Here is a 67,879-nt window from a genome sequence, read left to right as displayed (position 1 = left end):
GTTGTCCTTGTATCAGATGTTGAGTTTGGACGGTTTTGTATAATTCCACTTTGAGTTTTGTTTTCTTCTGTGATGAATTGTACTTATTTTGTTGATCATCGGATGATCTTTTGGCCTTGTAAGCATCAAAGATGAGACTTTTATGGCTAGTTCATTTGCACGACTGTTGATTACTGTGATCAATTTTCTGGGATCGTTACCGATTCGCCGTTTTATGACTCTGCAAGAATTTTATCTCAATATGATATTTTTCTTGATGGTGCAAGTGAATTGAAAGTGTTATCTTTTGGTTGCTGAAATTCTGTTCCTTTCTTAGTTTCCTTTTTTTGGCTTTTGGAATATCCTTGGGGGAAAGAATGGAATTCTTTGTGTAACAGTTTTCTTTTGCTTGTGGTGTGCATATGATCTCTGGTTTGAGTTACTTGTTTGATTGCTTTTATTACTTTCTCACCAAGAATGCTTTATACTATTCAGTTCATTTTGGGTATCGTTCAATCAAGCTCTGTTTGATGGATGATCGGACTTTATTGTCCCGTCTTCCTCGCTTATAACAGAATTGAACTTCCTTTGCTACGGCGATCTGTTCATTTCTACTTCATCTTCTTGTTTGATATGGGAATTTCGGAAAAACACAGCATCTTTGCAGTTAGATGGCGTTTATCTGCTTGGATTTGACTTTGTTCTTTAGTTCTTATTTATTGTCTCAAATGTGCTTCAATAATGTGCTTTTTTGTTATGCCTGTAGGTTTGGAAGTTAAAGGTTGCTGATCAGCTTGTAATTTGAGGTACATACTTGGTTTCTGCTTGTTAGAGTGATCGACTTTCTGGTGAAGTAACATTGTGCTAATGAACTCGTGTTGCGGCATTTTCTTCAGTTGTTGAAATCTCTTTCTCTGCTCAGTTTGGGCACTGCATATGACAGTGGTGCCCATGGATGCCACGGCTAGTGGAACGTCGAGTGTTCAATGCCATAATATTGCTGAACAACCAATTGCTGCTCTCGTCATTCCTGATCAACCAATTGTGGCTCTTACTACTTCGCCCTTGCCTACATTTGAGCGACAGCAACGGCATTGCTATGGCAACGTCAGTCCTGGAGAATTCCCATTGTCTGCAAATCCCTCGATTGTTCTTCATGTCCTTACTGGATGCAATTTGGATCCCCAAGATCTTGCAAAGCTAGAGGCAAGTGTATCTTTTTTATTTGGATTCCAATGGTAATTATCTTTGTTGAATTGATGATGCTGCTGATTGTATTGTGAATTTTTGGGCTGGTTTTGCAGGCAACCTGTTCTTTCTTCAGGCAGCCTGCACATTTTGCCCCTGATTATGAGCTCTCTATGGCAGAGCTTGCAGCGCTTGATATGTGCCAAAAGAGAGCCATATTTAAGCCAATGACAGATGAAGAACGTCAAGACTTGAAGCAAAGATGTGGGGGCTCCTGGAAACTGGTCCTCAGATATCTGCTTGCTGGTGAAGTCTGTTCCAGGAGGGAGAAGTCACAGGCCATAGCAGGTCCTGGTCACAGCATTGCTGTAACATCAAAAGGAGTTGTCTACTCATTTGGTTCTAATAGCTCTGGACAGCTTGGACAGGGCACCACTGAGGAAGACTGGCGGCCTCGCCCAATTAGGTTGTTATTATATGTTGATTTTGTCATATGCTGCTTTAAAAGCTGGAGTCTAGATGCAGAATTTTTTAGTGTAAAGTTTCGGTGAAACTTTAATTATGTTGCAGATCCTTGGAAGGAGTTCGAATTATTCAAGCAGCTGCTGGGGCTGGCCGGACAATGTTGATTAGTGATGCTGGTCGGGTGTATGCCTTTGGAAAGGATTCCTTTGGAGATGCTGAATATGGGGCTCAAGGAAGTAGACTTGTAACTACTCCGCAACTTGTGGAATCATTGAAAGACGTCTTTGTTGTGCAGGCTGCAATTGGAAATTTCTTCACAGCTGTGTTGTCTAGAGAAGGAAGAGTTTATACTTTTTCTTGGGGGAATGAAACAAAACTTGGTCACCAAACAGAGCCAAATGACCTAGAACCTCGCCCATTACTAGGGGCACTTGAGAACATTCCTGTTGTGCAAATTGCAGCTGGATACTGCTACCTTCTTGCTTTGGCTTGCCAGCCTACTGGCATGTGAGTCCCTTTAATTTATTAGAGTAGTGAGATTAAACTTGTATCTTCATGGATGGGTTTTGGTTGAACTTTCAAGAAAAATATTCTTTCTCATTTGGTTGGTTAGCAAATTTTTCCAAATAATATTTTGCTTGCATCATAAATACATTTTCCAACCCACTTTTTTATATTCTTAATCACCTTTTTATCTGACATACATCACATCACAAATAGTGTTACAATGTTATTTCAAATAACACTCTATCCAAACAAACCCATTGTTACTTGAAAATAATTATGATATGCAGAATGACAGTTATTGGTAGGATATTGCCTGTGGTTCTGTTGCATCTTTATTTGTTGCTTTGGTGAGGTATTGTTCAAGCAACAGAATTCAATTGCATGAACTACAAACTATCTTGAGTTCTGTATTAACCACAAAATCTCATCTTCAATATTATCTCAGCTTCTAATCTCTATTTTTCTAGTCAAGTTGTCTCTCCTAATCACCTGCATTACTTCAAAATGATTTCAGAGTCTCTGTCTAGATTACCATGGTTTGCCGCTCATAGTTCCATCGCGCTCCAATATTACTTGGCAACAAATTTTTTATAGGTAAATGATTCTTATATGTTGCTCTTTTTGGTGACTCATCAGGTCAGTATACTCTGTTGGTTGTGGATTGGGCGGAAAGCTTGGACACGGTACAAGAACTGATGAAAAGTATCCAAGGTTGATTGAACAGTTTCAGAATTTGAATCTTCAACCAGTAGTCGTGGCAGCAGGAGCATGGCATGCTGCAGTTGTTGGGAAAGATGGGAGAGTTTGCACGTGGGGTTGGGGACGTTATGGTTGCTTAGGTCATGGGAACGAAGATTGTGAATCGATTCCTAAGGTGGTTGAAGCACTAAGCAATGTCAAAGCGGTTAATGTTGCTACAGGGGACTATACAACTTTTGTAGTTTCTGATGCGGGTGATGTATATTCTTTTGGCTGTGGGGAATCATCTAGTTTGGGACATAATACTGGTGCTGTTGACGGACAGGTTTGATCTTCTCTTTTCCTGTCTATTTTATCTTGGTCAAGTTGTCTTCTTTATCTTCAGAATCCAGCTGAATTGTTTAGTTCTGTTTAGTATAGAATGTTATATGTGTACCTTGCAAGATCTGTTTGCTATTATATTCATTTTCACTTTCTACAGATGTTTATGAATTTTCAATTTGATATTCTTTCGAGATAGTCCTTGTCACCCTGATCTGGTTCATTTGTTAGTAGCCATAATATCAACTTTCACAGGATAGAGGCCAGTCATGATAGGTTAGCAGATACACACACAGCATCAAAATGAATGAAATTCCCATCTTTATTTCTTCTATTTACTTTATTCAACGCCCGCGGCTTGAGGAAATCAGATAGGGTGTCAGGTTAGAACCGAGTAAGGAGCCTACAAGAAACTGAAATACACCTGAAACATGATGGTGCTAAAATTAGAAGGGTTAAGCTCAGCTGTTTGCCATTGCGAAACGCAAAGTGAAAACATCCATTCCTCAGAAGTCTCTATATTCAAGAGCGGGCTCGTTCCTTCCTACATGGACATCTTTCTTTATAAAGTGATTTGCTGATGTGCATTACTGTTGTCTTGTTTTACAGGTAAACAGGCACACTAATGTTCTAAGCCCAGAAATCGTGACGTCCCTGAAGCAGGTGAATGAGAGGGTGGTACAGATTAGCCTTACCAATTCCATATATTGGAACGCCCACACGTTTGCCCTCACAGACTCTGGTAAGCTGTATGCATTTGGAGCTGGTGATAAAGGACAGCTTGGAATCGAGCTGGTTTCCAACCAAACCGAAAGGGCAAAACCTGAGCGGGTCGATATTGATCTTAGTTAAAAGCCCATTTAATTGCATCTCCATTGGAAGCATCCGTGCTTCTAAATCTGTTTTATATCGATCGTCCCTTCTGTAAATAGACATCAAGACAATTTGTGAAGAAGCTAGGAAGTAGTGACTGCAGGATTAACCTCTCAAGAAGATTTGCTTAGGTTCATGCGCGCCTTAAGCGGTAAATAGGTGATAGATGTGTTAAATTTGAATATTAACTTAGATTTGTTTAATTTGAAGCCACAAGTGATCTGTGTTCCCAATGAAATGTTAGATCCCCATATTAATAAGGGGTGTAAATTTGCTGTTAGTGCTGGCTTAGGAGGTCTCGTTCTCGAGGCGCAAGAAATTAGAGGTCTTAATTTCAAATTTTCTGCATCTAATTTTGCTTTTTAAATTTCACGCCTCTCTCTGTTAAAGTGAGATAATGCTGATTAATGGCAGGGCAGCGCCCCTCTCCTCCTCGTACCAATGAGAACAGGCAGTAGTTGATGAACGATTGGTACGAAAGGGTGGTCTATAAATGGAATATCCGGGTTTGTTATATGATTTTCAGTAATTTCGATTGTTGAAAAAAAATGAAATATCTGACCAAATATCAAAAAATTCATAAAATTTTTTTAATTTTTTAATTATATATTGCTTTTTTGAAACTGTTGTATTAATCTTTTATTTAATTAATAGTTATTGGATCTTTAGGTAACAAAAAAAAAATTAAAACATGATATTTATGTAAGAGAAATAGTAGTTATAATAAAAAGTGGGACAGAGTGTGGCACAGAAGGTCCGTAGCAATCCTAGACCGGAGGTGGCAGTTTATTCGGTTGTCCATGTCTGACTAAAGTGTGGCCCCCCTAACTTTAGGGGTTGGTGCTAAGGGCAGTACCATGTGTCCTTTTCTTGATAGACAGGTGAGGTTTCAGGCCTTGGGCAGAGAACTGGTGGGATAGACTGAATGGCCGATCTAGATCCGTGGGCTGACCCAATGAATACTCTCGTCATGGATCCATGGGGCAAATTTGATAGTCTAACACAAAGTAGCCCAAAGCCCAACTTTCCAGCCTTGGTTGGAACGGACCGGTTCTAAAACCTTAATGAGGCAAAATCAGCATTAGGCTTTTGACTGGAATTGAATTTGCAAAGCCCGAAATTCTGAACTTGTCAAATGCTCCTTCACATCACAGGTACAGGTTGTTGATATTTAGGTACACCTGGCCGTTTAAAGAGATCCAGGCCGCTTGCTTAGTTTAATCTCCTTCCTTCCTTCCGTGTACTTTACCACGTAAGTTTCTATAGTTTAAAAAACTAAACCTCACTCACATGTGGATTAAACTGGAATGTCATTACCAGTTATCTCATTCAAACTCACGGTGACTATTAAAAAGTCAACGTAAAATTTATGAGTATTTTTTACAAATTCACCCTTTAACCAGTACTCTTTTTTTAAAAAAAAAAAATTCCTTTTTTCCTTTCTTTCCCTTATTCTTTTTCCTCTGGAAAGAGAGGAGATAATTTTTTAGTGGTCGAAAGTATTGAAAATTGCGACTGTTTTGAGTCTTAAATTAGTGACAGTAATTTTCATCCACCACTGACCAGGACACCATAAAATCAACTACACTGTCAGCTCTTGGGCAAACTGTGCACGTAATACGCATAATGGACTAGTAGGGATAAATCAAAAATGGTGTAAGATCTTACATTTAGCTTTGAGACCCTTCTTTCTACCTTCAAAGTTGTCGGCAACAATTGTTTGCAGCATAATGTGAGCATTCTGTCACACTCACACACTTGCCCCTGATTAGAGGAAGCAACTAAGAGTTCTTCCACAGTGCCACTTACATTTTGCACATAACCAATATTGTATCCATCATCTTTGTTCAATGGTTTTGACTTCTCACATTTCCCTTTGTCCGACATATCTGGAAGCCCATGCATGGTTCACCATCACGGGTCGCAGTTACATCGCGGTCTCGATTGTTTCACATTCGTCGCCGCATATCGATTAAATATCGAGTGATATGCATATTATAGCACATAATAGTTTTCAAAAATTTTGAAAGAATTACTAAAATTACAAAATATCAAAAAGGCACAATTTTAAAAAATATCTGAATCGACTCCGAATTGATTCGGATATATCGGTTAATTCGGATATATCGACCGATATTATGTATCACGGATTCGAATCAGCCAATATCGATCGGGTCAGAGTAAGTCGTCGCAGATATTACCATATCCGCGATTTGGGAATCCGTATCGTACCGATCTGTTTCGTTCCGATTACGACTCGACCGATACGTATCGATATCGGCCAATATTACGAACCATGTTGCATGGTATAAGAAGCAGGCAAAGACCATTACATTCGTGGTTTATTGATTGGCTGCTAACTCAATTGACATACAAGACTATTACCAAGTACTTTTAACGCCTCCAAAACAGTATTTAACAATATTGTTTGATTTCCCGAAAAATTATCGCATGTCAATCTAAACTAATTGTCCTCGCTAAAATGGGACTGGTGGCACTTATCAGGCACGGTAGAGCGTCATATGAATCTCATACATATGCTGGGATTTGTCAGGAGCAAGAAAATGTGCTGCTACAATAATGATAATCAAGAAGATGAGTGTGTCCACTCAGCTTCGCAGATGTGGATGAGCAAGCTGTGCTTGTAGTTGCACTTAATCATTGAGCAGCAGCATTACCATGTAAACATGCATGAATTCTCTCTCTGTATTTCAATGGCTATAAAGGATGGTATATGTGGCTGGAGTATATCCACGAACATATATATATATATATATATATATATATGCATGAATTCTCTCTGTGTTGAAATTGAACATGTTGATTTCCTTCCATATATAGTAAATGCCGAGGCTGTGGCCTAATCATTTTCCATTAAAGTAAGACTACAGGAAAAGAGTCTAGTCCACGCTCAAGCTTGCTTAGTATGTTTGCAAACGTTAATTGGAGAATGCTTTCGGAATCTAAACACGTCAAAAGTAAACGTTAATTGGAGATAATATCAAGTGCAACCTTAACAGAGATTCACAGTCAAGGTGGCGAATAAACTTAAGACTAGATGAAGCAACAGTTCAAACTCCTCCTGAATCCTCATCCCACCAAATTAGAGAAGAAACTAGGAGTATCCACACTGATCCAAGTTGCGATTTGACAAAATGAGAAAAGCCACGTTCAACCGAGGCACCTAAGCTCCCTACCGTCCTACGTGGGATAGAAACAAGATTAGAAGGAGAGGGAGGCGAACAAAACTCACATGGAAGAACGTGCGTGCCCTTCCCCAGAAAACGATGTCCACCTTCATTCCCGAAAGAGATGGATGGTACGGACTCTACGGTGTCCCCACGTGGGGTACAATTAACTACCTGACATGTGGAAGCTCTAAGAAGCCAATGACTTTCAATTGTCGCCACCACCATTATTCAGGATGGACAACGGAAATCTGCTTTCTTGAAATTCCGGCGGGCTCCATGGTTTATTGTTGGAGTATTAAAAGCTGGATTTCTTTCTTTACCCGCACAAAGGGGTGGGCAATCTAACTCAATCGAGCCTGAATATCCTGGGGGGAAGCCTTTCTTTTTTTAAGGGAATGAGCAGAAGATTAATTTATTGGATTTCGAAGAACATGAACATCCCTGCAGGGTAACTCAATATCTTGTCTTGGTATTACTCTAGTCTGGAGGACACTGACACACCCGTGCTTATCATCGGACCGAATAAAATATGTGATCCATGAGATCACAGGCACAGCAGACCCATAGGTCTCAAAGAAACTGGCCATGAAGAAAAGTAAATCCATTTTCTGAGAGCCATGATCAAAATGTTTCTGTTTCTACTTCAGAGGAAAAAATTAGAGCCAGAATTAGGTTGGAAGTTTATCATCAGATTCAAGAAGTGTCAGCATCTTCTAAAGTCTGCACTTTTTTGTCCTAATCAAATGTTCCTCTTGTGCAAGACTCGATTCATCGTTACATCCCCTTTCTAATGGTGTATGATTGAGCCTGGTTTTATTAAACGTACTACTTGGATGGATGCCTCATTTTGATGACAAAAATATTGCTGTAAAATTCCGAGTTGGCCAAAAAAAAAAAAAGGGATCCCGAGTTTCATGAAATCGTAAAAATGAATGTAATGGAGTTTCCAATAGGAAATCTCTAGCTTAAGCGTCAATGGATATTTAGTGGAAAGTGGAAACAGAGAAGGACTGGACTCCAATTATTGTTGAATTTGGATGTTCTAATTTGATCAACCACACCACCGACAGTTACTATGATGCACGCATAATTTTAAAACTGTCGGTAGAATTTGCTTGCGATGCCATTATGCATGCATGAGTATAGTATAGCGACAAATGATGATTGAATGATGACCCCTTGGTGCCTCGCGGCCTTGTCACTGTTTATATTGAGAACAAAAGCAGAGAATTAAACTACTTCGATGGCCACGCAAGGCCCAAGTACAACTGAAAGAACAAAAAAGTGCATCAAATGTGCTTGCCTTTCTTTTCTGGTCAGTACTCACTGCTCAGCAGTACTAGTCTTCCTCAGCAAACCCCACGACTAAATGTGAGAAACTTTAATATACTCCATGTGAGACTGATAAGCAAAAAAGCTTGAGGGGGCCTAGCTCTTACGTTGAGAGCAATATCAAGTCACATGCATGGACCTTAACTTTAAATTTGTGTTAGTGGGGGGAAATTTATACTACTATACTAGTACTGGCTCTATTAATAAGTGTAAAGGACTTGGTAACAGAACCACATTGTGAAGGTACAGAATTAGAAGAACTGGAGCATGTAGGCCCTCATTGTTTTCTTCAATCAATTTTATGTCCAACCCTCATACTGTATATAAACCTGAACCTTTTTCAGCTTCACACGTACCATTTTCTACCTTTCCGTTGTCTCTCCTCTACCCGGACCTCACATTTCCAGCCAGGTCGAAGAGCAGACAGCTGCAATGCCACATTCCATTCTGTTTTTCCTGCTTCTGTTATTGGCCTCAACTAACACATTGTCTTCACCAGTGCCAGACCCCGAATCAGTGGTGCAAGAAGTAAACGAGTATGTACAATTCATACTAACTAGTTCTTCATCCTTGAATTGTGGTAATATCATTCCAACATTTCGCGCTCACTACTTCGTTCCTTCACTATGAAGTAGAAGTACTAATTGCATATTGTAGCATCCATAATTGATCACAACTCACAGAGCACAAGTACCAGTCATGTCATTACTTCTTGGATGAATAATTTTTGCAGGAAAATAAATGCATCGAGAAGAAATCTGGCCTTCCTTTCTTGTGGCACTGGCAACCCTATTGATGATTGCTGGAGGTGCGACCCCAATTGGGAGAAGAACCGCCAAAGCTTAGCTGATTGCGCTATTGGATTTGGTAAGCATGCTGTTGGTGGAAGAGATGGTGAAATCTACGTGGTTACGGACAATGGAGATCATCCTGTGAATCCTAAGCCTGGAACTCTTAGATATGGTGTCATACAAGATGAACCTTTATGGATTATATTTGCTCGTGATATGGTGATCCAGCTCAAGGAAGAGCTGATAATGAACTCATTCAAGACGATTGATGGTAGAGGTGCTAACGTCCACATTGCAGGAGGGCCATGCATTACTATACAATATGTAACTAATATCATCGTTCATGGCCTAAACATCCATGATTGCAAGCAAGGTGGAAATGCGTATGTGAGAGACTCGCCTGAACATTTCGGATGGAGAACGCTCTCAGATGGCGATGGAGTTTCCATCTTTGGTGGAAGCCATGTTTGGGTGGATCATTGCTCTTTGTCCAACTGCCGTGATGGTCTAATTGATGCAATCCATGGATCTACAGCCATCACCATTTCTAACAACTACCTGACGCATCACAACAAGGTTATGCTTTTAGGCCATAGTGACACATACTTACAGGACAAGAATATGCAAGTCACTATAGCTTTCAACCATTTTGGTGAAGGGCTAGTACAGAGGATGCCTAGGTAAAAACAGTAGCCAGATGCAGAACCTCAATAATCAATTGAATTTCAAGGGGTCATCCTTCCAAGGATGATCTTTGATGTGCTCTAACTCAATATTTTGTTGCAGATGTAGACACGGATACTTCCATGTGGTGAACAATGACTACACCCATTGGGAAATGTATGCAATTGGTGGCAGTGCTGCTCCCACCATCAATAGCCAAGGCAACCGATTTCTTGCACCAAATGATATTTTCACCAAAGAGGTGATAATCCATTGCTATCCTTAACTCTTACTCTTTTTAGAATTTATTTTTCCCCCTGCTCTTCATTTGTTTCTCGCTTTTGGATCACATCATAAAAGTAGCATTAAAAGTGGGATTGACCACATTAATCAAAACACCTCTTTAAGAAGTGGGATTGACATTTAAAGCATTAAAAGTAGCATTAAATTCTTTTTACGTTTGCAACAACCAATTATAGCCTGAGTGGATGTTAATTGTTCTATTGTTGCCTGAATTGGTAAAGGTTACGAAACACGAGGTTGCACCAGAGAGTGAATGGAAGAGCTGGAACTGGAGGTCTGAAGGGGACTTGATGCTGAACGGTGCCTTCTTCACTACGTCCGGGGCGGGAGCCTCTTCTAGCTACTCGAAGGCATACAGCTTGAGCGCCAGACCATCTTCCCTGGTTGCCTCCCTCACTTCTGGAGCTGGCTCATTAATCTGCAGGAAAGGCTCACGCTGCTGATCCAACGACATTTCCAATTTCCAAAACTCAAGGATCGTTGCTGCAATTACTTCTAATCACATATCAGGCGACAATAAGTGGACGCCAAGTGTCTTTTACTTGTGATTTTGGTGGATGTAAACTAATGGTAATAATTATCACCTTGTTCATCATTTGGTCTCACAGCCTCGGCTCCGCTCCCAGATAAAGAATTCGAGGGGCTGATGAGTAGCGTATATAATTCAGTGAAGCCAATTGTATCATGTCACTAGTCCCCATTAGACGAATATTTTAAAAGTTGATAGGTTTACTTGGTCTAATCATTCTTCTTTTTCTCCTTCAAATGTCAATCGTTTGTAGACTAATCGAATTTCAGAGTATGACTGTCATCTTGTGTTCATGTAAGCTCTACAAACCTACAAAAGTTTTTAACTATCCTCAAGGTTCAACCAATTTTGCACTTTATCGCACTCGTGTTACATGATAAGGGGAAAAAACAAATATTATTAGTGAAAAATAAACTATAAAAATATATTAAAAGTCTATAGATTGGGTTTGCTTGGATTAAAGATTATTTGAATTTTTTTTTAAAAAATACTTTTTGTGATTTGATGTTTATGAAATAAAAAGATGGTAGAAAAATTTAAAAAGATCATTGAGAAATATAATTATGATGTGAGAAAAAGTTCTTTTTTTAGAAAAATTTAGTAATCCAAACAATTTTTAATAGCATCTAATCATGCTATATTAAAAAAATCGACCCAAAAACCGTGAAACCCAAATCAATCATATTTCTCTCTTTTTTAAGTATTATAAACAAAAAAAATGTATATTCCCATATAAAAAAAAATATCTAGCTATTAAAGGAAAAGTGCAACCATAGGCACGTTCACAAAGAGATATTGAAAATATTCGAGCATTTTTAGACTTTTAATATTAATTTCACATATTAATTTTTCAAGAATATTTTTTGCCATTATTGGTGAAATTAGCAAGATATTTCTCCCAATCTAAAAAAATTATTAATTAGGGGATGAAATTTAATTAGGACCATATATATACATATATTATTTTTTCATTACTATGCTAAGGATATTATTTTTTAGACATTATTTCTCCTGAGCATTATAAACTATTAGAGTTGACTACCTATTTCAATGACAAACAGACAAATTGGGAAAAAATAATGTTAGGGAATAAAGTGTAAAATAAGCTAGGTAAATTGTTGCATTTAACTATTAAGGGTATAAATATATTTTTGACATTACCATTACACAACATTAGAACCAACTAATGGTTTAGGGGATAAAGTGAGAAAAAAATAACATTAAAGGGCAATGTGCATTAATAGATATATCTTAAAGAGGAGTTTTTTTTAATTAACCCAAGTTTTAATCTAAAGTGTTACTTGTACACAAAATAGGCCTAAATACTTTAGGATAACTTTTTTCATACACTGCCAGTGGGAAGATTTTTTTTTTTCACAAATAATTTTAGATCATGCCATATAACATAAATTTAAATTTAAAATTGAAATTACGCACATGTGACATATATCTATCCAAGATTGTTCGTGTAAAAAAAATATTAGCGTTAGTACATAAAACATATTAATCTAATACTTCAGGATAGCTTCCCAAACATGGGAGGCCTACTTAATACTCAATGGAAAGGCTGCTCTTGAGTACTGTTCTGGGATTAGGTTTAATTAAACAAATTTCGTTTCCGTAAGAAAGAAAGGCTGGTCTTGAGGCCGACAAATCGATTAACCATGTTCAGTTGACAGAATTGACAACAACAATAAATTCAACCTATCCTTTGAAATGCGATATGAATGCCCAGATGTTGTTTGCAGAAGGCAGAGTTACAATAACACTTCAGCCGTGCTGCTATTAATTGCTCCTGAGTCCCCACTCGTGCTCTAGGCAAATCCAAGAAGCCATAAATCAGTGAATTAATCTACCGTCTCTCTGAACTTTTGAGGCAACAATCCTTGGATCGCATGGCAGTAAATAAAAGTTTTAAAACTGACCTTCCCTAAAAGTTAGATCCCCTGGCCCTTGGTTGTCAGAGAACCAAAAACCCTCCTCTTTTTCTTCTTTTTTGAAACCTCGGGCATGGACGGTTACCGTGCGAGTGCGCAACCCTCTAGTAACGGTTTTGCTAAATTCAACAGAATATATATAAATTCATTGGTTCAGAATGTAAATCATTTTCAATACAATGCAAATATATTACGTAGTACATTTTTTTGATTCTCATGCACAGCGTTAAAACATGATATACACCACAGGATTTGAATCTTACATTTTTTGTTTTTGCCCAACGTTGTACTAAAGCACTAAATTTCAGTCCTACGAGCAGTTCAATACGCTAATCCTAACTCCCTTTCTAAGGGTTGTCTCGAGGATGACACAACATTTCCCGGTTACCTTAAAGTAGTTATTGGGACCTGCTGCATTCCTTGCCCGAAGTTCCCCACAACTCAATAGCAGTATATTCTCTGCTATTTTTTTTTTGTCAAGCCACAGAATTTTTCAAGGTGCAACTGCGGTTGTCTGAAGCTGTGCCTCGTAAAAATGAAACACTCAATGTGGCAGCTTAAATTGATTCGCTGTTCAAACTGGCCTTGATTGCCTAAACTCTACGAAATTTGAGATAGCCAACTATTACAACTTACCACATCAGATGATAAACTCTTTTAGTGCCATTATGTCACCATATGGAAGACTAATCATCGTTTCTATTGACTTTCCTGAGATAGAATGAAGCAGCAGATAATGGCCAAGAAGATCAATATAGGGTGAAATCCCTGGGTTGTCTACACAAACATGCTAGCTATTTTTTGGCGCTACAGACCCGCTAGTCCCACATACATTCCAAGTTTTTTTTTTCTTTTTTTTGAGGAGACATTCCAAGGATCTAAGTGCAAGATGCATAGGTTCTGCGACTTCAGATTACAAGGGGCATCATGTAACCAGTCACAGAAAACAATAGGCACCATTTTAGTTTACAAACAAAAACCGTGTTGGATATTCTCAGCTAAGTATTGGTGTCAATACTAGTCTAACGATCATGAAGAGAATCATGCATCTTCCGAAGGATTACAAATCCATAAATCACATAAAGTCTAACAATTATAAAGCAAATATGTCAAAACATCCAACCAGAGGAGATCACTCGTTGAAGTTGTCAGCACTCTTGCAGACAAACAAACAGTCTCTTGTAACTCAAAATCAATAATCAGATGGAGAGATGACATCATCAATCTTAAGGATCATCTTAACAACTTGAGTTGCAAGCAACATCTGCTGCTGCTTCCCGATTAAAGTTTCAAATACATTTTGCTCACGCATGTCATTTGTACCAACATCATTGCAGTCTATCCCACACCAGGGGTTATTCTCCTGCATACGAATTTGGCAACAAAACAAAATCATTTCACTCGAACTAAATCAAAGAAGCCAAACTCAAGCAAGAAATTATGTGTAACTCAACTCCAGCTTACCTTAATTTGCTGCGATTTTACAGCAGATAGAGTCTCAATGGGTTGGAGCCCACTGTTCTCAGCAAGTGCCATGGGGACAGAATCCATAGCATCAGCAAATGCCCGAATGGCATACTGCAGAAGTAGAAAAACCTTAGTATCATATTGGCCACTTAAATAGTCAAAACAACACAAAAAGCACCTTACCTGCTCAACTCCAGGATACTTATCAGCAGCTGCCTCCACAGCAATTGAGCAAGAAATCTCAGCAGAACCACCGCCATATACTATAGAGTTGTTGCGGATAAGATTTCTAGCTACACATAAAGCATCATGGATGCTACGCTTTGTCTCCTCTATCATCATCTTGTTACCTAAAGCAATATAATAATAAAGCAAAAAATGCATGTTAATTTGGTTGTGATGATTTGCACTATCAACAGAAAACTTAGTTAAAAATTGTGAACTCTATTTAGCATACAATGACATTTAATTTGTTTATGTGAACCATGCTGCAATAAAATAAGCAAGAGCGGGAGTCTGGAGGGAGGGAGCAACCTACCACCGCGAATGAAAATTGTAACAGCTCTTGAATTTGCACAATGCTCAATGTAAATCATGCGATCTTTCGTGGTACCAAATGCTTTTTCACGAACCAAACCCGCCTGGATATGCAAAGCAAGCATTGAATCAAACACATTTGCAGAAGAAATCAAAAACCCTAAATAAACGATAAAAGTTTGATCATAACAATGTCTCCGGGCAATAAAGATAAGCTCAATGTTTTATTTCTCATGAGGTGCACCAAACTTGCCATCTCACGAACTTTATGTACACACAATTTCAACATAAGGAGAACTAAGTTTTTAATTACCTTTAATATAGCTTGATATAAAGTTTAACATATAATAAATTCGAGCAGTGAACTTTATTTGAATTGCAGCAGAGATAAAAATAAAACTTAAAGAAGAGAAGGGGAGGATATTAGAGACTCGGTAACAATGCAGATCTAAAGTCAAATGTCTTTTAAAATACAACATAATTAACCAACATTCTCATCGTTATTGAGATCTACGCGGAAATTACCTAAAAATAATGGAAAATCTGCCCCAGTATGGTTAAAAGTGTCCAAGACACTTGTTTGCTCAATTAATAACAGGACTAAATTTGAATACATACAAGCTTTAAAAATCTTATTAGGGCTCTCCAGTTCTTTGTTGTTAATAATGACAAAGTTGTCATTTGCAGAAATATTGATGATGTTATGGCAGACTCACGAACAGAATCACTGCTTATAGCAGTCAAAGAAGTAGTGCCCTAACCTACATAATCTGACCACAAGAAATATCATTTGCAAATATAATTGCAGGGATGGAAACATTTATCTGTATAATATACAAAGAGCAACTAGAAGGAAATGGGAAATACTCTGCCTAGCTTTTCTGGTGTCAACTCTTGAAACCTTGGCACAATTCTTCCACCTAAGCAACCAATAGAGCAAGATAAACATATAGATTTAACATGACCATGCAGAAACAGCAGGCAAAAAAGTAATACTCTGAGAGGCAACTAAAACAAAAACCTGTGGCAATCGCTATCAGCTCTAACTCAACACCACCAACCCAACGTACAGCAGGCAGGTTTCTGTGCATTAACAAGTGATTTGCTTCATCATCAAAACCCCATTGACAGATTACCAAGGTAGCACCAACATCCTGAAACTCAGGTTATGTTGAGATTAGTTTAAAAAAAAAAAAATTTATGACGCTACTCAACATCCAAAAAACTGAGCCTTCTAGAAATTAGAATAATGATTTCTATAATTCAATTACATGTATCAATTGTTTAGAAATTCTAAAACCAACCGGGAGGGGAAGAAGTTTGCAGCATTCCTCACTAGTACAAAAATATCTCTCAATATATGAGGAAAGGGAACCATGAAGTCATAAGAAAAACTTTGGTGTTTCCATTCCTCTTTTTGCTCATAAAAGTAAAGCAAAACTGGATACACACATTAAGTATCCATCTGCTTTTCCCAATTTGCATTTTGGACTAAAACAGGGGCCAGACTAGGTTACTTCTATGATTCCTCTCCACACTTGTAGCCCTTCATGCAATCTTACCTTGCACTTCTGTACCATGTCGTCAAAGTATTTCTGCTCTTGTTGACGCAATGTTCGGAATTTTTCCACAGTGTCAATATCAACCTTATGCTTGGTCTTTGGCTTAGGTGGCTCAAAGGGGCAAGTCAAAATAGCAATTTTTGCATCTTGTATCTCCTTGGGCATCTGCGGGTGACTCATGTCTTTGTCAACAATGATTCCATATATTAGCTCAGTATCCTCCAGCTTTCCACCTACTTTTCCTTCTACCTTGATCAGATCCAGGTTCACATCCCTCCTCTCTAGATCTGCAACTGCCAGAACTGCTTTGACAGCAATCTCAGCCAAACTGCGTTTGCATCTATTCACACTGCAGTAAAATTTTAAAGGCACTAAAATTCAGAAGATGAAACAACTTAAGAGGTTTATGGAACTTTAAAAATGACTTAAAAGCAAGCAAACAGGTCATACTTTTCAATTAAGAACTGTGCATCTGACCACTTTCATTCTCTCTACTCAAGTTCATTTGTTCACAGAGAGAGAGAGAGAGAGAGAGAGAGGAGAGAACTTCGATGATTTCTTATCCAAAATTATAAAGATATCCAGCAATATATAACCAAGTTTGGCATCTGTAACTTATAACAGCAACATCTACCTATCATGCCGAACAGACAAAAATGTGTAGCAAGGTCATCTTAACCAATCACCAGAAAGCTTAACTTCCATGCAGGAAACTGACTATCATCCACAACAGCAGGAAGTACGTCAGTCCTTTAACAAAATGACATACCAGAGCAATATAACGATACACAGCCTATCTTACTTTTCTCATTGGATTAAAACTAATCATTACAAATATCCTATAACGCCAATTACCATACAGAACAACCATTTGAAGACAAGCAAAAATAAATCAAAGATTGAAGTAACCTGGTACTTACATCTTGGAAGATAAAGTAGTCATACAAGTCTGAATCAAAGGCTCTGTGTTTGTGGCATCGAACTCAAACTTCTGTGCTATATGTTCCAAATGTTCATAAGCTATCCTTGAAGCCATTTCATATCCTTCTGCTATCCGGATAGGATGAATACCGCGTTCAAGTAACCGCTCAGCTTGTTCAAGGAGAGCACCAGCCATGACAACAACACCAGTTGTTCCATCACCAATTTCATAATCTTGACTACGAGATAATTCAACCATCAGCTTTGCAATTTGATTGTCGACATCCATCTGCTCCAAGATTGTTGCACCATCATTTGCTGCAAATCATGGTGTCAAGTATTAGAAAACCTCAGAACAGAAAAGAAAGTTAAGATAGATGACAACTCTTCCTTTTCTTCCATTTAATTTTTGTTCATTCCTTATTTTTTTTAATCCACATCACCGAGAACAGCATATGCTCTATGAAAAATGTGGCATGCATCCAAGTATGACAACCGGAAAGGTGGCATATCAATTCTAAAAAGGGTACAAGAAAAGGTCAAGACAGACACCACAGGCAGCATGCATTCTCCATCAGTCCTCAATTTCAAACATAAAACAAGTATATTCAATTCCAGATAACCTAATGACATCTTCTTTCAAACAGCTAAACACCAAAAGTTCGAACACCGCGATTCAAATGTTAATCAAACTCTTCTGGATCACAGACACTTCCAAACTCGATTACATAGTCACAACAAATGAGATAACAGAGAGGGCGGGGACAAAAAAGGAAAGAACAAGCACCTATTTAGTGCAGTAAATGAACTACCAGCACAATGTAGGGATGGAATTACAAAAAAAACTGCAAGCTCGTCATCCAAATTTTAATCATCTTACATCTCCAGCAAATTTTCCTACACTTGTCAATTTGCCAATCTAATCAAGGATTTAATTTTTTTTTTTTTGTAACGTTCAGTAAAGACCATCATCCACTTTCACCTAAATTAGGTGCGTTCCACTCTCAAATACCACTACACAAGTCCAAGTACCAACCTTTTATCAGACTTTACTTAGAAATCTACTAATTACAATTACTAATTAAAATTAAATAAAAAATTTTTAAATCCAGCAATGAAGCTCCTAAAACCCGAGCTTTATCACACAGATACTTTAACAGTCACAACTCACTAATAAACCTCACAAAACCAACATAATTCTACAATTTGATAACGTAGAGGAAGGGAAGAGTAAGAAGAGATTAGTAGATTACTGATAGTGATGTCGCCGTCGGGGCTCTGAAGCATCTTATCCATGCCTTTAGGGCCAAGTGAGGTCCGGAGAATACGAGCGACGGCCTTTCCGGCAGCAATGTTAGTTTTCTGAGCATCAAGGCCTCGCAATCGAGTCTTGGACTCTTGCTCTTTAATTATAATGAACGGCCGACCAAACTCATCGAACGCCAACGCCATTTATCGGGGATCCGATCTGAAAGACCACCAGAGATTCAGAAAAAGAGAGAGAATACAAGTGAAAATGAGTGTTCTATGAGTATTGAGCACTGCTTGCAGTCCCACTCCGGAAGCTTTCAGAAGTTTGGCTTTGCCCTAACTCGGCAACTCGCTTCCATTTGTGCTAAAACCCTCCCTTATATTATACTCCCGCTTCTTTTCTTTCTTCCTTCGCTTTTGGCCCGAACCGGTGGTCGGGTTAACATCAAGGTATGATGACCGTAGAAACAAACCGAATCGAACCGAACTTTGTTGGGTTCAGGTTTAATTTGACTTTTTTTAAAAAAAATTCTGATTTTAATTTGACTTTAATAATTATTTTACAATTATGTTTAAGTATTATTTAAGCTCCATTGAATCTAATAAGCACAGATGATTTTTATCTAATCAAACTGCTATCAAATTCTTGTATAGTGTTAGACTAAAAAAAAAAAAAAAAAGGTTCTTGTATAGTGTTTGACTTACAAATCAAACTGCATAGATGAATTTTTTATTTATTTTATTGTGTGATCAAATCCAATTCAAACTTATGAAGATAATAACAAAGACTGACATTTGTTCGTGTTAATTTGATTGATTCATGAGTCAATTTTGCATCAACTTTTACTAAGTTGAACTCAATTTGGATATGGAGTATATCATATAAATTGACATGAAAAATGCTCATGGAAAGGGTTATTCACTTGATCCTTTGACGTTCTCAAGAGTAAGGTCCTGTTTGGGGGCTACGGTGTGCTTACCCATTTAAAAAAAAAAAAAAAAAAAAAAAGGGAAGCGATTTTAAGTATTAAAGGTACTTGTAGGGTGGTGTTAGGGAATTAATTTTTTCTAATTTAAATAGCCCAACTTTTGATAATTTAAAAACACTCTTGTTAAAAATACTTATTATGTTAGAAGTGTTTTTTCTTTCCCTTCATAATAAACCACCGCAACTTCAAACAAACGAGGCTTAAAAGGCGGTTGTCCACTTATTTAAGTTATGAGGTGTCCTATTAAGAGTGTGGATACTTTTTTGAATGTCAGAATTTTCTCATTACTTCCGCAACCTTTTTATTTTATTTTTATTTCTACGCTAATCCAACTTCTGTAAAAAAAAAAAAAAAAAAAGTCATTTGCAAAAATTTTCTATAAGCTTTTTCTTCTGCTTCAATTAATGATGTATACAGTCCTTTGGAAATCAGACGATAAGCGGAGATAGCTGGACCATTGTATTGGAAATATCGCGTCTTTCAAACACATTTTTTTAAGTCTTAAGAAGAGGCGTGGGTTATTGACTGTGCTCATGATCACGCCTTCACCTGAATAGCGTGATTTTTAAAGAGGCATTGGCCCTTACTTACGAGTTGCGACTTACGACCCTCCCGCACCATGGTTTATACCCCGACAAGGGCAAAAGCCGCAAGTGCATGAAATAGGAGTTCGTTCGTTGCCCCCTCCAGCGCTGAAATGTGATCAAATCATCCACAGGGAAAAGAGTATTTGTGTTCTTGATTTTTTCATGAAATTTTATTTGAATATTAACCAGATTATTTTCCGGATGTCTCACCAACAAAAGTAGCAATGCGGCAGGTTCACAATTGGACGCTCTTTATTAACTCTTCTAGTATTGTTGGTTAATACACAAAATTGGGAAGTAGAAAATCTTCGAGCATTGAAGGAGGACCCGGGGGAAAAAGGAAAGAAAGAAGAAACAAACAAAAGGGAGCCTTAAACTTCAGAAAAACAGTAGTAAAACTCTGTCGTCCAATGCATTTTCTGGTGTGCCTCAATTTTACAACAGAAAATACAGGCTCAATGATCACAAGGACGAGTAATACAAGTAATTGTCACACATCTGAGTGGACTAGGATTTAGAAGAAAAATGAACCCGCGATGGCGGAGACGACGAGACCGGCAACGGCAGATGCTTCAAGAATGGTTGAACCGCTGCCATTTGGTGCTTCAGCAGGGCTGCCAGGGGAGAAAGTTCCTGGTGTCACAGGTCCACCAATAGGCGCAGCACCGTAGTCGGCACCAGAACCACCAACGAGGCCAATGTCGTGGTTATCGGGCGCCGGGCCGATACCTGCTTCTGACTCGGAACTAGCAGCTGGAGCTTGGGCGGTTGCAGAAGCCATGCCAACAATGGCAAAGAAGATAAGAGCAAGGACAACAATTTGGCGAGCCATTGTTGCACAAAGCTTCTCGTAGTTTTTTTTTTTCTTTTTTTCTCTTTAAAGTATGCAGCAATTTCTCTTGATGCAACAGAGAAGCACTGCAATGAAGCATATTGTGGTGAATGGAGGGGTACTTATAATAATGTCAGCCAAGATGGGGAAATGTGGGAATGGATGTCTTGTCTCCAGTAACGCGGATTTCGGGGCTAAGTTTTCCCGAGTCCTTGAATTTGACGGTGCCCCTGAAAGGCCCTGCACATTTTCAGCAATGGTTTTATTATGGAACCATGAGTTATCATTAAGGTTGTTGCAGTCCACCAATTTTGTAGAAACCAATGTGTTGATGAAAATTTTTAGGTGGCGATTGCAGTAGAATTGATGCCCCATTGGTGGTGCTGAAACCTCGCTTCACCTTACTAAGCTCCTAGCCGATAACCATACATAGAAGGAGGACACACAGCGCCTAGCCTGTAATCAAACTAGACCATACCAATTATTCGCGAGTGATGGATCCAAGACCCTCAGCTAGTGTGTTTTGAATGAATGGTAAGCCAAACATCACATCAACGATCAAGCATAATATTAATATATGAAGATGCAATAGTAAATTTCCTTTTCTTTTTTTTTTTTTAAAAAAAAAATTAATTGTGAAAAATATCATAGCCAGCGATTCCCAAATGCTTGACCGTGTTGTCCAATCCCACATACTTCGTTATGTTACAATTTTGTTTGGGGGTGGGGGGAGGGGGGGGGGGGGCGGGGGAATCTTCAAGTAGAGGTTTTCCCAGCTAATTATTGGGCAGCAATTTTCTCTACGTGAACACATTTAATCGGCTCCTGTCCTACTTGGAGGAGACAATCGTGTTCCCAGCTATAGCATCCACGAGTTCTGGACCAAACACCAGGAAAGTAATGGCCAAATACTCCTAATAATCTCATTCGTCTTATCTCTGTCATCTTGGTTTTCAAGGATTGCAAGTTAGAGCATCAAGGATTTAGGATGGAACTACTGGCTGCAAAAATACATACACAAGCGGGGATAGAAGGGGTGACATTTGATGGCAAACTAAGGTAACATACTCCAATGACAAATACAACAGTTGCCGCAGAAAAATTAGCAGGCTATAACAACAGAGCTACGTCTCCAATGACAAGTGGAAGTGGGAGAAAAGATTATGGTCCTGCGACTTGTAAGTTTATCCGGCAGGAGAATAACAAACACACAGTTACTATCATCTCCATATCTCACTTCTTATTTTCCTAAACCAAAAAAATAAATAAATAAATAAATAAATACGCTTCCCTGCATAAATCAACTCTAGACGAACAGACGCACGAGATTAGAAACGCATGGAACAGATGCAGCAAAAAGAGCACGACTCCAATAAAGAGAGAGATCACTGGTCCCAACCCCATCTAGTGCGAAACATTTACATTCCAAGAACTAGAAAAATCAAAGAAATTTTTAGATTACATTGTAAGGTTGGAAAGCGGGACCTTCAAGCTCGTGACGAAAATATGCCGGATCAAATCCTTGAGAATGTTACAGTTAACTTCCTATGGTTGGCACCCTACTTATGCTATCCTATACAACCACAAAATCAGACACTTTTGCCACCAATTCCACCATATACAGGAGTGCAATTCTGACAAACAAGATCTACAATTTGCAAAGAACCGTGAGAATTTATCTCATGCTTCATAAGCTCAGACCGGTACAAGCACCATCAACCAAATGAAATCCCCTTGAGATATTGTAGCAACCCAACTCCAAGATACAGTACAATTTGAAACAAAAAAAACCCTCGCATGAACAGGACCAGTGCTACCATATACAGTACATCATATACAAAAGAATTGGCTACATACCTCACAAATTAGACAGCGACATTGAAGCACTATTACACGTGAAACCTAGAACATGGGATCTATGATTTAAAAAAAAAAAAAAAAAAAACAACAACAAAAGTGGACACGTAAATATGGTAGCTACATGAAGAATTAACTATAATGGCCCCGAATGTTACAGTTTGGCGGATTTGACTGTTTAGACATTTTCTTGCAGAGGCATCACTTATGAACATTTCACTAAGTTCTTGAGGAAAACGAAATGCAGCCAGTATGATTAAGGCTTCTTTGGCACATTAGGTAGATGACTAATGTTTTCAAAGAAATCCAAGAATAGCGACCAATTTATCTTATCTTCCTTCAAGTAACCAATTCAGCTGATTTAGTCACAAAACAAAGAGTTGTCTCTCTGCTCCCTGAATATGATTATTAGAGCCCATGTCAATACTTATTAAAAGGGGACTATCAAAAAGCCAAATCATGATATATATATATATATATTAACTGCATATGATATGGACAGAAAAAAAAAAATCTCCAACAAACAAAACAAAAGGGTGTGCAGTCATTCTCTTATTTCCTTTCATACAACACAAACCATTCTCAGTCATAAGATGATTATTACTTGCTATACACGGACAAAGGTAGCTGGAGCAACACTCAAAAGAAAGGCACAGTATTTTGCACTTTGAAAAAAATTTACACAAAGTACATAAATTTAGCTATTCAGGTTAACTTTCTAGCCTCTGATGAAGATGTTAAAAGTGCAGCCTGTGGTTAAAAGATATTGCTAGCACTATTTCGGCTGATTTCTAAAATATCAGGTATATATGATCCATATAGATGTACTCCGATTGATCAGAGCTCATGACCAAAAAATCACCAGATGACGTTTTCATAAGGAAGGCTCTTATGCAATAAATGGGCAAAGAATCGACAGTTAGAAACAACTTGCAAACACACGTCTCTTGCTCATCAAGAAACTTGATAATTACGTTACATATCATTCTTACCCTATAAAAGCAATTTGAGCACATTACCTATAACATTGACTTACAAAGGCAGTTAAAGGATGCTCAAGGTATGCAAGATACATGTATTCAAGGTATGCATGAAGTAGCTCTACACAGGAAAATCCAGTACCACAACATTTAGAGGATATCTTAGGATATATATGCTATGCATACATAGCCAATACATCTTATGACAAGACAGACCCTTTAGAGGATAAAGCATCTCTTCCAAACATGTGAAACAATAAAAGAGACATCAACTGCTCAGCTATTTGCCAACACTCCGCAATGCACGTCATCTAAGGATACACATGAAACTTGCAAAACAAACTCACACAAAATCAGCAAGGATTCAATTTCAACCTCAAACTTCCAACTTCAGACCAAAAAAATGCAGAATGGTGCTTACAAATAAAGCATAAGCATAGTTAAGTCACACATATACTTAAATATATAGGTCCAAGACGTCAAGTGACTCCAAATATGAGTATCTTAAGTCTTATCCCGCTAGATGTCAATTCACTCCTAAAAGCGAAATAAGCAGGGCAGACATAGTGGCTCACAGCAGGGTTAACACAGTATCACTCCACAAAGCTAATCCACAAAAATATCCTAGTAAAAAAAAAATTAAAGTTTGTAGTACGAATATTAAGTCTTGCACCATGTTATGTTCTGCAGTGAAGAATAAAGCAAACGAAATCTGTTCTTCCTGCATCCTCACAGAAATGACTTACTTCTTTAGACCAGAAGCCACTTCGTGTGCAGCATAAACAGAAATCAGATTGACGGTGCTTTGCTGCAGTCTGGCAAATGCTACTGAGAGCCGATAAGGTTGGTGCTTTCATGCACAAAGGGCCATTATAAGAATAAAAACCACCTGATAACATCACTCTGATGGCAGGCGCCTCCGCTTCCCATAATCTGCATCCCTTGATCGAGACCTGTGATGTTCTTCTGGAACTGCTCGTGACCTGCTCCGGGATCTCGAAGGTTGTCCCCTGTCATAATCATCTTCATAACCTGGGTCACGCTCCTTGTGACGATATTCCCTATAACTATCCTTTTCTTCCCTGTACCTGTGATCCCTGTCATACCTGTCCCTATCATGCTCTCTCTCATCACGATGCCTTCTATCCGAACTCCCTGACCAGTCACGCTCAGAACCTCGTTCCTTCTCCCGCGAAGCAGCACTTGACCGCACACCCTTATCATGGCTTGCCTCTCCATACCCATACTCAGAGGCATTGTCTTCACCACCATAACTTGACTCCCTTGTCCTTCGACCATGTTCTTCTCCGCCCCATCCCATGCTTGTGTCGGTCCACATTCCTGCGTGAGGTCCATCCATTCCTCCCGTCCCCATCATACCCATACCGTTAGCAGCCATTCCTCGCCCAAAAAAGGCAGGGTTGACATGAGGAGCCACCCCAGCAAGACCCATGTGATTAACAGCTGGAAATGGAGGGATCATCCCAGGGAAAGCAGGACCCGAAAAGCCTCCATACCCAGCTCCTCGACCCATATATGTCGGATCAAATCCGGGACCCATCATTGCCTGAGGATGCATTAAGCCAGTAGGAGGGCCACCAAAAGCAGGACCTGCAAGGCCCTGACCATAAGCTCCTCCAGTGACACCATTTCCACCACCTGGAGCATTCCCCATCATATTCTTCGCTCCAACAGTTCCTCTCCCTCTTCCAGGTACACCTACTGGAGCCTTATTGGGCATCCCCTGACCTCCTCGTCCAGCCCATCCTCCACGCCCAAAGTTTCTCCCAGCATCTCCACTGGGATAATTAGTTCCATTGCCCCTACCTGCACCATCGTTCATTGGTCTCCTACCCTGTGGCTGGGACTGGGACTGAGACTGGACTTGTGTCTTGTTCATGTAAGAAGCAGCCATCTGTTTAATGGTTTGTGGAGTAGCCAACGCCACCACACACGCTCGCCCATTAAAGACATGACCATTCATGCCTTCTTTACATGCAGCTGCTGCAGCAGGATCAGAGAATTCAACTTGGCAATAGCCTTTAGATTTTCCACTAGCTCTCTCATCAAAGAATTTAATCTCCTTGACCTTCCCATACTGGGTCAAAACACTCTCAAGCTCTGTGTCAGTAGTCCACCAATGCAGCTCTCCAACAAAGAGCATTGTATTCCCATTCTCTACAGCTGGTCTTACCTGGTTTTCAGTAACAACTGGGCGAATACTATTAACATTCGAACTTGAACTCATATGATTAGCTGGCACCTGCGGAATGACTCTGGGGGCACCCGCAACTGGATTTAGCAATGGCCCAGGCTCCCCTGTAACTTTTCCTGACATATCAAGTGACTCTACTCCAACCTTTTGTGACATAGCAACAGCCATGGACCCTTGATATCCCAAATTTCCAGCTTGAGAGTTATGAATAATCTCTGGAGCTCTTCCTTTCTGAGAAGCATCAGTGCCAGGGAGGGCACCTACATCAGATGCCAGTCCACTCTTCTGATCAGGAAATCGAACACCAGAGTTGGTATACTTTCCTTCAGTTGCAGATCGAGGGATGTTTACACCTTGCGTTACCACAGTTTCTGCTCTCGGATCCTGAACACTTGCTCTAGGAGCTGGGAATCCCCCATTGCCCACACCAAGAGGAGCCCGTGGTGTCTCAGACCGCTGCTGCTGCTGCATCTGCAGGAATCCCTCCCCAACGTTAACATCATTGTAGAGATCATCATATTCATCATCCTCATTGATCATCTCGTCCTCTGCAAGTGCAGGTATTGCTCCACCTCTATGATACTGCATCTTTTGACTCCCTCCGTATTCTTCATCTCCAAAGTCTAATTGCTCATCACCCCCTGGATCCATCAAATCTAACCTGAAACCCACTATTTAACTCCTCCTAACTGGGAAAAAAAAAAAAAAAAAGTCCACGGATTACTATTTTCCTGTACTGAAATTACTGCAGTAGATGGAATTGGAGGAACACATTTATTTGAGGTATATGACAAGTGTTGAGAAAGCACAGCTATAGAATTAATAAATTCACATATCTAAAATACGCAGAGCATCTCAGAACTAAAGTCTTACATTAATAACTAACATAAATGAACACTAGACATATGCGTGCATATCTTCAATTCAACACAATACCCAAAAGACGAGTAATGATTTGCCAAGTCCGCATCGTTGCAGCAATGATACAAGAGATCCAACACCCACAAAATCAAAATTGTAAGAACAAAGTTGTAGATCTCCTCCACAAGCCATCTAAGCAAAGCATCTACAACTACGGGTAAACCTTACTCCTATGTAAGTATTTGAGAACCGTGTACTAAAGTCAGCCGCCCCAAAACCCCCGGGGGGGGGGGGGGGTGGGTGGGGAATTGGCCCTTAGATCATGAGTATCACCAACTAGGATAACATCTTCTTACCTTTTTTTAGGACAAACTACAATAACATCTAATATTAATCCTATATAATAAGAGCAGTAGTAATACTTCTGATATGCAACCAAAAGGATCACAAACCCACATCCTAAAATCAACCCGAAAAAAAAAACAAAAACAAAAATCGCCAAGACCCACTTGATTATCACCAACAAGTGATAACAAACAACTTAAACGAAAATTTTCCAAAATATGTTCACTTGCTAGACAAAGCAAACGGAGCAAAGTCCAAGGAAAAAATATGTAGGGAGTAATTAAAATATTTTAGATGAGAAGGAAAAATGAACAAATTAGGATGATTAACTAATCGAGAAGCTCATGGATGATTTAAGTAGCATGATGGTTACCTAATCAAAAGACCCAAAAAGTTAGAAGAAGAAAGGAGTAAAAGGGCAAAGCATTCAGCAGTGACTAGGAAGCACGAATTACAAGAATGACGACGACGACGATGATGATGATGATGATGATGATGGGATTTGCTTAAACTCGAGACAGATGGGAATTTGGGGTAAAAGGATTTTCTTACTGTTTCTTTTTTTTGTCTTAGCTACCAACCCTCACTCAGTCATGTAAGCTGCAGGTAGCTGCCCCTTTTCCTCTCTCTCTCTCTCTATCTGCCTGTGGCTTCCTTCCCCTTTGATACGGAGTCCTCGACCAATTACGGCTAGTACACATATGGTCCCATACTGTATTGTAGTATTCCAATTTACAAGCTAGGCCTAATAGTGGTATGAAATTTTTTTTTTTTTCTTTCCAAGAAGAGAAGAACACTTCTCATAATTATGGAAATTCCACTGGGGTTCTGTAAATTGCATTGGACCCCCTCAAGTTATAGTAGTGTTTTAACTTTCCTTGGCAAGAAACTCCTACGCTACAAGAAACTTCCCCATTTTTATTTCTTTCTTCGAATATTTATGCTACGTTTAAAAGTTGTGCATGTTATGTTATGTGCAGTAATTTATAGTCCTTAAGACGTATCCCAGTAATAACAAAAGTCAGTTAAAAGTCAAGAATTTAGTAGAACTACTCACTACCACGATATTCAGGACCAATTCGTCAGTCTGTTTGGTTTTACTTTTATCAAAATGTTCTACTTGTACCATAAAAACAGTAACCGCACAATTTGGGAGGGAAAAAAGAATTGATTTTTTTTTCTCTTTTTGGTTATTTATTCACAAAAATATGAGGAAATGAAGAGTTTGGAAATACACTCCATTAGAAAACTTAAAAGAGCCAATCAAAACAAAACCCTATATGTCAACTGTCCTCCTGCTGTGCCATATCATAAGGAAATTTTTTGAGTTGATTTCAAAGTCTTTTTGTAGAAAAATACTAAGGCTTTGTTTGAATTGCATTTTTTCTGAATTTTTTGTAGAAAAATTACTGTAACATTTTGATATATGTAACACAAAAAGATGATTAAAAAATATAGCAATTTTCAAAAAAAAAAAAAAATTACAATCCAAACACACCCTAAGTATTAATTACTAATACTTAGTTAGTATGGGAATTATAAAAAAAAAAAAAATTCAATATAAAACTTGTCGTAGAGCATCACGTTGCGCGGGCTTTAATTAACCTTAGCTCTCCCTCACAAACGTAGCGAACTAAGGGTAACACCGCCTGTCAGGTTTATTCTTGAACTCCCCCCACAATGATAATACTGCTGTTTAATACCTTCACAAATGTAAGAATCCAAAATCACTACTTCTACAGGACACAGAGATAGTTTGCTCAGGCCTTGTAGTACAGTAGTATTAAAATTTCATCAGTGATGGTATACAAGGTTACGGAAAACTTTTAAAATCTCAACCCTGAATTTACAAGTATGGAAGACAGTTTCAAACCAAAATTCTAATACAACCGGTGACCCTATAGAGTGAGTTCTAAACAATTGAAATGAATTTAAAAAAAACAAAAACCAAAAAACAAAAACCTACACCAAAACATATGAATTATTGCCCTTCTAAAACAAGATATACTTTCCTATAGAACTCAGCTAACCTGCACTCTCAGAGCAGAATCCACCTCAGTTGTTGGTGTCCGAACAATTCAGGAACCAGTCCAATGCATAATTGCCAGCTTAGGCCCACCAATAACAGACAACCAGTGCTTTCTACTGGCTCCCAGAAACTGTTTGAAAGAATACAAGAACCTCGTACTTTTGTTACAATTCTGACCGAAAGTCTATTGTACACTGCCTCCGGCAACCGGATCAGTCAAGCATACGTCAAAAGGCACTTCGACTTGTGAATTTCCAGAGGGAAAACCCAGAAATACACAAGGTTCAAATTTCAAAATGCCTTTTGCTTGAAATACCTGGACCAGGAAATGCCATCAACATAATTGGACCGATGGTGTTCATATCAATACATCCCCTTGAAAACAGGATTCGTTCTGCATATGCTTGCCCCACACTCTTCATACTCAGCCTTTGTATGACAAGCCTGTGGCAGAAGTACATTGGTTGATATCGAAACAGTTAAACAAGATTCGGAACATATAATAGGTAAGGAAAAAGAAATGAGGCAGGAATGACCAACCCTGAAAATCTTGAAATAGGCAACAAAGATAATCCTAATACATGTAATTTCTGTATGGACTGCATCCATATATGCTTAAACTTATAATTGCCTCCCCATTCCCTCTTTCCGGCACCCCAGAACTTTCATTCTATCTCTCTCTCTCCCTATAAACTAATATTGCCTCCCACCACACACTGACACCATTGCACAACAAGGAGAAGATAGAAAATTTAATGGGTTATGAATGAGGCTCAAAGCCTACGCATAGGAAGCCATGGTTCACAAAGGGCAACCCAAAAAAAAATTGTATAAATCTGAAATTGAACCTTCATTTTAAAGTTTTTGGCATCGTGAATCTTCTAATTTGATTTTATTGAATATACTATATGTGAATTTAAAGCGCCTTTTTGGTAGTTTAAGTACATTTGATAATCATATTAATGACTTCCAATAGTAGCAAATGTGGGGCTTCCTATGTACCAAACAGGTTTCAGTTTTCCGTTTTAAGTTAAGAAGATGGGGTCACAGCTTCGGAAGTTGTAAACCATAGTCCTCAAAGGCTAGATAGATCCTAAGCAGCTTAATACTTGTACAAAACTGACACCAGGACAACAGAACATCCAGAACAAATACATACTGCAAAAAATTCAGGGGTAGAGGCAAGTACAGAGCCTCCAAACCAAACGGCATATCTCTGGATTGGATGGCTGACAACATTGACTTCCACTGGTTGTGCCTGATAGGAAAAAGTGAATAAAGTCAAGCTTCCGAAACAAATGAAAAGGAGGTAATATGTACAGAAGCGCAATGAGAACACAAAGCATGAGTGCTCACTCTGACTTCTCCACCTAGGCGAGCATCTGATGAGAGCAGACGAGCATCAACAATTTTCTTTAGATCTCGTTGCAACCTTCGATTGAAGTCCTTGAACATGGTTGATCCTCCAGACAAAACAATGTTCTGACATGTAAAAATTTACAAATGCATATGATTAGCAAGGTTCATAGGGGCATGAAATGAACTAAGAGGGAAACATTTGCACCATTAAGCAGCATCAAAACATCAACCAGGTTCTTGAACTCCACAATTATCTCAAACAAGTCACGGTATTTCGATATCTTCACGTGCAATAAAAATCTATCACCTGGTTTAGCCAAAGTATGTTATAAATTCTTTTTTTTTGCTCCCATCTCTAGTTTAATATCAATAGTGAACAAAGGCTGGACAATTCAGAGACAGGCTGGATAAAACTTGCTCAAACAATTCCAATTTAAAATGTAAGAAATATAGGTCAAAGCAAAACAGAATGTCAATCTCAATATGGTCGGGGATCTGAACAGTTGCACGCAACATGCTTCACATTTTCAACAACCCACAACATGAGTCCTATCAATTCCAGGAAGGTGTGAAACAGTGGTGTCCATTCCAGGAAGGTGTCAAAAAGTGGAAACCACTTGATATTAGACATTAGCACTCAAACTGCTTATTGTGTGCCAGACACAGGTAATCTTCCAACCCATTAAAACATCAACCAGGAAAGAAGTTTTTTCACGGGCTTGTAGTTCATTTTACCTTGTACAAAGCCCTCCTTGTGTCTATTGGAGCAGACTGGATACATTTGTCAATGACATCCGGCAAAGGGGTTGTAAAATCACTACTGTAAATCTCAGGGTTAAAGAAGACCTGCATAAGAAAACAAATCAGTCATAAGCAACGTTTTCAGTCAACCTTATCACAAATGACTTGTCCTAATTCAACCATTGGCATGACTCATCATGATGGTTTGCTTCTTTGAGATGTTTAATTGTGTGTAAAATCTTACAACAAAAATGCATCTGGGAGTTCAGGACAAGGTAACCTCAAAGAGTATGTAAAAAGCAGCTAGAAAACCTTTGCATATGAACTAGCAAGTGTAAAACAATAACAACGGGATGGTGCAGGAAACATCCCATATTTATTCATTTAAGTGATAAAGAGACAATTCGGTGACTGCTTTTTATACATACAGGAATCCTCCCGGAGACCAGGGAAAACATATTTCCAGCATGCAGCTTACATTTTCTGTTAATGGAGGAACTTATAGGACATAGAAATGCAGTATGATGCATAAACATGGCCAAACAGCATATCAATTTGATCATTTTGCATGTTACAACATCATGCTAATACTTCGAATAATCAAGAAATCGATGCCAGGACAAAGCAAACCTCAGGGCCAAGAAATCTTTCATAACCAATGTCGCATGAGTAAGGTGCCCCAGTCTTTGGTTTGATACCTCTCCACTGTTTGATGTACTTTGCTGGCTCCTTGTCATGTTTATTATACTCCTGAAGCCATTAAAAGATGAATACTATCAAATCCAATTCCCAAGGATGTGTATAATTGGTAATAACCTAAAAAAGGGTTTCAAGTTGACCTGTTTAAACTAGCTCAGTGCACGGATCCTACCTTGACAATATCTGAACAAGTATAACAATATGCTTCCTTCACTTTTCGCGCTACTTCAAAGGAATCCTCTGGAGGAACATGCTCTCCTCTTTCCTACACATGGCACATAAGAACCAGAAACTTGAACTATTGGATGAATCCTTGGTCGCATATCTAACATTACATACATTATGTCATGTGTGCTCTGTAGAAATTAGCCACAAAGCACTACAGAGTTCACAAAGTTAGAGCAGCAAACAAGTGACAAGGGTCAATTGAGGAAGTAAGAGACTAACTTACGTCTAACAGATGAAAAATCTATATCCTGATGAGAAAACACACATAGCAGGACAATCAATGGCAACATACCCGCATGAGCTGTTGAATGAAGAGAGTGACATCTCTCCCTGAGACGGGAATTGACTTAATGCTGCTCCCAATCACATAACCCTCAGCAACAGGAACAACATGAGTAGCCCCATCGCCAACATCCACTACAACACCAGTCATCTCACACTAAAGGAAGCTTAGAATCGTAGATGATAAGAGGATTGGTACGAGATATACATGGTTATATGCAAACATATGCTTATATAGGGCATATCATGGATGTTTCTTAAATATGAAAACCAGAATACATTAAATTTTCAGAGTAATTTATCTAAACACCTTGCGGAATGCTTCCAAAATTTGAACTCAACCAATATATCCAGCTCAAGCTCACCATGCAATACAACAAGCTACAGATTTTGAACTAAAAGAAAACAAAAAAAAAAACTGATGGCAAAAATCCAATGTGCACATGTGAAGTAAGTGGCCATGTAACTCAGACAGTATAATAGCTCTATTACTTTCTGAAAAACAGCAGCTTAAAAGAACCTTCAAATGGCAAAAGGCAAAAAGATATGTTTAAAAGCGTGATACCTTTCCACCGTTTCCAAGATAGATGAAAAATTAGGATACTTGACCCAAGATATTAGACTCAATCCATGACTAAATGTACAAGGCATAAGCAAGTAGCTGCTGTTCTTTGACAAAATCTTGGACATGTAACTAATGAGTGATGCTGGGACGGCGAAAGCCTTGTTTGGAATTTGAGTAAACAAGTACAAAGCAAAAAGAAACAGCCGTCAGCTAAATACAATTTATGAGGTCCAAATATTGTCAGTCATACACACAAGGAACTGACGTATTCAGTCAAGCTACAAATGATATTTTTGCAAGTCTTTAGCCAAGCTCAAGCTAATCTTCAAAGTTAAAGATTTTAACATCTGACAAAGAACAAATTCCTCCGAGTGAATTAAAATTTCATTATTTCCAATCCAAATAACACTTTGAGATTATGACGCCATATTCATATGTAATTCAACTGAAAGTGTTACCCGAATCACATAACTTATGCTTCAGTAAAAGCATAGCAGTTATCCATTTTCCAAAATGCCCCAAAGATGCCATTGAGTATCAAGATTTTGCAACACTTCAAAAGAGACCTTATTTCTCAAATATGCGTCAAAGTCGTAGCTTTTACAAATCTAAGATTGTTCACAAGCAAACATATGATCACAAGCGGTAAATAGGAACTATCATTCTCCTTCGTTTATTCTTTGATGAACCACAAGTCACCCTTATTTATCCCAATGAGAACAAGTATACTCTCCTCAAGAATTGCAACACTTAAAAACTCAATAAGATTGAAAACCAACCTTGGATGTGGTGTACCCTGCAGCTAAAGCCAGCACCGGCTGCACCGCAATGTAAAGCCCCGGAACGTTGAACGTTTCAAACATAATCTCACCAGTATATTCCCGGCTCTCAGGCGCAGTCAATGGACTTTCAGTCAACAAAAAGTAATGATCTTCAGGATCGCATCTTAGGTAATTGAATATACACTGTTGCCAAAACCTTTCCATTGCATCCCAATTATCAACTTGGCCGCGCTTAATTGGATAACTAAGGTTATAAGTAGTATTAGATTTAGATCTGGATAGCGCTTCTTCCCCTATACAAAAATCCAGATCCGCCATCACCCCAGCGCTATACTGGGCTAACCAATTATTGCTCTTTGTGGAAGCCGCCCGAGACTGGTTCACAAACGAATCATTCACTGCTACTACTGTTGGCACTATGAAACACGGCTCTACATTTCCAGCAAAGCCCATTTTAGTATACCTAAGGAAAAAAAGAAAACCCAAAAAAAAAAAAAAAACAATGAAGAGATTAGCTAAATTTCATTCAGGAATTTCATCAAACAGTTAGGGGTCGTCTGTTTAATCGGAATAAAGGTTAAAGAAAGGAAGGAGTACCCGGTGCCGTTGTCGATGACGACAGCAGGGCGAGAGGTAGCAGGGTCCATGAGAGAGAGAAGAAGAGAGAGCGGGAGGAGAGAGAGAGCTAAGACGGTGGTGGATCTGCGGCTGAGATCCAAGGAGGGGTTTAAGGGAGCTGATCATGGTCGTTGAAAAGGAAAGGGTGCGGTGGGTAAACCAAACGACAACGTTTGATTTAGGAAAGAGTGGTGATTACTCAACAAGAAGAAGGGGGAGAAGGAGAAGAGTGGGTTGTTGGAGAAGTTGAAAATGGCGATGGTGGTGGCATTCATTTTGTTCCATTTCATCGAAAAGGGCAGCTAGGATTGTGGATCATCCTCATCATCATCATCATCATTTCAGTCGGAACCAGGAGTCAGTGAGCAAGCGCAGACTCCTCCCTTCGTTTTTGTGCGTGTTTCTTTTTCTTTCCCCCGTTTTTTGCCTTTTTTTTTTTTTCCCCTCTTTTTTTGGTTCCTTTTGCTTTTCTTAGAGTGGGATGGATGATCTTTGATAGGGTGCTTTTCTTAGCAATCAAACAACGCAACCACCAGCCTTCTGCGGGGAAGAGTTCTGTTTTTGTTGTTTTTGTCGCGGACCGTTGGATTTGGGAATGAGTGCGTTGGATTCTAAGTCGGGACCTTGGGACCTGGTCGGCGGTGTCGGCTATTGGCATGATGGCCCACGTCAACTCTTTGGGGGGCTGCCTTGTCTGGTTCACTTTTTGGTGCCTCCTTGACAAGCTTGACTTCGAGTACTATTCCTCTCCAAGCTCATACAATACAAATACAAATACAAATACAAGTCGCAACTCTCTATTCTATGTATTACACTCCACTAGAAAGTAGTAGTAATACATAGAAATATATGCATTTTTCCCTGAAAGAAATAAAAAAAAACCCAAAAAATGTAAGGTTCAGTTCAACGAATAGATTGTTAAGTCTCAAGCCGAGATTAGTTCGAGCCCAAGTCAAATCAATCTCTAAGTTGAGTCAAATTAAAGTTTGCATGTATTTATGGTGCCACCTTTGACACTGAGACGAGAACCAATTTAAATAGTTGTCCAATTATACAAATTGAAGATTAAATGCAGTTGTAGAAGTTTGCACTAGAGAACAAATTAGTATCTTGCTTTGATTGCCAATTTTTCTCAGAAAATTTTTTTGTGAACGTATTTTTTTATTATATTTTTATCTCGTGTATATTAAATCAATATACTATATATTTTTCTATAAAATTTTCAAAAAATAGCAATCCAAACCGGCTCTAATTTTTTGTGCTAGTTTTGGAATGGTACAATTTCAAGTTTGAAGTAGGTCAAAGGGCACAATACAGCGCATAAGACAAATGGTGCAATCTAATTTGGGCCGAATGAATGAAGGCGCGCTTTACATGGGGAGGTAAGGTTGCCGCGGACTTAAAACTCTAACCATTAAAGCCCAAAATCTGTTGAAAGCTGTACCGTAGAGCTATCAGCCCACAAGAAACCAGCAAATTTGTGTGCGCCACTTCAATTCAACTTCTATCCAAATCTAAGTCTGAATGGTCACCTACAAGGCTACAACGAGCAGCTTTTTCTCTAAGTGAGCGCGGCCTTAACATCAAAGTGAATGGGCCAAGTTTTGACAAAACCAAGCGAAATTACTGCAGATTTTTGACAGACAGGTTCCCATCCGCATCTGCAACAGGCATAGATCACACAGGTGAGGCGAAGGAGAAACAGAGAGATTATGAGGACCAAATGCTGCAGCGCATTTCACTCTGTTGTGTTGTGCTGCCGTTTTTTTTAACGATTGCTCAATCTAAAACAGGAGGGCCTTCAGCGGATATCCCAAGACAATTCAAGTCCAATGCAGCATCAAATTCTGTCAGTTACTACTAGCATTACTATTTACTTGGTTACGTCGCCAGCATTTCCAAAGGAAAATAGAGAAAGAATTCGTCGTCATAAAATGAAAATGTTCATAGGCACGTGTAAACTTGACTAAAGTAAGCAGATATTATTCTCGTGACGTGACATTTTATCACTTTTATCGTTTAACATGTTGTTAAACTTGATCAAATTTGAGGGAATCGAAAAGGATTGAATTTGACGGTAAGACGAGGGGGATTAAAAAAAAACTTGATCAAACGAATTGTGTACAATATGCTGTAGTACGAACACGTCAAGAAGACACATCTCCATCTGCATGTTTAGAAGCTTGTCCTTTGTCGAAAAGCTGGAAAAAAGACCCTAAGCCCAAAAGGCCCCCACCCCCCCCCCCCCCCCCCCAACAAAAAAAAAAAAAAAAGAAGAAGCTACTATTACAACAAACACTTGATGCAAATCACAACCACCAAACCAATGACATTCATTGTGTGAAAGAAGTACTAATTGGCTTGTGGTGTCCTAACGCCTTGTCCCGACATTTTGTAATTTCTGTTTTCCCTTTTTGCCTCTCATCATTTGATTCTGTTTCTCTTCCTTCTTCGACGGAGTTATTCCACAGTAAGAATCCAACAACAACGGGCCAAGAGAAATTGATTTGGGTAGGAAAAAAAAAAAAAAAGCCCATGTGGACAATACACAAGTGGATGGACCAATAATGCTGATAGAAAATGATTGTGTCTGCCTGCCCAACCACATTAATTTGTGAACGAGCTTTATCAATTGTGTCTAGGTGATTTGTCAATTGAAAAATCAATACTTCAAAAAAAAATTGAATGAACGAATGATAGCCCCGTCAGAATCACCTGCTCTTGGACTGGTGGTCACCGTTAAACTCTTAAGTATAGTTGTCAAAATCGCGTCGGATAACCAAAATCGATCCGGATCGTATGCAGAGTCGCAAATTATATTAATCTTTGTAGGATCGCATAGAATCGTAGCAGGATCGGTAGGATCGTACGATCCTACATTTTTTTTTTTGTAAATTTGTGAAATACGAAGCTTCATTTTGCAAATAAATGAAAATATTTGTGGTATATTTGTAATTTATCAAAGAATTGCAACCTTTAATTGCAATTAAGAGTTTTTGGTAGGATCTTACGATTCTACGATCCGATCATGTGAAACTAAAATCGATCCTACATAAGATCCCGATTTTACAAACCTTGCTCTTAAGGCTTTAGTAGGATGGGAGGCAATATTATCAAAATGTCACTCTTGTAATTCTGCTTCAAATTCAGACAGTTTAGTGGTGATTCTATTCCCATCGATCTCTTGTAGGCTTAATTAAATCTCTCCGTAATTAGAATAGAAATAAAAGAGAAATGACAATTGACAAAAAAGAATGATAGCCCCGTCAGCTTGTTACAATGAAAAAATACTAGTCAAAATTCATTTACCTTCAAGCTTTAGTAAAAGCATCTTCTAGTATACTTTCATTTAATGCGTTTAATTATTCTCTCTTCCAATATCCCTCTCACTTCCTCCTCTTGATTGATTTTGGAATTTTTATGTACGTACATTTCTTGTGCACTTTTCTTATTCAGTTGGGAATATGCGTACCAAGCGAGTAGCTTCTGGTTAGTCAAAGGACAGAGACTCGAAACATTTTTTTCAAATAGTTACATAAATGGTTACATGGCTTTTTTTTTTTTTTTTTTTCCTCATAGCAGAGACACCATTTATATTCTGTGAAGGCCATGGTTACGTTGCCGCCCCTTTCTCAGTCTTCATCATTACCCAAACAACTGCGCGCGTTAGCTGTCCGCTTTTGGTCATTACCCTTACCAGCAGCCAAAATCCAACACTTGAGCCAACCAGACCTACCTACCCGATAGGCCAAAATTTGCTCATCCTACTCCTACCATGGAATCCGCGTTTGCTTGGATAAGAGGTCCTTCCTTTCGAGGGTTCAAACGTTATCTCTTACCAAAAAATATTATATTTAAATAATTTATTTTTATAAAATTCAGACGAATATATTATGCATTCGTCTGATTCGGTGATAATTCAATCCCTTTCGAATTATTTCTAGATTCATAAAATAGTAAAAAAAGTTTACAACTATCCTATTAAAATCGTTACTTTAAGACTACTGTTTGATGGGAGTAGACTCGTTTATACGGTGGTGTAATTACTACAGCATGCATTAATAAAAATTTTCACCGCATTATTATCGTATCCTGGCTCCGGCTAACCTACGCACCCCCATCCTGAGTCTACCACGAATTTCAGTAGCAAGAGTAGTAGGAGCTGCAGTACTCTATCACTGACCACTGAAATAAATGATGATGATGGATCTGTAAACTCTCTCTCGGCTCGGCTCAGCTCAGCTCAGCTCAGCATTCTGACAAACACCTAATCAGCATTCACCACTATCCCTCCGTCTCTCTCTCCCTCTCTCCAATTCCATAAACATAAAAGTAAAGCTTTACTCGCCCCTTTTCCCCTCTCTCTTACTCATCGTCATATATTGTGATCTTATGTCATATCCCAAACGTTTCGGAAGTATCGCCCAATCGATCTGCGATCGGGTGTCGCTTTCTAGAAGAACTGCTTCTTTCCGCGAAACGCTGCCGTTTCAGAGATCGGAGCTACTATTCCCTTTCGGCCAGACAAATGTGCTTCAATTAGGGCAGCAGATCACTGATATTCTTTGTTGAGAGAAACGGGGAAAAGGAATATGAATCCCCTGTGCTGCATTGCTCCGGTTTCAGTCGATCGAGATCGGGCTAATCCGACTGTGGTGAAGTCGCAGAGCGAATCGTTAGGGGTGGGGAATGCTCTGGCTGCAAAACCCCTGGGTTTTAACTCGAGGCAGAGTTTTTCTACTTCTCGGATTTCGTCGGTGAATGGGGATTCCGATTTACCTGCAAACTGTAATAATAATAATGTCAGCAGTAATAATAACTCCGACGGTCTTGTTGATCAAAATGTGGGCGAAGGAAAGGACGCAAAGGCAGTGTACAGTGGGAATGTGAACGTGGCTGGGGTGTTGTACAAGTGGGTGAACTATGGGAAGGGGTGGAGAGCTAGGTGGTTTGTGCTGGAAGATGGCGTGCTGTCGTACTATAAAGTTCACGGGCCGGATAAGATCGTGATCAATCCTGGGAGAGAGAAGGGCGCGAAGGTTATTGGGGAGGAATCCTGGAGGTATATGAGGAAAGCAAGTTGTATTGGGGGTTATCAGCATCGAGTTAACGGGACTGTTAAACAGTGGAAACCCTTTGGTGAAGTGCATTTGAAGGTTTGCTTTTCGTTGGCTTATTTGTTTAATGGGTATCATTAGCATTCTTACTGAAGTGTGTTTGTTTTCCCCATTCACGGTGATTCGTATGTGTGGATGAGATGGTACATAACAAATATAACATTCTAGCCTTCGAAAATTATCTGGATGTAGCCCTGTTTGGGACTCAGGATTTTACGTTGATGACTGTGCATTTTTGTTTGATCCATGTGCTGGAAAAGAGTTTGGTTGTCGTAATGTTTGAAGAGAACCAGCTGCAGACTTATAACAAGGTCGTACCCTCGATGTACGCATCTGATGGCTTTGCAGTTTAACCTTTGGTAGAGTTCAGCTTTAAAAACAAAATATGAGCGAACATTATTACCGTTGGCCGTGTCCTTCCTTAACAAAATTTGGTGTACGTGGTTTCTCACATACTAAAGCAAAATCTGGATCAAAGAAGTTTTGTGTATTGTAATAAATTAAAAAACTTGAAAGGAACGTTCGCTTGACTCGGAAAATTTGTCCTATTTGTATTTGTTTTAGCTTTCTCCTTTTCAAGTTTTATATGCCGATTACAATTATAACTCAGGAAGCTTGACCAGTAATCAATGTGCACTTTGAAATGGGCTGCATTGCCATCATCCATTGAAACTAAATATCATGTGTACAGGTGTCTTCTGTTCGAGCAAGCAAGTCAGATGACAAAAGGCTTTCAATATTCACTGGAACAAAAACTCTCCACTTGCGTTGCCAGTCTAGAGAAGACCGAACTGCATGGATCGAGGCACTTCTGGTTGCTAAAGATCAATTCCCAAGAATGCTGTCAAGTAGCGATTTGGAAACTTCTGAAGAGTTTGTTGTCTCAACAGAGAAGCTACGATCACGATTACTACAAGAGGGTCTTGGTGAGGCAGTTGTTAAGGATTGTGAGTCTATTATGCTTCATGAATTTAGTGAGCTGCAGAATCAGTTGAAGGCTCTTCAACTTAAACATATTTTGCTGGTGGACAGGTTGAGACAGCTTGAGGTACTTTACTACTTCGTCATTAAGGGGTTCCTAATTTGCAAGACTGGGAAAGTTTTCCATGTCCCCTCCCCCTTGTTAAATATTTATATTGAACAAAAATGACCAGTCTTTACTTTATATCTTTCTTTCATTATGGCATTGTACTGTCTATTGCGTGCTTTCCATGACATTATCCTTTGTAAGCTTCTCATCTGATATCTGGTAAGCCGGGCTAAGCCGAGTGAATGCAACATTCCTTGTGTTAACTCTACTGTTTCCTAAATCTTGAGTTGTTACATCTTACTAATTTGTAGTTCTGCTTCTGGTCTTGCTGTCTTTGCATTACAAGACTCACTTCAAGCTATTCTCATCTTCATGTGGAGACCATGAGAATTGAGAAACTTCTCTAACTATTTTTGGCAGACTGAAAAGATTGAGTTGGAAACAACTGTGGTTGATGAAACCAAGGAGAGGGATTCATGTTGTGGAGGGAACAGAAGATTCAGTGGTTAGTTAACACTTGTACAACCCATTTTATTCAAATTTGAAAGAAGGCTTTTTTTTTTTTTTTTTTTTTTTACAACTCACAATTGTATCATTGAAATTTTTGTGGGAAGTCTCCATTGAATGATAAAATTGTACCCCACTTAGCTGCTCATTCTTTTGAGTCTCAAAATTAAAATTTATCTGTGTTGAAAAACGTATCATCATCTTTGGAGACTTTGCAGATTTTTATTCCATCTTGTCGGAGGGGAGTGCAAGTGATTCTGATGCCGATAATGAAAGCCGAGGTGGAGGAGATATTGAAACAGATGAAGAAGGCATGTATTTTGACACGAATGATTTTATGCCTGCTGAATCATTGAGAAGTGCTTCTTATCGAAGTAGAGAGAATACAGAAAATGCGTGTAGCTCTTTTACAAATGAAAAAGGCTCATTCTTTTCTGATCGTCTGAGGGAAGTTGAGATAGAAATTAAGGCAATTGAATATCCATATGTCAGAAGACGGAATAATTTGCCAGAACCTAAGGAGAGAGAAAAGCCAGTTGGGTTATGGTCAATAATCAAGGATAATATTGGAAAGGATCTGTCTGGAGTCTGCCTTCCAGTTTACTTCAATGAGCCACTATCTTCATTGCAGAAATGCTTTGAAGATTTGGAGTACTCATACTTGGTTGACCGTGCATTGCAATGGGGAAAGCAGGTAACTCTTCAGCTTACTTGTATTTTTTTCCCCTGAAAAATTAGTTTCTTGCATTGCAGAAATCCGGTAGTTAACTTACCGGCTTTGCTTCTTGAAACTCAAATGTTGTCTTTTACATAGCTCTCCAGACTGTATTCTATTCTTGAGCATCAAAATCTATGAAGAAATAGATAGTGCTGTTTCCTTGGTCTGGTCTCCCTCTATATAATAGTAGATGGTTTTGCTGCATCATTTTTATTTTCTTGAACCTTGTTCACATTATATGACAGATTTGATTGCTAGTTTAAATTGCAAATGACAATTTTAACTTCTACAGGGGAATGATTTGATGAGAATATTGAATATAGCAGCTTTTGCTGTTTCTGGCTATGCTTCAACAGAGGGTAGGCAATGCAAACCTTTCAATCCTTTACTCGGGGAGACATACGAGGCTGACTACCCAGATAAAGGTCTACGTTTCTTCTCGGAAAAGGTAGCGCTTTTCTCTCCCAAAGAATTTGATAAATATCATCTTTGACCGTCTGGAATGTATCTTTTCCTCTGCCTTCTACAATGGAGGATCTGGATTGTTCCATGCAAAGTGGACTTCCATTACTGTAATGTCTTGGCACGTAATGAGATATGCAATTGAGTCCTCATGGATGGGCCTCATCTCAGGTTAGTCATCATCCAATGGTTGTTGCTTGTCACTGTGAGGGCAGAGGGTGGAAATTCTGGGCAGATTCCAATCTAAAAGGCAAGTTTTGGGGACGCTCGATTCAGCTTGATCCTGTGGGGATTCTTAGCTTGCAGTTTGAAGATGGTGAGACATTTCAATGGAGCAAGGTCACCACTTCCATATACAATATCATAATTGGTACAATCTATTGTGATCACTATGGTACCATGCGCATCAGGGGTAGCGGTAAATATTCTTGCAAGCTCAAATTCAAGGAGCAGTCTATCATAGACCGTAATCCACATCAGGTGTGCCCCCGCCCTTCTCTCTCTCTCTCTCTCTCTCTCTCTCTCTCTCTCTCTGTCTCTGTGTGTGTGTGTGATGAAGTGGATGCCATTCTATTCCTCTACCTACCAAGGCAGTTAGTTGTCTTTCTTTTAGTTCCCCCCCCCCCCCAACCTGCATACAAAAAAGAAAAAAGATGGCTATGGATACAGTAGTGTAAACTGTCATGCAGTCATTGGAAGGGACTTGGTAAATAAAAACTTTGCTTTCTTTTCATCCTATCACATATGTTCAAACTGTCACATGTAGTAATCTATACTTGTAAATTTCGATAGACAAATGTAAAAGAAAGTATTCATCATATGTTCCAATTTCTCTCTGCTATTCTGTCCAACTTCTCTGTTTAATCAAAAGAACCACTGAATTTATTACAGAATTTGTTGTATTCAATGCCATCAAATTCTAGGTTCATGGATTCGTGCAAGACAACAAAACAGGAGAGAAGGTGGCAATGTTATTGGGGAAGTGGGATGAAGCGATGTACTATGTCTTGGGAGACCCCACTATAAAGCCTAAGGGATATGATCCCATGACAGAAGCCATATTGCTGTGGGAGAGGAGCAAATTTGTTACCAAGACAAGATACAATCTTACACCTTTTGCCATATCCTTAAATGAATTGACACCTGGCTTACCAGAGAAGCTTCCTCCAACTGATTCGAGGCTGAGGCCAGATCAACGGCATTTAGAGAATGGAGAGTATGAGCTGGCAAATTCTGAGAAGCTAAGACTTGAACAACTACAAAGACAGGTATGCTCAAAATGTTGTTCTAGTTGCACGCTCATCAAAACAAGTTTATATTCTTCCCATATTCATCTCAACCCCATCAGCAAGTATTTGTTGAGTTCCCTTACTGCTTATTTATTATTCCCAGGCCCCCAAAAAATCTCCAATGATGCACATATCCTACTATTATCTCTTTCTTCTTTTTTTTCCTGGGTAGAAAGGGAATAAAATATTTACGATAAAAACAAAAAATTGACCTGGACGCTCCCAGTTAACAGCTACACTACCACCTAAAAGACGAGATTATGCAACAGGTAGCTGATTACAAACAATCAAACCTTGGTTGGATTTAACTCCTTAGTTTGTAAGAAAGTCAGCACACTTGTTTCCTTCTCTAAAAAAGTGTTGGATCAGCACATCAAATCCTACTATCATCGTTAAACTAGTAGTATATCTACTGCCTTATTTTCTTTTCTGGTCAGCCACTTTCAGGATGAGCTTCTATAAAAGCTCCATTTTTGTACAATAATGAACTTAATATCATCAAATGTTTAAGCTCCATTTTTGTTGCTTTAGGCTTGGACAACTTATTTCATACTCTTTTAAGACTTGGAGGCAGTATTTTATTACCGATTCTTGTGACTAAGTTAATGCCAGACCTACACATGGTGTTTCGATGAGTGGAAAGAGTGTTGGTTGAATCCTATGTTAATTTTCTGCAGGCAAGAAAGCTGCAGGAGAGAGGTTGGCAGCCAAGATGGTTCCAGAAGGATGAGGACGGTTGTTACCACTATGTTGGGGGATATTGGGAAGCAAGGGAGAAACGAAATTGGGAAGGGATCCCCAATGTATTTGGACAGAGAAATGATTTGTCCCCTCATGTAATAGAGTAAGCAGCTGTAATGTTCGACATCCGATGTCTTCCCACATTTGTATTTTCCCTGTGGCCTTGTAGAAACTAGAAGCACAAGTTTTGCAATCAACTGACAGAAACGCTAATGTTGTGCTCTCTTCTCACGGCGAGATGATGTATATGAATGTTTCAGCGCATGTTTCCTATCATTTGGCGCTGAATCTTGGTATGTTTTCTCTCAAAGGCGCTAGGAGGCACGGGATATCCACCTTTTTGCTCTAGTTGAAATTTACAGTATCCCACTTGTGCCCCAGTTACAATAATTCCCTTCAAAAAGAAGATTGTGAATTGGGCTCATTAGGTGCTTCTTCTTTCTGATATGATGCCATAAATGCTTTCGATATCAGCCCTTCCTGTAGCTAGGTGAGAACAAACAGATATTCAAGAGTAGAAGAATGCACTAAATATTTCAAGGATCCCAGTCCGCATGATTACATTAATATCTGTGTTGGAAACAACACTCAAAAGAGTTGCCATGAGAGTTCTTCTTTTTTCCTTTTTATTTTCTTTTAGCAGGAGAGACAAAAAATTCAAGAATCAAGAAGGGTAAAGAAGAATTTAAACTCAGCAACATTTATTAATTCTTAAAATCACGGCCCTAACCACTAGATATCTGATCAAGGTCTCCTCATTTTCTCTTAGTATAATTAATGAGTTACTATAAGGTACATCACTCTTCATTCCTTTGACTAGTTAAATCTAAAACAATTGAGTATAAAAACGATAAATCCACTTTGAATTTAAAAAAAAAAGAAAGTACTACAATATGCAACTACTACTGTTCAATAACCAAGATCTACCAATTGACCCTAAATGAACTGTATAGCTAACACTCTCAAAGTGCAAAACTATAAAGTCGGTCACTTCCAAGCTTTCCTCCCACGAAATTGTTTACCAGAACGCTGCTGTTTTCTCTTTTTCTCTTGTCTTGATCTCGATACCTTTGCTCTCTTGGCAGCAAGAGGCATGGCCTTTTTGTGTTCTTTTTGCCGATTGCTTAAACCCCCAGTCTATCCAAAAAATGAAAGATGAAATGTGAATATAGAAGCAAACTCGAAAATCTCACCCCCATAAGCAATACCAAAACAGCAGAAGGCATACGAGGGAATTTTGGCAAAAGCTTTAATAACTTTAGGACAAAAAAACTTTATAAATCTAGGCTGAAAAGGCATCTTAATTCACTGGTTGACTTTCTAGGGAGAGAAAAAAAGAGAGCCAAAAATCTCCTGGCTATGATTTTCATTCAGAAAAAATGGCACAATGTTGTCCCTTGTTTCATGGTATACTTATAGAGCACCAGCAGTATGCTCACAGACAAAATTCAATGTATTTCCAGTGACATAAGCACAGGCATAATTAACTAAGTAAACAAACTAGCCCAGATAAAAACTAGTACGATGAAAGAAATCTAAAAACCAAGAAGTACCTTTTTCTGTTTGATAGCCGTTCGAGCTTGGTACTTCCCCCTCTCCTCCCTCCCAGCCCTTATCAGTGCTAGCCTTTCTTCCTTGGTCATCTTTTTTCGGATATTAGCCTAAAATAGTCAGCCACATTGCATCAGACAAGGAGTCAGTACCATGGAAAATTAACAGACAGGAAAATCGGAAACTATTTTTCCCAAGCATACTGATAACTTCTCAGTTTTTAGGTGCCAGATAAACGAAGATGCAGAAGTATATGTGACAAACTAAGCATTCAACAGATCTTCACTACAGAAGTTGCAAGTGGCAACCAGGCTTAGCACTGCCTCTGCCTTGTTCAGCTTAGCGAGTACAGCTGAATAAAACTGAGGTTTGAGAAACTTGCAGGCAACTAAAGACAGCAACTAGAACCAAAACCATCCTATACAAACTACCCATGAGAAGAAACAGAAATCCAAAACTTACCTCGAGTTTGGCAGCATCAACTCTTTTAGCACTGAGTTGGTCTGTGCTTGGAATCTTAAATCCATGTTGAGCTAATGCAATACTTGCATCCTTTTTGGCCTGATGATTTAGCCAAATACATATATGCAATTACAAAAATTAATTGAGACAATTCATTTCTAACTATTAATTAAAAAAAACACTAGAGAATAGCTACTTTCTGTACAAAATCAAAATCTATAATGAAAATTTGAGTATTAAGACAAGCTTGCTTAAGGATGAAGAGAACCACTAAACCTGTAGCTCTTTTATTCTCTGGAAGTCCTCATTAGATAGAATACCATCATTTGTCTCTGAGGTGCTGCCCTCTCTAGCTCCTGCCAGTTTCTTTAAGGCTCGAAGACTTTGACTGGCAGCATTCAGTTGTTCATTGAAATCAGAAAACTTCCTTTTACCTGCCTTATACCCCCTTTCACCACCACTATCAGTCCTAAAAGTTTCACTAGCAATACTCAAGGGACCACTAGATTCTGCAGGGTCATGCCCATCAGCCTTGCCACTTTCATCGTCATCACTGATAACATCAGTATTATCAGAACTAAAATTAGCATCATCATCTTCAGAATCTTTATTCTTTTCTTGCATACTATCATCTTCACTGGTGGTACCCTGGTCATCAATATCTTGATCATCATTGTCATTGTCATCACCATCAGAAGAACCACTATCACCAGCAACCTCCACTTCACTGGGACCAACATCATCATCTATATCTGAAGAGCTAGTAAATCCATCATCAGTATCAGCCTCAGATTCAGTATTGTCATCTTTCAATAGCTCAAATCCAGGGACATTGGAAGCGACCTTGACTTCACCATATGCTTTAGGCCTGGCCTTGGGATCAGCAGGTCGCCCTCTATCCTTCTTGACCAAAAGTGATGGGCAAACCTGCAGTGATACCGTCAACATTCCCATAGAAAATAAGTACCAGGAAGACAAGTACAAGAATACAATTTTAAATGCATGTGCGTGTATCTATGTGCTTGAGAGAGAGAGAGAAATAATACCTCTCTAAACAAAGTAAGCAGTGATCGAGCAGCCGAAGAAACTGCTTTCTCATGTGATTTCCTATATAACACAAGGTCTTGCAGCAAATCTTCTGTCATCAACTACAAATAAAAGAAAAAGGATAAAAGTTCCAGAAAAATGGGCATCAACTTGAATAAGAGATAGGACGTTATCTTAGCTTGGCATTAAAAAGTTGGGGCATGACATCAATTTTGGAGTCAAACTAAATACCATAAAACGCAGAATGATGCTAATATTTCTTTGACATCATTAATAAATTGTACCAGAGGCATGCGCAGACATATTTCCCGTACAACATTCAGTCCAACAGAAATGGCCTAACATGAGAGGTAAAAAGTAAGATCAGCTTGACACGGAACAAACATATCCATTTGGGGTAAGTCATCAAAGAAAACTGATGATTTTATAAAGCAGGAATCACCTCAGAGCGAGATCGATCATGCACAAACTGATTCACTATTTGTTTGAACAATGGTTCAACTGCATCAGGTGGAACCTAGTCAAGAAAATCTATTAGCTGCGGCAAAACTAAATTGATTAAAACTATAGAGCATGGTAATGAACAAGTGGACAGAAATAAGATCACATACCATGTCATGGCAAGCCTGAACAGCTGCTGCAAGTAAACTTGTTACATCACGTTGATGGGACTGAAAACAGCAAGAGCAGATGCATGATCATTCAGAGAGAACTAAAAAAAATATCTTAAAAGCTGAAGGAAAAAAATGACAAAAAACCTGCACATATTTCTGAAAGTAAGGATATAGGTTCAGCAGAATTAAGCGATGAAGACCAACAGTTCGTGCAATGACTTTCAGCATCATCATTTTCACCTGTAGCATTGAAAAGCCCAAAAAGTAAAAATAGTAGAGTTCTGCAGGATGATATGCTTTGACAAGAAGATGATCTGGAGAACTAGGGACAAAGAAAACAACCTCAAACCTTTCATTAGTAGTTTGAAGGCGTGAGAACAGCTTCTCAGCAAATCCCTGTAATAATTTTTATAGATACCTTAGTTTATACGATAATGGGAATGAGTGGTTTAGGGAAGAAACAGAATAGCCTACCAACCTGTGCATCTTTCAAGTGGTTTAGTGGTGAATAGTAACTTGAATTGTTCTTCTCTGATGACATGCGTTGCTGCTTCTTCATGCTACGCATGACACGCTGCAATTTTGCTTGCTTTTTCTTTTTGCTGGATGAGGTACCTTTATGTTTTGCCTAAACAAACAAAGTAGAATAAAAAGATGCTCTTGATTTTGGTGAAATTCATTAGCACAAGTTGCTGAAACTCTCAAGGAAACAGTATCACAATTCTTTCTTCACTAGATAGAACACAAGAAACCAAGAACATGAAGCCAAAAGTGTTCCCTACAGAAGGCTTTAAAGATCCCTGCAAGAATTTTTGTAGTACTCCACATTAATAATTAACTACACTTCCTCTCCTAGAAGTCGCAACAGCCATTTTTCTGCATCTCTAATCCAGATGGCATACAAAGTTATATCAATCTTGATCAAGGGAACAGAATTTGTAAGTTTAGTAAATCCTATGGTATGGAAAAGGCAGCATCAGCAACTAATAGTATACGATGGGGGTTTCTTAATGAAATTGACCAGGAAAAGATCAGAAAGCCTAAATAGAGCAACTGACCTTGTAGACGACCTCTTTACTAAGCACTATCTGAGGCTGTTGGGTTGCCTGCTCATCTTCATTGCCTGAATCATCACTATTATCATCATCTTCAATCTTCTCATAATCAAGAAGGAATGAGAGGGTAGCAATCATGATCCTGAATAATCAAATACATGAAGAAGTACCTCAATGCAATTAGGTGGATCAGCAGTCTAGTATCTATCAACAACACTCACCTCGGTGATGTATGAAAGCATGCAGTACAAATAGCATTAGCAGTCCTGTCATCAAACCACACCTTCCTCCGGTGAAGATCACAAAGTGTAATGAGTGATCTCTTTGCTTTTGTTTCATCCTCTTGCTTTCACATTGAGACAAAATTTAGACACCAAACATAACCATGATAAACAGACCTAGCATGACAGTAAAGAAGAAAGACGTTAACAAACCTGAAGCATAGAAAACAAGATATTCTGAAGTCCACGATTCTTTGGATCATTCTTGTGCTTTTGATTCATATGCCTAATGTTATGAATAATGTGTGAAAATGCCAATGTCCTCAGAGTCCTGTCACCTAGAGTCTGAAGCTCCATGAATAGTTCCAGTATGTCCACAATGTCAACCATCTAACAAGTATGAAATTCCCATTAATACTCGAACTGAACTGCAGAGGAAATTGAAGAGATTACCAGGATATAAATATTTTTGTTGACGTCCTTGCACAGTTCTTTCTTTTTATTCAAGTGTCAACTTCAATTATGCATGAAAGCCGGATCACTAAGTACTAAGAAAACAAGGAAGCGGATTCAATCCTTCCATTGAAAAATGCTGTGGGAGGGGAAGGATTAAAATTTTACAAGTGAAAAAATTATTCCATTTCTCAGGACAAAGAATGGTAAGCACTACACAATGTCCGGAAAAACCTGCAACTTTACAGCCAAGCAGAGAAAAGAGTATGATAAGTAAATATGTAATTTCATGTGCCACCAGAAAACCAAAAATTACACTTTAGACACTCAGGACTATCTTTTCCATAGGCGCCATTAGTAAACTGAGCCCTCCGGCTATAAGAAGCTAAAACAAGGCACTCCCCACTTCAGCTTTTCTCAATCACCAGCAAATGACCAAGTAGGAATTATGGTTAGACGCTTCAACACTTCATTTCACTCAATCAAACGACTGATCCATAAGTCTCTCCAGAAAGGAGAAATTGAACAAAGAAAAGCATTTGGAGTGCAATTCTTTATAATCCATTCAATCCCTCCATAATCTCCATAAGCTAGTCAGCATGACAAAATTACTAAAATATATGTATTCCTTGGCAACCAAAGAGAGCAATATTTATTCGAAATCCTCCCGCCCCCCTCTTATTACCCCGTCCAAAGAGAAAACAGAAACGAAATCCTCAGCAGAGGCAAGCTTACTCTTTTAACAACAAAAGCTTTACAACTACATACAAAAACGAATGAAAAACCAATTAATTGGGTTGTTAATCTTTTAACAACCCAATTCCTTTCTTAACCCACCACATATTTCCTCAATCTGTTAAACGAAAAACCAATTAATGAAAACCTTTGATATCTACTAAAAAGGTAAAAACACCTTAATTCGAAAAAAAAAAAAAAAAGCAGCTAACCATCCCAGAATAATAACCTTTCTGTTAATCAAGAGAATCAGGGCCTGGGTGACATGAACTCGAAGACCTGACGGAAGAGTCCGGGCCGACGACCGAAGAAACTGCGCAAGCTCCCTGGGAAATTGGGCCAAGTGTTTTGGATAAAAGGGTGTGACATGGGCCAAGAACAATGCCCGGTCACCCAAATCCTTGGCGACGGTGGGGTCGGCGGCGATGCCACTTACAGAGGTAAAGCTCATCGCAGCCTGCTGCTGGAAAAGCTCCATGGACGATTTGAACTGATTGTAGATCAAATGGAGCTCCATTTCGTAGCCTTCTGGGTCGGACTTCATTTTGGACTGTAAAGCAGGCAAGTTAAGCTTCTCTGCATCCTTTCCCGATGCTGTTATAGCCTCTGGATTCAAGTCCGGCAACAACGAAGCCGGTGCTGACGCCATATGCGATAATCGTCCCGAAAAGATGGAGACTTCAGCCAAACCCAACTAAAACCCTAAAGAGGGTATTACTGCTGGATTTCCTTTTATAGTTAGAGTTGTAACGTTAGGTGCTGTTTACTAGGTTGGGTTTTGGGGGAGTAGGGGTAATTTGGTCTTAAAAATACAAGTAGTTAAAGCACGCGGGGATAAACGGCCCTGGCTGCGCCTTTACATGTAGCCCGTTCTGGCAGACTGCCTGACTTTATTTTACTATCATGTTATTTGATTCATTCTCTTCTATAGTAATATGCTAGTGAAGTTGCTGCCTAGAAGTGCTGTGGTTTCCGCGGCGAAAAGGGATGTTCATTCTGGTTTGGTGGCAGCTAATTCTAAGGTAATCTATGTTTCTTGATTCCTCCCATGGAATTCTGCTTCAGCATATTTTTATATGGCTTGAGAACTTTAATAAGCTTTGGGGGGTGGCAGACAAATTAGTGGATTTCGCCTAAACAGTAATAGTTTTCGCCTAAATATGATTCTTTAGAAATATGATATATTTGGTTGTTTTTAGAAATATGATATATTTGGTTGTTTTTTAGACCGAATTACGGAGCGACTTTGATTTAACTTTCCTGCAACGAGAAATTAAGCTTGGTTTATACTAGTTAATGTTCTTCTGTTTTAGGAGAATTCCGTATTGAAGTTATCTACTGTCGAGTTTGTGTCAAAGTTGCTTGACCGAAGATGGGCGTTGAGGATCCCAGACGCTCAAATTCACCAAGTTATGGTATGTGGGAGTGGAAGATTTAAACAGCAGGGCAGTGAAGTATTGGAGTTTAGAAATAATTCAGGACCGTCTCTGGGGGATAGTATGGCGGCGAGGAACCTCGGGCAGCCAGTATTTTATGTTGTGAGGGATGATTTGCTGCATCCTTTGGTGAATGGTAACAAGGCTCGCAAGTTGGATGCTTTGCTTCCTTTGCTGGAGGATAACTCGGTGACTGATGTGGTAAGATCTTTTTCCTTTTTCAGGGCATATTTAGTAGTGCTTTGCAGGTCTCTATCTCAGCTCCTTGGTTACTACTGATTTTCCTAGATGTTTTTGATCCGACATTTCTTGCCCTTTCTTGGTCATTAGTTTGACACTGAGGAGAGGATGCATGTCGATTGGTTTTTCAGAGTACCATCGAGGCAGCAAACTGCCTGCCCAGTAACATTAACTTCTGTATTCTTGTTACACTTGTATGATTCATTACAATTTTTTCCAATTGGGTGGAGGGGAAGAGAAATGTACTCGTATGTTTGTCACCTCCTTTTGCCTTTGGAACTCGTTGGCTATCTCGTGTGATGCAGTATATTGAAAGCAGAATTAAAATGTCAAATGATATCCAATGGGCCGTTCTAGGTTACTTGTGGAGGCTGTCAAAGTGCGCATGCTGCAGCTGTTGGTATGTAATGTCACATTTAAAATGGGACATTTCCCTTGTCATATTAATTATCCCATGGATTGGATTGATATGGAGATGTTTTGCTAGTCTCTTGTTTTGAATAAAAACATGATGCTGCTGTAATGTATTGATCCATATTATGCAGCTGTTTCATGTGCCGAACGGGGACTGAAGACGCATCTGCTTCTTCGAGGGGAACAGCCTGAAATTCTAACCGGTTATACTCTGATTTCCACACTTTATGGAAACATAAATTACGTTGCAAGATCTTTATATGCCAGAAGGGATGAAATTCTTTCAAGGCATGCTAATATGATAGCTGGCAGTCATGGATCTGTCCAGTGGCTTAGTGATTTGCTGGAGCCAGCTGCCTTCGTCTATCATGTGCCTCCGAAGCAGATCGTTTCACAACTAGATGACTCCAGCAACACAATGAATAAGAAAGTTATGATCATCAACGAAGGTGCGGGCGATGCTGCAGCCTTGTTAGGTACTTGTCCAGTGTATTTCTTTGCAGCTAATGCTGCTGCACTTTCAGACACACAGTTATCTTCATAAATTTCAGACACAGTTAATGTTGCCTTACTGTTCCTTTTCCTCCAGACGTCGAGTGAAATGCAAACCGTTTAATTTAGTTGCAGTGGCATTAACGCATATAGTTCCTTGTAAGGTGTTATACGGCTGGTGCAGTATTTATCCCAGGATCATTTATTTGGAAAAGTTCAGGGTGTCAAGATGATTGTAGATGCAGGAACAGGGACGACTGCAGTTGGCCTGGGACTGGGAGCTTTGTGTTTAGGGTATGGGCCACCTTCTTTCATTCTTGCTAGTTCTCTCATATGAGCATATCATATCTCCCTTGGCTTTGGTTGTATTAGCTCTTGTATTCATTGAGATGGTCAAGAACTTTTGGTTCCACACAATTTTGTAGCCCGCATGGATTGTACATTGAAATATACCACGTGATCTTTTATGTCAGGCTCCCATGGGAGGTGCATGCCGTGATGCTTGCAGATAGTGTTGAAGGATACAGAAAAAAAGAGCAAAGTTTGATTTCTGAATTTCGTAAAATGTGTGAATCCCCAGAAATTGACCTTAGATTGAACGGAGCAAAGTATGAAGTCGTGCATTGGGTCGAACGCAATCGTCCAAGAAAGTAATTTCATCTCATACTTGCATATATGAGACCTAATCCGGAATTGTTTTGATTTGATAATCTGTGAACTTTGTGGGATAGCTAGCTACACATAATTTGCTTGCTTATGGCTGAGACCTTAAAAACTAGGGTAGATATTTGACTCTCAATCCCTAAATTTTTTTGGCTCTTAGATTTGGCAATGTATTGAAAGGGGAAGTTGAAGAATGCCAGAGAATTGCCCAACAAACTGGAATTTTAGTTGATCCCATCTACACATTAGCTGCTTGGGAACTAGCCGCCCAACTGAGTCAGGAGCAAGGAGCGAGTGCAGGCGTGGTGGCGCTGCTTCACACAGGAGGCACGCTAGGAATATTTGGGCTGGCACAGAGGTATAAACCTCACTTCCAAAATCTGAAAGCTCATTAGGATGGCAATGGATCTTTTGTAGGTCCGATCAGACTGGATATTTTTCTGTAACACGCTCTGTAGGCCGAGGCCCATTCTAAACTCTGTGTCATCTGGGCCGCGGAACACGTTCCGTTTGCCCGAAGTTAGTGGAAGGAATACTGGTTTATGGAAGAGTACATTTTATTATTTCACTTCAAAATATGAACTATAAATTAGTAAGTGTTTGCAAGCACAGGAAAGTCCTCCTTGCCAAACCCAATCCCTTTTCCATCTCAAGTTGAAGCCTTCCTTGTTCTGGTTTGCTGTGGAAAATTGCTAACCTTTTTTGAGTTCAAAAGAGAAGGGGAAACTGGACACACACACAAAACACAAACGAGTATGTTGGGTCAAAAAAAAAAAAAAAATTAGGCCAGATATAAAAATAGTTGATAAGATAAAAAATAAAGATTCAAAATTGCGCTTATGATATAACCATTTTTTCCCTAAGAAATAGGCAATCCTAACACATTAAAAAAACCTTTAAAATGAAAATCAAAGAATCATAATATATTACTTGAGAAACCCTTGATTAATTTAGGAGTTAAAATTGAGATCTCAAAACTTAAAAAGTCTTGGGTTCATGTCCTCTTCCTCCTTTCCACAACTTATAAATCTCATCACTTGGCTGGTATGAGTTTGTTTGAATAAGAGTTTATTTGGATGATTTATTTGAAATATTTACTGTAACATTTTTTGTGATGTGATGTATGTCAGATAAAAAGGTGATTGGAAAGATAAAAAGGTAATTGAAATGTGTGAGAATAAATTTTGCAAACCAAATTATCTTCATCCAAACAAACTCATAGATTTTGTCTTGCTCCACGCAGTCGATTCAATAATTGATCTTTCCAAAATTTGAAAATGATGCTGTTATCAAGGCAACGCCATCCCCAAAGTGAACATAACTAAGCTACTGTAGTAGTCTATTTGTTAGAACATACTGTAACTATAAGCTGTAGTATAATGGACTTGGAACATTGGAAGAAGCCTTTCATTTCCAGGGACTTGGGAATTGGAAACTTCTCCGATGCTTATAATTCAGCAACTAAACATGCATATGGTGGCGGTGGTTGGCAGCAGCAGCAGCTTCTCGTAAGCTTTTGAACCACCCACCACCAAGCATGCATTAGTCTGCTGTTTAAGCAGCCGCAGCTGCCGCCGCCGCCAACAGGCAACAGAATTCCTGGTAACAAGGGTGGGGGGAAGCCAGCAAACCAGGATGGTTCGTCGGAGCTGGACCCCACTCCATTCTTGTCTCATTTGAGTGTGTGTTCTATATATTTCCACCCCCACGTATCCATGGAGCTTAATAACATCACCTTCCACTTCTTGGTGCATTTCTAAAGTTTTTCATTAACACAAAAGTAAAACAAGTACTACTATATTCAATTTTTGAAATATGAAAGAGTTGGCGTGAAGAGAATCTAGCATTACCCACCAGAGCGTTGAAAAAAAAAAAAGGAATCCTAGTTTATATTTAGCTATAATTGTGAAAAACTTGCTGATGTAACAATTTCCTAGTAAGATGTGGATGAATGTCTGTATAATACAATTGATGATTATTGCCTGGGAGGATAATCCATAGCATATAGTAGTAGCAGTAGTAGTAGGAAAGGGTAGTCTGAGTTCATCAGCCGACCACTCTCCGCTACTGGGACAAGGAGCTGGTGGTTGTGTTGTTGGACCCTGACTGACACAGGAACCTGGATGGATGGATGGATGTCCTCTGAGAGAAAGAGAGAAACCACTGGGCCAATGACTAAGCAGCTACTGGGAGGACTTAAGTTCTCTTGGACGCGGTTGATGAGGATTCAAATCTCATCAGAAGTAAAAAAACTTTAAGAATTATGTCATAATACTTCCTTAATTTAGTTGGATATGTATACCTATTAGCCTCTGCATCAGCCTTTTTAGGTTCTCACTTCTCATAGATTAGGATAGAATAGGTTATACAAATGTACCGTTGTTGACAAAAAAAAAAAAAAAAAGAGAGAGAGAGAGAAGAAGGGAGGGGCCGGGCGGGAGGAAAATGGAGGGAGAGACATCACTGTCGCATACTTTTTTTTTTTTTTTTTTTTGATGTCACAAAAAGGAAGCAAGATTAGATTAGGCTTCTTCGGCAACAGAATATAGCTGTGGCCCATCACCCTGCGTGCAGATGGGATGGGGAACATAAGCTAGTGTCCTATGCAATAGAATGTTTAATTTGGACTAGACACATACGAAGTTTTTTTTTTTTTTTTTTGGGGTTGAAGGAGACACGTACGAAAAAGATTGAAGGACAGAGAGTGCTTAGCTTAGGCAGAGCATTATAATAGTCCTGCTTATTAAGTTTACCTTTTCTTTGCAAGCCACAAGATAAAAAAAAAAAAAGAAAAAGAAAAAGAAAGAAATGGAAATGGAACAGATTATCAACATTGTCCTCCTATAAAAGATCAGACAGAAGAGTAAAAAGCAACTTTTGGCCATAGACAAAGGACAACTACTTCCCCAAAGTAAGGATGTAGGTTTTAACCATTGCTAGCAGTGAATCATCTTCAACTCGTTTCGGGTTTCTTTTTTTTTTTTTTTTTTAAAAAAACTATTTGAGTTTGGTGGTAACTGTGGGACAGTAATCATGCGAACCAAAGTGAAAAACTATTGTGCTTTCACCTTAACGATTCATTCCAAAACAAAACAAAAGGGATTAAAAAAAAAAAAAAAGGGAATCCTCTAAATATATAACTTGTCTTGGTTGCGCTAGCTACTATCTATTTGAATAACATATGTCTCGTACAATAATAAATAACAATCTAAACTTTGAAATCCCTTTCTTCTTCGTGGAACACTTTTCATTTTAAAAATTATATGTAACAATAATATGAAAAAAGTGCAGCGGAAGGCCTCAAACCAATAAAAAGAGAGAAAAATAAGCTAGTCAGTAACTAGCACTAGCGATTCTGTCTTTTTTTTTTTTTTTTGGCAAGACAGAATTGTTTGTAGAACCTGCAAGTTGAAGTAGTTAAAGTATTCATTGTTGTTTTTTTATTTTTTGATATACCTCTCCATTAATACCAGTTTTAGTGTTTTATTTATTTTTCACACAAAAATGTCTGACTAATGAAATAGCATGCTTAGTGATAAACATGCATATTAAATATGGACATATATAGTAAATTGATAACTAAGTACCCTTTTAAAGAATAAATGAATCTATATGATTTAGAACAAACACAAAAAAAAAAAAAAGTGAGTCCATTTTTTTTGGGATAAAGAGAGTATATAATTACACTAAGGGTCCGTTTGTTTCGGGTGAAAATGTTTTCCAGGAAAATATTTTCCTAATTTTCCGTGTTTGGTTGCACAAAAGTTACTGAAAACATTTTCCTATGTAAAATATTGTCACTCATTTTATGGAAAACAACTTCCCTTCCAAACTTACTGAAGTTGTTTTCCGAAATGCATGCATCTCGCCTGTAGTATGTTCCAAACTTACTGAAAACATCTTGTAGTATGTTCTTTTTTTTTTTAGTGTAAATAGGAGGATTCGAACCTAAGACCTCTTCCTTACACTCCCTCCCCCGTACCACCCAACCCAACCCTCCCCCTAGTATATTTAAAATAAAAAAAAAATATCATCATGCTCATCATATGCTAATAATTAATTATGTATAATAGGGACATTCTTTTCTAAAGAAACTTTCAGCAGTGAGAGTGCAAGATATATGTCACAATAAGCATTGCATGTGATTGATATTTGACACTAAATGACCAGCAATTTGTTTATTGCTTAAGGAGATATTTTTTATTCATATATACATTTCTCCAAGATTTTTTAAAGTTAAACAATGAGATAAATTTTCTTATTTTGCATAGGAAGAAGTATGTAGTTATAATGTGTAGAAAGTAAAGATAGAGATAAAAGTGAAAATATTTCAAAAGTTAAACAAACACCAAAAAAATGAAGTAAGAAAATATTTTCAATAAGCTAACCAAACACCTGAAAATGATGAAAGGGAAATGATTTTCATGGAAAATTACTTTCACGGAAAATTTTTTCCCAAGGAAAACATTTTACTTCCAACCAAACAAACCCTAACTTACTATTCTTTTCTTCCTATTTATTCTAACTTATACAAATAGTAGTTGTATTAAAGGAGCATTTAATTCTCTCTGCCCTATGTTTCTTTTGTCTATTTTCTTTCCTCTTAATTGAACTCGTTTTTTTTCATCTCTCTCTCCCAGAAATATGTTAAAAAGCAGACAGCGCATCGAATAAACAATAGTCTACGATGTTCCTTACGATACTTATATAGTACTGTTGCCATTCTTATGACCATCTTGATAAAATTTTTAGAACGTACGAACCATTACCACTTCAATTCGTGCCATATATATATAGTTGAAAGGCTTCAAATGTTTGGATTGCATTTTTCCCTATTTTTTAAAATATTTTCTATGAATTTATTTTTCAAACACTTTTTTACATTGCATATATATCTTTTGCTATTTTTCTTACAAAATTTGTATGTTTTATGTGAATTCATTTTTCAATCATCTTTTTACCATATATATATATATATATATATATATATATATATATATATCCATTTTTAGTGTAAATGATAAGGTTCGAATTCAAAATCTTTCTCCTATATTTCGTCATCTAAATCATCTAATTCCCCATACCTTATATTTATCAAATCGTTACAATAATTTTTTAAAAAAAAATTGTAGAAAACAACAATCAAAACGGGCATTCATGCTTTCCATTTGGATTATTATTATTATTTTAAATTTTTTATAAAAAAAATATATTACAGCGATTTAATATACGTAAGATAAAATGACAAATGAGAAATGTATTCACAAAAAAATAAAATTTTTTTAGGAAAATAGGGCAATCCAAACATCTATGCAATTTTGGTGATTCCTAAAAAAAATTTAGGAGAAAATGACAATCCAAACATCTGTATAATTTTGGTAATTTCTAATTGCCTTTGTATTGGTTCAGGGAGGCATCGGAAATCTCGTGTCGGGCTCGAGTCAGTGTAATCTATGGTACACGTGTGCCGCTCTTGATTTCTTATGCAAACGACTGCTCTATCTTTAGTGAACAATCCCATAATTTCCCTTTTCTTTTTCTTTTTTTCTTTCTCCAGTAGGATTTTTAATTTATTTTTAACAGGATCACACTACTATAAATCGTAATCTAATCAAAGTGGCATAACAAGTTTTTTTTTTTTTTTTTTTTTTGTGGGGGTGCTCCAAATCGACGCGAAAATGACGGAATGAACCAATTATTGTTCAATCATTCATAGTGCATGTTTATCCGACAGTGCAGCCTATTTTATTTGTCCATTTTTCTTTTTCTTCTAATGGTGCTGCAAATTGTCACGTTAACCCAAATCCAATAAGCAATAATGCCACCTTAACCCTACATTTCTATTTTTTTCTAGGACTCGGTGGTTTTTGAGCCTAAGATAGAGTTTTGTTTTAATTATTATTATATGAAGTATGAAAGTAATTTTTATAATTATTCTATGTACCTACACTTGTCCATCTTTTCGTTGGCTTGTCTTTTGTAAGGTGGAGCTGTTTGATCTAATCCGAGCAGAAAAGTTTTCTTCCCTTCGTTTATGAATTGTGGAAAAAAAAGGGAAAAGAAAAAGAAAAATCGAGCACTCTACCCTATTTGAATTGTTTTTTTTTTTTTTGAAGAAGAATTGTATGAAAAGGAATTTTTTATTAAAAAATTTATACGTTTTTCGTAAACACATTTTTAAATCACCTTTTGATCTCACATATATCAAATCGTTATAATATATTTTTTACAAAAAATCCAAAAAATTACAATTCAAATTTTTATGAATATTTTCATACACATTTTTTTTACCTTATATATATATATCACATTATAAAAAAAATGTTACAGACTGCCTTCTTGTTTTGTTGGAACCGAAAGATCCCAACAAGTGATTGTAAAAGCTTTTCTTAAAGTGATCTCTTTTCCTTCCATTGTTCACGCATCTACGAAACCCTAAAACCTGGAGGAACTCAGTCCTGGTCCAGGCTAAAAGGAGAGTGAGGACATATCATGATATCAAAGTTCAAACTTAAGTGCCGAAAAGGAAATTCAATCATTTTTACATATGTGTTGTCCTGTCATAAATGCTGCCAGGAGACCCCAGCAGATCCTAAACGGTGATCCTGGCCCTACTTATCTTGGCCCCAAAGGTCCCTTCAGCTTCTTGCTTCGCCTCCTGAACTCTGGAGCACAAGAGGTGAATAATGGTAATACATTCCGATAATAAGCAAATATAAAATTCAAGGATTAAAACAACCCGTCATGTATAATTTTACTGCAGAACAATAGCCACAATCTTTATCCCAAACAAACAAAATGAATTAGTAAATGATGACCAAATGGGAAAGATAAGAGATCTAGAGCTCTTTCCTGAGGAGCGAATTTACATGTCATTGTCACTCATTAACACATATGTTAGGTTATGTTTGAATTGCATTGTTCTGGATTTTTTTGTAGAAAAATTACGGTAGCAATTTGATAAATGCGAAGTAAAAAAATGATTGAAAACTACAGTCACGAAAAAACGTAGCAATTTTTTCATACATGTCCTTCTCTTCTTTCTACATATAAAAGAATAAAGTCTGCAAGAATTAAAATAGTACGGTAATGTCTAAGCCACTTAATCCACCATTCATGGATAACTATATTGTGTGTTTGGGAGAGAGATTATTTGAAATTTATTCGGGATATTACTACGGCATTTTTATGATGTGATACATGGGATGATTGAAAATGTAAAATAAACATGTATACTTTAAGCTTCCTCATATACATTTTACTAATAAAATGGGTACATTTTCCTTCTAAAGCATGTTCAATCATTTATATGCAAATACTCATGGGACTTTACCAATAAATTGGAGTCTTTGCATACCATGTTGGATACTCCATTTAAGAAGGAGAAATAAATTTACACCACTCCGTTCATAGTACTTCATAAAAACCTATCTATGCATTTATTAATGCATTGCCTCGTATCATTAGCAACGAAATTTGTAGGTGGTGTGAATTTAAGATGGAACTAGGGACATAGATTTAATCTCAAGACGACGACATTAATGAAAAAGTACCAAGGGACTTTAAATCCTGTCCAAGGCCAAGATCGTGTATCGAACATCCTTTTCGGGCAGAAGGAAAAACAAAAGAAAAGCCAAAATCATATGGGTATAATGTGAGATAGAAGTTTGAATAGAAAGCAAAAGTAGTGCTAATTCTGAAAACTCTAAAAGAGTGGATGGAGTCTCTCTCTCTCTCTCTCTCGGGAGGGGTCTCAGCCTTCTGGCTTTTCTCCTGAACCGAAGAAGACAAAGAACATAATAGCGGTAACAGCAGCAACAGGGAGTCGTAGTAGTGTGTTTCTTGCATTACATACGTGTAGAGACAAGTGCTTGAAAATTATGCCGAGTTAAAGTGAAGAGAAAAAGAAAAGAAGAAAAGCATAAAAAAAACACAGAAATAGAGTACTAGTATGAGGAGAAGTCAGACCTCTTGCTCACCTCACAAGAGTTAATATGCAGACCAAATAAAGCAGACTGCACACTACCCAGCCATGCCAGCACTCAGCACCACCAGTAGTCAAAGCAGCCACAACATCAACATGAAGGAGTACCAGCGCAACACCCGCAATTACTACTATTATAGTAATTATTTTTGACAATTAATTAACCCTCTGCCCCCGTCCGGCCTTTTGTACATTTTTCGTATTCTACACAAACATTTGTGTGTATCAAACATTAAACATGTATAGGTTAGGTCATTAATTTTAGCAATGGCAATGCTAGAATGTGTGCGCTGGATTGGTTTCAAGATTTTGAAGGTTGTTGACTGGCGAGGAAGATAACAATAACTGTAGCTGGTATAGTTGAGTTGAAGAGGCAACTCCTAAATGAGCTACTAATTAGGTAGTGAAATAATTTAACATGCATGTAGGAAACAGAAAATTGTTGGTTCCAACTTGATGTTACGTTTTCACGAGACGAAGGTTGTGTGTGGATTGTATTTTCCGTCATTTTTCATGGAAAAATTACTGTAGCGATTTGATATATGTGAGGGAAAAAGGTGATAGGAAAATGTGATCACGGAAAATGACAATCAGTGTGTTTGGATAGTGGGTTATTTGAGATATTTTTACTGTAGCACTTTTTGTGATGTGATGTATGTGAGATAAAAAAGTAGTTGGAAAGATAAAAAATTGTATTGAAAATTGTAATGGTGATGCAAGCAAATATATTTGGGAAAATAACCCACTATCCAAACACATTATATAATATTTTCCGACGGAAACAAACAATCCAAGCATGACAAAATCGTGGTTGGAAAATCAAAGTGGAACTAAAACTGCTCTTTCTTAAGAATTAACATACATCATTATTGAGCATGTTTGGATTGCTAAATTATTTCAAATAATTAATATTTCGTTTCCATTATAAATATATTTTTCAATTCATCTTTTTATATTCCCGACTATTTTTTATCTCACATGCATCACATTACAAAAATTTTGATTAACAATCATAGACATGATGCCGGTGTAAGTTTAAGAGCAAGATAAAATTTTCAATTTACAAACAATTTGCATTCAAGCAAATGATTTGTAACTTAAAATTAATAAATGATGAATCGAAATTTCCATTATTGCAGATGACAGCGACAGTACTGCATTTCTCCGATTATTACAATTGAGCCACTTGCAAATTTATCCAAAAAACTCAAAATTAGTTTCAGTAACCAAAAAGGGCAAACTATAATCACAATTACACATCGCAAAACACGTACTAAAATATTCAGTAATTCTAAGGCTGTCCTTGAGGGTAATTTCGTAACCTGAGCTTAAGACTACCAACAGTACAATACATAGGCGCATTTATAATTCCAGCAAGCTTCGGTCCGAAAAGAAAAGAAAGTAGCGCTGTGAGGTAATGTGAGGTGGTGGTGACTCGTTGCTTATTGTTCTTTTCAAACAAACATTCTCAAAGACTCAAACTCATCCCCCCCCCCCCTCTCTCTCTCTCTCACACACACACACAAACTAATCTTTGCTGCCGGATTAACGTAGTCTGGGGGAGAGAGAGAGAGATGTAGATAGAAGCAATTCTCCAACTACAATACTATGTAGTGTAGAGCAGAAGATGCCTAGAGAGAGAACAAACCCATGGGCCAGAGTATGGTATGGTTGGGTTCCAAATCGCTAGCATTACCAGATACATATGTAGTTCATGAAACTGCTAATGGAAATTTCTACTAACTAAAAAGCCTAGCCAACCCGCCGGAAAACCACCCTTCCGCTTGTTTCCGGCAACCAATTTCCTCCCCCCCCCCCAAAACCACACCACAAAAAAAAATCATGGGTGACACTACTGGTTTTGCTTCCCGTTTCCCAGGAAACCTCGACCCAAGAGCTCAAGAATTCATTCCAACCACCCATCATCATTTACCACCTTTACTCTTTCCGCATCTTTACGTTCCTTACGCTTCTCCACCGCCTTACCACCAGTTCTCTCCTCCTCCTCCTCCGCCGCCGGCGTTCGTTAGCAGCGACCACCCCTCTCTATTAAGTCCTCCTGGCAGTACCTCTTTGCCACCTTCTTGTAACATGCCGTCACGGGCCTTACTCTTGAGCATGGTCCCCGCTGACGTCAGCGAGTCGACGGTGAGGAGAGAGCTGGAGGTGTTTGGTGACGTCAGGGCAGTTCAGATGGAGCGAGTTCGAGACGGGATCGTCACGGTTCATTTCTACGACTTGAGGCAAGCGCAGGAGGCGTTGGCGGCAATTCAAGAGCAGCACATGCAGCAGCAGTTCAGATTGAGGAGGCATTACGATGCCGTCTTTGCGCAGAATTCCGTGGGTCTTAATTTACTGCCTCCTCCTTCACAGCTTCTGCTGCCGCCGCTTCCGCCGCCAGGACGAGGGCTCATAGCCGGGAGGGCTGTCTGGGCTCAATATACAGTCCCCGTGGCTTCTACGCTTCCGGATGGGAATAACCAAGGGACTCTTGTGATATTCAATTTGGAGCCCGAGGTCACCCCAACTTACCTCAAGCAAATTTTTGAAGCCTTTGGTACGAAACGATCTTGTATCATCTTCTGAGCTCAATACCAGAATTTTTTTCCCTTCTTCGAATTTTGATTGATTTTTCCCCCTTTTGTCTTTAATTGGATTGTGGTTGCATGTTTTTATTTTATGTTTTTACGGGGAAATTTTTGTTTTATTTCCTAGCATTAAGTATTCTTGATAATAGGCATCTATCCATGTCAAAAAAAAAAAAAAAAGACTCGGTAATCTTTTTTTTTTTTTTTTTTGGGGCGGGGGTGGGGGTATTATACTATTATGTATAATTGTGGTCATGCTCCTGGGACCGCATCCATCTGAGGCATTATGTTGCCTGTGCAGGGCCTGTTAAGGAATTGAGAGAGACACCAATGAAGAGGCATCAAAGGTTTGTGGAGTTTCACGATACTAGAGATGCAGCAAAGGCCTTGTCGGAAATGAACGGGAAGGAAATTCAAGGTAGGCAAGTTGTGATTGAATTTAGCAGGCCTGGTGGTCATAGCAAGAAAAGTTCATCATCAAGAGCCAGCCGAGGCAATACTATGGCCACTTTCAGCGGACTTGAATATTCTTTAACAAATTATCAAGCAAGGCCTTCACGTAACTTGCCACCATCTCCACCACCTCCCATGTCTCGTAAAATATCTGGTCGGCCGCTTTGTAAATCTCATGATATGAAAGCGGCGAGTTTTCATTCCAAGGGAAACCCTAATGGAAATGGTGATAACCGGAGCTCTAGTTCGAGTAATGCCTCGGTTCAAAATTCAATGGCTTCTCTGAGACTTGTTGGCCAAAATGGAAGTCGAAATGTAGGAGTACAGGAAGAATCTTGGAACTTTAGGCCGTCGAGTTCAAAGAAGAATTGCAAGAAGAGAGGAGGAAATGGTGCAAATATTGCAAGTGGTAGTAGTGGGACGGCTACTAGTAGTAGTACTTCTAAGCATCAACAACAACAGACCAAGGGTAGTCGACCGTGGAAAGGTTCATCTAGACAGTCAAAGGAATACGATCCGCGTTTCTTGATAAACGAAGATGCGATTATAGAATCAAATTGCCCAGATTCCAGAACCACTGTCATGATTAAAAACATTCCCAACAAGTACAGGTTCGTTTGATGCCTTGTTTATAAGGTCAAAATCTAATTAATTGTACGATTAGAACCATTTTTAGTCCGAACCCTTGACACTTAACCGATTTTGGTTAAGTTGTGATGAGAATATTGGACTTCTTCTCTTTTCTTTTTTCTTTTTTTTTTCCTCCGGTTCAAATTTTGGGCATGGTGCAGTCAGAAGCTACTGCTGAACATGCTAGACAACCACTGCATCCACTGCAACGAGCAGATTGATGACGGCGATGATCAGCCCTTGTCTTCCTACGACTTTGTCTACCTTCCTATTGATTTCATGTAAATTTTGTTCATTTTCGTGAAGATTTGTTTCTCCTGTATTTCTTTTGGCTTTTAATTGCATAGAACGCAGTGATTTTGGGCCTAAAATATACAGCGTACTTGAAAAATGCAGAAACAAGTGCAATGTTGGATACGGCTTCGTGAACATGACCTCCCCAGAGGCAACCTTGAGACTATACAAGGCATTCCACCGTCAAAGCTGGGAAGTCTTCAACTCCCGCAAAATTTGTGAAGTTACCTATGCCAGATTACAGGTAAAAAAAAAAAAATGCATGGATTGTCACGTTTATGCATGTATTATCTTGGATGGTACTTTATTAATAAATTCCAGCTAGCCCACAAGTTTGAAAGGGAGATATTTGGTAGTTGTTTAATTAAGTAGCGTACGACATATCCGAACTTTGGTACTCGCGAATTAAGAATTGATGTTGTGAAAAGGGGGTGGAAGCATTGAAAGAGCATTTCAAGAACTCAAAGTTCCCATGTGATGTGGACGAGTACATGCCAGTAGTCTTCTCACCGTCACGAGACGGGCGGAGATTGACGGAGCCGGTCCCGATCACCGGCCGTTCCACCGCAGCTACCCCACCTCTTCTTCTATCTTCTTCTCCAGCAGTGAGTTCCAAGGAAGACTACCATTCGGAAGATTACGACGAGATAGACGGTGGAGATTCGCAGGTCAATGGAGTAAATGGCGATGTTGTTAATGATGATGTTGACGGGAATGATGAGGATCAAGAAATGTGCAGCTGCGGTGGCAAAAGTAGTACTAGTAGGAATGGGTGTAGCAACAGCAGTAGCTGCAGCAGCAGCTCAAACGGCGGCGATAGTGGAGATCCGTGTGATGATAGCGATGACGTTTACGGTGGAAGACAAAAACAGTAGAAGCGGTGGCTATAGAGTTAACTTTGGATTTTGCAGTTTTTATTGTTACTAGTTATAAACAGTAGAGAAGATTTTCTTCAACTCTCAGGCTATTCACTACTACCAATGCCTCTTTGCCCTCTCTTTTTTTTTTTTTTTCTTTTCTTTCTTGATTTTCGTTGTTTGTTGATATCTCATCAGTTATCCATTTCATCTGTGTAGAACTAGAAAGGCAGCTACTACTACCATTACTGGCTATAGTGACTGCCAAGAATAGGTTGCAGCAGCCAATGGGGGCGGTGGGGTGATTGTTGTCGTTGAGCTCCGAGCCCCCATAGTCTCTCAGAAACCCCCCCAGACTTTAACGTTTCTTACAAAACTCCTGCCATCCCCCCGCCCCCCCCCCCCTTTTTTTTTTGGTTAAATGCCATACCTAAATATTGTGTCATTCATACCTGCTAGTTATTGTTGTCCAGGTTACGCTAGCTTTGCTTGACTTGGCTTCGTTACTATGATGATGATTAGGAGCTATTTCCATGCATCTCTGGCTAGGTGGCTCAAACAAAAAAAAGAAAAAAAAAAAAAGAACTTTGTCTAGGAGGTGGAACATTTGTTGTCACTTGTCGTAGCTTTTATTGGAAACATATATAGAATTGAATGGGCGTTAAAATGACATGCTGGATTTGTTTCTTCTTTTTGCGAGGATGTGAATGATGTTATATATATATATATATATATATATATATATATATATATATATATATATATATATATATATATATATATATTTTGGAGATGTAGTAGAAAATTTCTTGTGCTTTCAAGCAAGGAGCGCAAAATATTTGCATTGGAAACACTGAAGGGCTTCTTGTTAACCGGCACTTTAAACGTTCAGACTTTATGGTGCGTGTGAGAGTGACGTTGAAAGAAGAGAAGAGAAAGTGCCATAAGAGGGAGAGAAGGAAAGTTTAGGCCAGCTCAAAACTACCACTATTTGAAATAATTTGGGTTTGTGCCTTCGACGCTAACGTCTCTCCGTGCTAATTATAATTAAGTGATATCGGGCAGCGTGGGAGGAGGGTTTAGGAGTAATTTTTTTTTCCTGTTTCTTAATCTTCTTTTACTTGTGTTTAAGTGTTCTCTCGCGGATGATTTAAGTTCTAGGGGTACAGCTCCGTCTCATCCTGTCGGTCATGGTCACCGGAACTTTATCTTTGGAATATCTTTTTTTTTTTTTTGTCAATAAACGTTATCTTTAGAATATCATATTCACAAATGTAATTTTATGACCTTTTTAAAAATAATATACTGATACGAACTGTTATACAAACTCTTGAATTTTCC

The 67,879-nt window shown here is 38.5% G+C and overlaps 9 protein-coding genes across 19 annotated transcripts in view; 5 read left to right on the top strand and 4 right to left on the bottom strand.

Annotated features, from left to right (window-relative positions):
• The window catches only part of LOC113715618 (ultraviolet-B receptor UVR8-like), a 4,518-nt gene extending 206 nt beyond the window's left edge, over positions 1-4,312 (top strand). The window contains exons 2-7 of the mRNA XM_027239869.2: positions 746-785; positions 876-1,185; positions 1,284-1,633; positions 1,738-2,139; positions 2,776-3,163; positions 3,769-4,312. Coding sequence (XP_027095670.1) covers positions 916-1,185; positions 1,284-1,633; positions 1,738-2,139; positions 2,776-3,163; positions 3,769-4,011 — 1,653 coding nt within the window. The 5' untranslated portion in view covers positions 746-785; positions 876-915 and the 3' untranslated portion in view covers positions 4,012-4,312. The remainder of the gene's footprint in view (positions 1-745; positions 786-875; positions 1,186-1,283; positions 1,634-1,737; positions 2,140-2,775; positions 3,164-3,768) is intronic.
• A 4,569-nt stretch (positions 4,313-8,881) lies between these two features.
• On the top strand, positions 8,882-10,997 carry LOC113716905 (probable pectate lyase 5). Its single transcript, XM_027241455.2, has 4 exons — positions 8,882-9,091; positions 9,289-10,026; positions 10,133-10,271; positions 10,534-10,997. The coding sequence occupies exons 1-4, from the start codon at positions 8,988-8,990 to the stop codon at positions 10,753-10,755; spliced, it is 1,203 nt and encodes a 400-aa protein (XP_027097256.1). The 5' UTR covers positions 8,882-8,987; the 3' UTR covers positions 10,756-10,997.
• A 2,656-nt stretch (positions 10,998-13,653) lies between these two features.
• On the bottom strand, positions 13,654-18,866 carry LOC113716759 (T-complex protein 1 subunit epsilon-like). The gene is made up of 9 exons (XM_027241195.2): positions 18,519-18,866; positions 17,265-17,583; positions 16,345-16,693; positions 15,804-15,936; positions 15,650-15,702; positions 14,784-14,886; positions 14,429-14,595; positions 14,243-14,356; positions 13,654-14,141 (listed from the first exon to the last, which is right to left on the bottom strand). The coding sequence occupies exons 1-9, from the start codon at positions 18,715-18,717 to the stop codon at positions 13,971-13,973; spliced, it is 1,608 nt and encodes a 535-aa protein (XP_027096996.1). The 5' UTR covers positions 18,718-18,866; the 3' UTR covers positions 13,654-13,970.
• A 3,406-nt stretch (positions 18,867-22,272) lies between these two features.
• Positions 22,273-27,888, bottom strand: LOC113716700 (uncharacterized). 7 transcript variants are annotated; one of them, XR_003454190.2, is made up of 3 exons: positions 27,556-27,856; positions 24,508-26,665; positions 22,273-23,176 (listed from the first exon to the last, which is right to left on the bottom strand). XR_003454190.2 is itself a non-coding variant. In XM_072070317.1 (2 exons), exon 2 carries the CDS (start codon positions 26,625-26,627, stop codon positions 24,660-24,662), a length of 1,968 nt encoding a protein of 655 aa, XP_071926418.1. In that variant the 5' UTR covers positions 26,628-26,665; positions 27,735-27,888; the 3' UTR covers positions 24,199-24,659. The 7 variants fall into 7 exon arrangements, 5 of the variants coding, with proteins under 5 accessions (XP_071926418.1, XP_027096899.1, XP_071926417.1 ...); XR_003454193.2 differs by lacking the exon at positions 27,556-27,856 and adding an exon at positions 26,850-27,549; XM_072070317.1 differs by lacking the exon at positions 22,273-23,176 and having other exon boundaries at positions 24,199-26,665; positions 27,735-27,888.
• Positions 27,889-28,896: 1,008 nt separating this feature from the next.
• On the bottom strand, positions 28,897-34,884 carry LOC113716613 (actin-related protein 3). Its single transcript, XM_027241011.2, has 9 exons — positions 34,465-34,884; positions 33,865-34,330; positions 32,531-32,677; positions 32,183-32,275; positions 31,942-32,061; positions 31,306-31,416; positions 30,568-30,693; positions 30,371-30,469; positions 28,897-29,655 (listed from the first exon to the last, which is right to left on the bottom strand). Exons 1-9 carry the CDS (start codon positions 34,512-34,514, stop codon positions 29,575-29,577), a joined length of 1,293 nt encoding a protein of 430 aa, XP_027096812.1. The 5' UTR covers positions 34,515-34,884; the 3' UTR covers positions 28,897-29,574.
• Positions 34,885-38,605: 3,721 nt separating this feature from the next.
• LOC113716686 (oxysterol-binding protein-related protein 1D-like) lies at positions 38,606-44,645 on the top strand. 2 transcript variants are annotated; one of them, XM_027241082.2, is made up of 8 exons: positions 38,606-39,641; positions 40,294-40,650; positions 41,053-41,137; positions 41,358-41,833; positions 42,150-42,305; positions 42,491-42,799; positions 43,243-43,587; positions 44,286-44,645. In XM_027241082.2, exons 1-8 carry the CDS (start codon positions 39,078-39,080, stop codon positions 44,454-44,456), a joined length of 2,463 nt encoding a protein of 820 aa, XP_027096883.1. In that variant the 5' UTR covers positions 38,606-39,077; the 3' UTR covers positions 44,457-44,645. The 2 variants fall into 2 exon arrangements, with proteins under 2 accessions (XP_027096883.1, XP_071926684.1); XM_072070583.1 differs by having other exon boundaries at positions 38,612-39,641; positions 41,349-41,833.
• Positions 44,646-45,023: 378 nt separating this feature from the next.
• Positions 45,024-51,136, bottom strand: LOC113716685 (uncharacterized). Of its 3 annotated transcripts, none has more exons than XM_027241080.2 (15): positions 50,717-51,136; positions 49,513-49,689; positions 49,300-49,424; positions 49,082-49,220; positions 48,502-48,651; positions 48,366-48,419; positions 48,168-48,263; positions 48,021-48,080; positions 47,852-47,926; positions 47,694-47,747; positions 47,409-47,510; positions 46,639-47,289; positions 46,363-46,461; positions 45,903-46,010; positions 45,024-45,486 (listed from the first exon to the last, which is right to left on the bottom strand). In XM_027241080.2, exons 1-15 carry the CDS (start codon positions 51,134-51,136, stop codon positions 45,337-45,339), a joined length of 2,460 nt encoding a protein of 819 aa, XP_027096881.2. In that variant the 3' UTR covers positions 45,024-45,336. The 3 variants fall into 3 exon arrangements, with proteins under 3 accessions (XP_027096881.2, XP_071926685.1, XP_027096882.2); XM_072070584.1 differs by having other exon boundaries at positions 49,513-49,722; positions 50,717-51,116; XM_027241081.2 differs by having other exon boundaries at positions 49,513-49,727; positions 50,717-50,857.
• A 233-nt stretch (positions 51,137-51,369) lies between these two features.
• On the top strand, positions 51,370-54,280 carry LOC113716687 (D-cysteine desulfhydrase 2, mitochondrial). 2 transcript variants are annotated; one of them, XM_027241084.2, is made up of 7 exons: positions 51,370-51,509; positions 51,801-52,124; positions 52,521-52,563; positions 52,709-53,053; positions 53,234-53,363; positions 53,543-53,719; positions 53,893-54,280. In XM_027241084.2, exons 1-7 carry the CDS (start codon positions 51,423-51,425, stop codon positions 54,125-54,127), a joined length of 1,341 nt encoding a protein of 446 aa, XP_027096885.1. In that variant the 5' UTR covers positions 51,370-51,422; the 3' UTR covers positions 54,128-54,280. The 2 variants fall into 2 exon arrangements, with proteins under 2 accessions (XP_027096885.1, XP_071926686.1); XM_072070585.1 differs by lacking the exon at positions 53,543-53,719.
• Positions 54,281-63,079: 8,799 nt separating this feature from the next.
• Positions 63,080-66,679, top strand: LOC113715355 (protein terminal ear1-like). The gene is made up of 5 exons (XM_027239541.2): positions 63,080-64,273; positions 64,606-65,368; positions 65,549-65,668; positions 65,784-65,925; positions 66,110-66,679. Exons 1-5 carry the CDS (start codon positions 63,559-63,561, stop codon positions 66,554-66,556), a joined length of 2,187 nt encoding a protein of 728 aa, XP_027095342.1. The 5' UTR covers positions 63,080-63,558; the 3' UTR covers positions 66,557-66,679.
• The last annotated feature ends 1,200 nt before the right edge of the window (positions 66,680-67,879 follow it).

Source organism: Coffea arabica, chromosome 11c, assembly GCF_036785885.1.
Source record: "Coffea arabica cultivar ET-39 chromosome 11c, Coffea Arabica ET-39 HiFi, whole genome shotgun sequence".
In the NCBI taxonomy this organism is placed as follows: Eukaryota; Viridiplantae; Streptophyta; class Magnoliopsida; order Gentianales; family Rubiaceae; genus Coffea; species Coffea arabica.
Note: the sequence above shows the minus strand (reverse complement) of the source record. Positions and strands in the feature narration are given on the sequence as shown.

Bases quoted from the DNA above. Each gene is read 5' to 3' on its own strand.
- LOC113716905 (XM_027241455.2), top strand. From the start codon at position 8,988: ATGCCACATTCCATTCTGTTTTTCCTGCTTCTGTTATTGGCCTCAACT. The intron at 9,092-9,288 runs GTATGTACAATT...TAATTTTTGCAG, and splicing joins GTGGTGCAAGAAGTAAACGA to GAAAATAAATGCATCGAGAA. The intron at 10,272-10,533 runs GTGATAATCCAT...GAATTGGTAAAG, and splicing joins ATGATATTTTCACCAAAGAG to GTTACGAAACACGAGGTTGC.
- LOC113716759 (XM_027241195.2), bottom strand. From the start codon at position 18,717: ATGGCGTTGGCGTTCGATGAGTTTGGTCGGCCGTTCATTATAATTAAA. The intron at 17,584-18,518 runs GTAATCTACTAA...CATGATTTGCAG, and splicing joins CGACGGCGACATCACTATCA to CAAATGATGGTGCAACAATC. The intron at 14,596-14,783 runs GTAGGTTGCTCC...ATATTGCTTTAG, and splicing joins TACAATTTTCATTCGCGGTG to GTAACAAGATGATGATAGAG.
- LOC113716700 (XM_072070317.1), bottom strand. From the start codon at position 26,627: ATGGATCCAGGGGGTGATGAGCAATTAGACTTTGGAGATGAAGAATAC.
- LOC113716613 (XM_027241011.2), bottom strand. From the start codon at position 34,514: ATGGACCCTGCTACCTCTCGCCCTGCTGTCGTCATCGACAACGGCACC. The intron at 31,417-31,941 runs GTTTGCTTTGTC...TTTCTTATGCAG, and splicing joins AAAGATTTCTTGGCCCTGAG to GTCTTCTTTAACCCTGAGAT. The intron at 30,470-30,567 runs GTGAGCACTCAT...TTTTCCTATCAG, and splicing joins GCCTAGGTGGAGAAGTCAGA to GCACAACCAGTGGAAGTCAA.
- LOC113716686 (XM_072070583.1), top strand. From the start codon at position 39,078: ATGAATCCCCTGTGCTGCATTGCTCCGGTTTCAGTCGATCGAGATCGG. The intron at 40,651-41,052 runs GTACTTTACTAC...TATTTTTGGCAG, and splicing joins ACAGGTTGAGACAGCTTGAG to ACTGAAAAGATTGAGTTGGA. The intron at 42,306-42,490 runs GTAGCGCTTTTC...GCCTCATCTCAG, and splicing joins TACGTTTCTTCTCGGAAAAG to GTTAGTCATCATCCAATGGT.
- LOC113716685 (XM_027241080.2), bottom strand. From the start codon at position 51,136: ATGGCGTCAGCACCGGCTTCGTTGTTGCCGGACTTGAATCCAGAGGCT. The intron at 47,511-47,693 runs GTACAATTTATT...TTTTATTTGTAG, and splicing joins TATGTCTGCGCATGCCTCTG to TTGATGACAGAAGATTTGCT. The intron at 47,290-47,408 runs GTATTATTTCTC...GTATCACTGCAG, and splicing joins TGCTTACTTTGTTTAGAGAG to GTTTGCCCATCACTTTTGGT.
- LOC113716687 (XM_027241084.2), top strand. From the start codon at position 51,423: ATGCTAGTGAAGTTGCTGCCTAGAAGTGCTGTGGTTTCCGCGGCGAAA. The intron at 52,125-52,520 runs GTAAGATCTTTT...GGGCCGTTCTAG, and splicing joins ATAACTCGGTGACTGATGTG to GTTACTTGTGGAGGCTGTCA. The intron at 53,364-53,542 runs GTATGGGCCACC...CTTTTATGTCAG, and splicing joins CTGGGAGCTTTGTGTTTAGG to GCTCCCATGGGAGGTGCATG.
- LOC113715355 (XM_027239541.2), top strand. From the start codon at position 63,559: ATGGGTGACACTACTGGTTTTGCTTCCCGTTTCCCAGGAAACCTCGAC. The intron at 64,274-64,605 runs GTACGAAACGAT...TTGCCTGTGCAG, and splicing joins GCAAATTTTTGAAGCCTTTG to GGCCTGTTAAGGAATTGAGA. The intron at 65,669-65,783 runs GTAAATTTTGTT...TGAAAAATGCAG, and splicing joins TACCTTCCTATTGATTTCAT to AAACAAGTGCAATGTTGGAT.